At 38.7% G+C, this 72,089-nt stretch overlaps 1 protein-coding gene across 4 annotated transcripts; it reads right to left on the bottom strand.

The window, feature by feature from the left end:
• Nucleotides 1-20,573: 20,573 nt before the first annotated feature.
• On the bottom strand, nucleotides 20,574-30,053 carry LOC149845453 (protein NPGR2-like). Of its 4 annotated transcripts, none has more exons than XM_089995754.1 (6): nucleotides 29,937-30,053; nucleotides 28,581-29,240; nucleotides 26,566-26,818; nucleotides 24,619-25,835; nucleotides 21,306-21,453; nucleotides 20,574-21,214 (listed from the first exon to the last, which is right to left on the bottom strand). In XM_089995754.1, exons 2-6 carry the CDS (start codon nucleotides 28,836-28,838, stop codon nucleotides 20,901-20,903), a joined length of 2,190 nt encoding a protein of 729 aa, XP_089851880.1. In that variant the 5' UTR covers nucleotides 28,839-29,240; nucleotides 29,937-30,053; the 3' UTR covers nucleotides 20,574-20,900. The 4 variants fall into 4 exon arrangements, with proteins under 4 accessions (XP_089851880.1, XP_089851879.1, XP_089851881.1 ...); XM_089995753.1 differs by lacking the exon at nucleotides 29,937-30,053 and adding an exon at nucleotides 29,729-29,805; XM_089995755.1 differs by lacking the exon at nucleotides 29,937-30,053 and adding an exon at nucleotides 29,361-29,704.
• Nucleotides 30,054-72,089: the final 42,036 nt, after the last annotated feature.

Here is a 72,089-nt window from a genome sequence, read left to right as displayed (position 1 = left end):
CTATAGTCATCCTTTGAAGGATTGGGGACGGGACGGGGCGGGGTGGCGAGGGGCGGGGATTGGGACAGGGATGGGGCGGGGTGGGGGAAAGCGTAAGTCCATCTCCACCTCCATCCCCGCACAGGGATAGATTTTAACCTTCATCCCCACCTCCATCCCCGTTTCATGCCCTTCATCCCTGGTCCAAACGGGCCGGGGCCGTTGTCCCCGGGTCCACTGCCATCCCTATCCTTCTTACCTCTTTGAAAGGGATCTATGGGATAGTATTAGACACCATTGAGTGCTGGGCACATGACATGTACTGCATTAGTTTGCAGTTTGCTACAATCAGTCATATTTGACGTCGTAAAGATGGACCATATTACAAGATTGTTATCCACAGGTTTATGTGGGCCACCACCACTACGATGATTGTTCTAGCCATGCATGGAAAGATTGCAGTTACTGGCTTAGGAGTTTAATTTGTTTGGTCAACAGGACAAGTATATAAAGAAACCAAATAATTGATGGTCGTTTTTTTTGAAAATTTTGAGTTTATTGGTGGAAGCCTTAGGTCCTCCTTGACCATAAGTGACTGCATCCATTTTTTTTACCAGTTATTCAACGTACCATTGGGTTTTGAACCTGCAACTTTCCATCACAAGGTGTTGGGATCTGACTGCATTGGTATACTAGATCCAGTTTTGGCCTCGATACAAAGGATGCACATCCGTGAGTTTCGAACTCTAGACATCCCATCGTCTTGGCGATGTTTATGAGTCCTCACTAGATGAGCGGAGCTCTTGTGGGTAAAACACTGATGTTTTGATATTATACCAAAACTTAAAAAAAAAAAAATGATCCTTTTTGACAAAAACAAATTCAATTAGGAGTATGTTTTCTAGTAAACAAGTGATAACAAGAATGCACTTACAGGTCCAGAGTAAAAATGCCTACAACTATGATCTTTTGAACTGGTCCATTCCCAAGTTGGTTAGGACGGGCAAATTATTATATCGGGACTGGGTTTAATTATAAGTAGTCTAAATGAGTTGGGTTTTCTTTAGAGATTGTCTACGGCACTTTTGTTTTTGTTTGATGGGGATAGAGTTAGATTAAGACCTTATATTGTATCAGATGTAAGTGAGTGGGTTGTTGTGTGGGTGGCATTCTTATTTTGAAGTAAACATTCTGTGAGAGTTAACTAAGGATTAGTTAAACAAAGCATATAAGCGTTGAGCAAGTCCCTCACAGCACAAGCCCCATGCAAGTCATAATGCAAGCCTCTGATTTTTGACGAAGCAGGTTATATGTCCCCCCCCCCCGAACAGGGCCGGTACTCCATCTCATGTTCGGGTGTTCCCAAAGAGCGCCACGTATAAGATGTAGACCGGCATGTATTCCCATGTGTGTCCGCATCATATTGCATCGTAATGTGGTACCGTCGCAAAGACTTAAGTACCCTTTACCGCCATTGTCTTCCTCTTCCTCGAACAGACATAAATGCCCTTTATCTAGAAAACTGAATCGGTGGTTTGTGAAAAGGACAAAAATGCCCTTCATCATTATCGCGCCAAAACGTTCCGCAAAGTTTGCGTATGCAGCAAGCTGTATGTTGTAGGATTTAAATAGTTCAAAACAATTCATTCTCGCCCTAAGCAAAAAACTCTACCGGAGCATACTTTGCTTTCATCTGTGTACAACGAAGCATCCTTTCCTTTGTTTCAGAGCATCCGTTTCCGTCTTACGCAGTCTGTTTCCGTCTTACACGCAGTCCGTTTTCGTCTTACGCGCAGTCGCAACATCGTTGCCACCTTCTGTTGCGTATTAGTTGTTACTGTTGCTTACTCTACAGTTGGAATATCCAAAATGCTATTGTTTCAGTGAGTTTCGTGTAAGGTTTCATTATTCAATCTGTAGGTTTCTTCTTATACAATGACTTGTAAGTTTGAGAAATCTTACAAAGATGTGTACTTATGAACCCAAATATTGCGACGATTTGTAATCATGATGATTGTTTAATGTGTTGTGCAGGTTAGCAATGTCTGTGCCTCATCAGAGAAGAGATGCCTCGTCGTTCTATGGTTTATGTATTAGAGAAGTGATCTGCCAGTCTCATCTATCTAAGGTTCTTGAGAGGTACCAAAATATACTTAAGATTGAGAACGACGAAGACATGGAGAAAGCCTTGTAATTGTATTATGCGGAGGATTATCCCTCAGATATCGAGGCTGCAGACCAAAGGAAGAATGCTGAAGAACGAAAGATGCAGAAGAAGGATGACGAAAAGAAGGCAAAGCAAAGAAATACGGAGGAGAATGAAAAGAGAAGGCGGAGGAAGATGGCAGAGCAGAGGGAAAGGCAAAAAAAGAATGAGGAGGATTGGCAAAGGTATTTTAACAAGGTAACGATGGAGTCAAGGGCGCAAATGGATAACTGGATCTTGAAGAATAAAGCAATGTGAAACAAGACAAAGCTACTGAAGGAGGCGGAGGAGAGGCAAAGACAAATGAATAAGGAGGAGGAAGAACGGAATAAGACTCAGGATGAGGAAGAAAAGGAAAGGCGAAGGAGGAAGAAGGAGTTTGAGGAAGGTAAGGAAATGCAAAGGCAGGAGAAGGAGGATGAGGAAAAGAAGGAAAGGCAACGAAAGGAGAAGGAGGAGGAGGAAGAAAAGAAAAGAGAACGAAAGAAGCAGGAGGAGGAAGTATAGGAAAGAAGGAAACAAAACTTGAAAGCGGAAGAAAGGCGGCGGAAGGAGAAGGAGGAGGAGGAAGAAAAGGAAAGAGAAAGGAAGAAATGCGACGGAAGGAGAAGGAGGAGGAGGAAGAAAATGAAAGAGAAAGGAAGAAGCAGGAGGATGAAGTGCAGGAAAGAAGGAAACAAGACTTGGAAGAGGAAGAAAGGCGGCGGAAGGAGGAGGAGGAGGAAGAAAATGAAAGAGAAAGTAAGAAAGGCGGCGGAAGGAGAAGGAGGAGGAAGAAGAAAATGAAAGAGAAAGGAAGAAGCATGAGGATGAAGTGCAGGAAAGAAGAAAACAAGATTTAGAAGAGAAAGAAAGACGGTGGAAGGAGAAGGAGGAGGAGGAAGAAAAAGAAAGAGAAAGAGAAAGGAAGAAGCAGGAGGAGGAAGTGCTGGAAAGAAAGAAACAATATTTGGAAGAGAAAGAAAGGCGACAGAAGGAGGAGGACGAGAAAAAGGAGAGAGAAAGGAAGGAGAAGGTGCAGAAGAAGAGAGAAAGGAAGGAGAAGGAGGAGGATGAAAGGAATGAGAGAAAAAGGAAGGAGAAGGAGGAGACGAGAAAGGCGAGAGAAAGGAAGGAGAAGGAGGAGGCGAGAAAGGCGAGAGAAAGGAAGGAGAAGGAGGAGGAGAGAAAGCAGAGAGAAAGAAAGGAGAGGGAAGAGGAGCGAAAGTAGAGAGAAAGGAAGGAGATGGAGGACGAGGAAAGGAAGAAGAGAGAAAGGAAGGAGAAAGAGCACGAGAAAAGGAAAGAGAGAATAAGGAATAAGAAGGAGGACGAGGAAAGGAAGGAGAGAGAAAGGAAGGAGAAGGAGCTCGAGAAAAGGAAGGAGAAGGAGGACGAGAAAAGAAGGAGAGAGAAAGGAAGGCGATGGTGGAGCCAATAGTGAAGGAAAGGGAAAGGCAGTTGGAGGCAGTGGACCCACAAAAAAGGCCTAGGTTGGAGGGAGAACAGGAGAAAATAGTGACCAAGGTAAATAAATTTGTCCTGTCTTTGAAGATTTAATAATATGTTTAGCGATTTTGGTACATCGATTACTGTGTTAGGTATTAATATGTATAGTGATTACTGCGATAGTCTGTGTGCAACCAATATTATTTATAGCGGTTAGTAGAATAATATTTATAAGTACAAATGGAACTAATTGACAATTGGTATGAATAATATGTTATTTTTTGTTACAGGGAGGTCACAGGAGAAGTAGAGCACCAGGTGAAAAGCTCGGAGGCCGGTGTCAATGGCCTGTAGTTCTGTCATGGTATGGTCAGCTGAGTGCATATCAGAAGGACCAATTACAAAATATGCACTTCGGTGCCCTTTTGGACCAACAATATTTTGAAACTTGCTGGAATACCATGACCCACCTGGTAAATAAGTGGAATGATAAGACTAACACATTCCAGTTTGATTCTTTTGAGATCACCATGACTCTAGAAGATGTGGCGAGGATCACTGGCCTTAAGTGCGATGGCAGTGCTGTCCTATTACGGCATTCAAACTATAACGCAAGGGAAGAATGCACGGCCCTTTTAGGAATATAGATGGATGAATGGAGTCAATGTATTTCTGGTGGAATGAAGTCCACATCAATGAAAGTTTCATTTTTCCGTAATAAATGGGAAGGTCGCTCCGCTACTTGTGCATCTGAAACAACTGACCAAGAGTTGCGCGGCTTCCTTCTTTATTTTTTTGGTCTTACATTATTTTCCGATTGTTCTGGTTCAAGAATAAGTTCCATGTGGCTGCAGTACCTGACAGACTTAGACGAAGTCGACAACTATGCCTGGGGTGCCGCTATGCTCGCACACTTGTACAGTCAACTCTACCATGCGAGTAATGGTACAAAAACAGTTGAGGGATTCTGGCCATTTGTTCAGGTATTTGTTGATTGCATAGTTAGTAATTGTAGACTAATTTCATTGAAGGTTGTAGTGTTACTAATAATATTGTTTTTGTTAGGCTTGGGCGTGAGAACATATTATCCCATTGCATCCACGTGTTGCCCCTGCGAGTTGTGGTTTTCCAAAGATCAGTCGCTGGGCTAGAATAAACGTCACAGTGGTTTTCCAAAGATCAGTCGCGGTTAGTAGAATAATATTTATAAGTACAAATAGAACTAATTGACAATTAGTATGAATAATATGTTATTTTTTGTTACAGGAAGGTCACAGGAGAAGTAGAGCACCAGGTGAAAAGCTCGGAGGCCGGTGTCAATGGCCTGTAGTTCTGTCATGGTATGGTCAGCTGAGTGCATATCAGAAGGACCGATTACGAAATATGCACTTCGGTGCCCTTTTGAACCAGCAATATTTTGAAACTTGCTGGAATACCATGACCCACCTGGTAAATAAGTAGAATGATAAGACTAACACATTTCAGTTTGATTCTTTTGAGATCACCATGACTCTAGAAGATGTGGCGAGGATCACTGGCCTTAAGTGCGATGACAGTGTTGTCCTATTACGACATTCAAACTATAACGCAAGGGAAGAATGCACGTCCCTTTTAGGAATGTCGATGGACGAATGGAGTCAATGTATTTCTGGTGGAATGAAGTACACATCAATGAAAGTTTCATTTTTCCGTAATAAATGGGAAGGTCGTTCCGCTACTTGTGCATCTGAAACAGCTGACCAAGAGTTGCGCGACTTCCTTCTTTATTTTTTTGGTCTTACATTATTTTTCGATTGTTTTGGTTCGAGAATAAGTTCCATATGGCTGCATTACCTGGCAGACTTAGACGAAGTCGACAACTATGCCTGGGGTGTCGCTATGCTCGCACACTTGTACAGTCAACTCTACCGTGCGAGTAATAGTACTAAAACAGTTGGGGGATTTTGGCCATTTGTTCAGGTATTTGTTGATTGCATAGTTAGTAATTGTAGACTAATTTCATTGAAGATTGTAGTGTTACTAATAATATTGTTTTTGTTAGGCTTAGGCGTGGGAACATATTATCCCATTGCGTCCACGTGCTGCCCCTGCGAGTTGTGGTTTTTCAAAGATCAGTCGCTGGGCTAGAATAAACGTCACAGTGCATAATGCTAAGTTCATTTTAGATGAACTGCAACTGAATGAGGTAAACGTTCTAAAATTGTTTACTTATCATTGAGTATTATAAATCGTTGTAATGTTTAGTATTCTTAAGTAATCATCATTGCAGGAATGTTTTCCGTAGTACATATCGTTGTCGTCATATCATGCTTAAGTAAATTATAATATATTTGTCACTCGTTATTAAAAAGAATTACCAATGTACAGGTTTTATGGAGACCTTATAGAGATGGAGAGGCCGATGACCAAGACGTTGTTGCAGAGGCTGCTAGATTGTCTGACCGTGATTTGTGGCTCTTTTGCAATTATGAAGCCGAGTTGCAGCATGGTAGTCTAGTTCTTCTACAATCTGGCTTAAGGCAGTCCATCCCAAATATGCCTTTGGAAGTGAGAAGGAAGATGAATATTAGTGGGTGTAGGAACGTGAATTGGCGTGAACGCTACAAGGATGAATTATTCATTTGGAACTCGGGTGGTGTCCCTGCCATATCGTATGATTCTAACGGACGACAATTTGATCCCTTCTATTTCGAACGCTATTGGGAACCAATGCGCCGAAATCTGTCGATTGATAAAATTGGGAACCCATGCATCCCAACTGCCCCCTCTCATGTTGCAGCCCAGCCTCTACAACCAAAAAGTCGTCTCTCTTCTGTTACAACAACGATTCCCTCTGTAACAAAGCGCGATGAGGAGCGAACAATTGCTACAAAAGAGCACATTGTATCTGCCGCAAGGTTCAATCTTATGGAGAAGGAGAATAAGAAATTAAGGACAGAAGTTAGCAATATGGGGATACAATTGAACTCAGTTGTGGAGATGATGACCAACTTTTTTAGTAAGATGCACGCAACTCAGAGGCCACCCAGGATAGAGGGTTCACCAATAAAAATAGAGAAACAAGTGTATGATATTTCATCTGATTCGTCAAGTGCCTAGTAATAAACCTTGGGCATTCTTTTTTATCACGATAGCTATTTGTTGTAATTGTATAATTAATTGTCGTAACTTGACATTCTTTTATTGTTTAATTCTGTATTATTACATGTAACAAACACGTTTCGTCTGTGGATCTCGTAAATAAATAAATTTTAATCGAAAATAGATGTATGTTGTTCAGAATGTATGGCATTGAATAAGGTCGCCATCGTTATGATAGAGCATTTTTCCCAGCAATCGTAGTATTTGTCTTCCCATCGAAAATACATCGCAAAAAGGATTTGCGATGTAGGCCGTGAACAATAATTTAACAATTTCTGTCATCGTAAATGACATCAGTGAATAGCGATCAGAGAAGATTGATGCTCAGAAATCACTACTGATGATCATAAGTAAGCTGTAAGTAAAGTGCAATCACGTAATAGGATGCCAGCCAGCCAAAATCGGTACGATATTGTTCTTTGTCAGAAATCGCTCATTTGCGGGGACACCTTCAATTCAAACCGCGAAATAGGATTTCAATTCATGAGGTCAACAACGCAAATGACAATGACTTGTCCCTTTGTAAACGTTGTAAGTCAACAAGGATTTGCGGTGTTAAATGATACTAGTATAAAGCGACAATGAATGTTGTTAAAAAACCGACAACGGCTAAGATATGTGGCATGAATATATCGTTGTATCCATGTTTGATAATCAATTGAGTAATCGTCAAAGATTATTCATACCTGGAAAACAGATTTGTTCTGGTCGGGTCAATCTCCCATTCAACCATTGTTATAATATGAAGTCGAAACGACGGTTTTTTAATTATTTAAAACCCAATCATTTAAGTTGCGGGTTGTCTTCGATAAAGGGCGGTATTCGAAACGACGGTTTTTAATTATTTAAAACGAAATCATTTAATTAGCGGGTTGTTTTCAAAAAAGGGTGGCATGGGAAAAGACATATTTTGTATTATTTAAAACACAATAATTTAATTTGTGGGCGTTTATCTAGCAAGGATGACATGTGAAATGATATATTATTAATTATTTAAAACACAATCATCTAGTTTGCAGGCGGTTTTCGAAAAAGGGCGGCATGTTAAAGGACGTTTCCTTTATATTTGGCTGACGACGTCGATTCCGTATCTGCATTGCAAAGGTGACATCGATATCTTCGTCTAGGCATGGCGCCGAAGAAGAGGACTATGGGAGCAATACGACCAGGCATGGCACCGAAGAAGAGGACGATGAGAGCAGTACGACCAGGCATGGCGCCAAAGGAGAGGACGATTGGAGCGATACGACCAGTCATGGCGCCAAAGGAGAGGACGATTGGAGCGATACGACCAGTCATGGCGCCAAAGGAGAGCCCGATGGGAGCAATACGACCAGCCACGGTGCTGACGAAGAAGACAATCACTCCCACAGTACTAGCTTTAGCGCTTAAGACGTATATTTTTGCCTTTTCATGTCGTATTTTGTCTTTTGTTGTTTATTGTAGAAAATAATTTCAATGGTGAATTCTGAATACTACGCTCATGGTGCACTCAATGCAACATCCACAGATAAGGATGGGCGGCAACTCACTAAGGAGGTCCTAGATTACATCGAGGAGATGCAAGATGAATTTGCAGATGGGAACACTATCAGTAATTTTGTACGTACGCAACCACGATCATTTACTAGGTCTTCGGTTTGTATATTCTGAAGTTTGTAAATTTTTGCAACCAGACAATGTGTGACTTTGTCAATTATATTCAAAGCAACGCAACGAGCAATGCAGTACGCATCATCACCCCTTATTTCATGGTATGTTTGGCCTGCCATTGTTTTAATTGCTTTTATGACTTACTCACTTTTCTTGGTGGTTAAACCTTACTATTACGTGCAACAGATATACGTCCGGCGAAAGCCATACACCAGTGGATTCGCAGATGCACTACCTTGTTGAAACAACGGTGAAGAGTTCGTAGACTTTGCGAATTTTGATAAGGTAAGTTAACAAACCTCTTCTCCAAGGTTTAGTCGTTACATCCCCATCAGGATCTGTCTATGGAATTATAAATTATTGTATCGATTCGCAGATTTTACTTCCTACGTTGTGGCAAAATCCATAACATTGGGTCTTATATGAGATGAATTTTGTGGAAAAACAACTATGGTGCTACAACTCATTGGACTGCCACAGTGGTGTAGAAAGTGACGCTATGCATTTGGTAAGCTTCTGCCCATAGGTGAAGTGTAGCTATTTGTGGTGGACCAGACTATACTATATTTTCCCTTTATCACAGGCGGGATTCCTGAAGGACTATTTGGGTGTCGACATTGCCGAGTGGATGTTGCTCTGTGCTGACGATGCTCCTGTACAAAGTAATGTGTTCGATTGTGGCATATTCGTAATGAAGCACATTAAAGCAATATACAAAGGAGAAGAAGTTGTTTTCAACGCTATATGAGTTTTGTATCCGTTGTTACTGAGGATTCCTGTTATATATTGGTTTCACATTACATATTTTTGTTGCAAGAAGATATACCGAATTTACGCGAGGAAATATGCGGAAATTTGATTGAGTTCAAAAAGAACAGGAGATAAAATATGTAATGTGAAACCTATCGATTGCTCTCTCTGTACAACCTAACGAGCTCCGCCATCACCGTTCTCGCCCAACTACGGCGGTGCAGTCGCAACATGGTGAGGAGCGGTCGGCGGAGGTGGAGTTGGCTGACTTAGAGCTGCCGGCGGTGCAATCGCGGGCACTTAATTTGCGATCATCAGCGGTGGTGAGGGACGCGGTCGTCGCGCCGAGGGTGACCATCAGGAGCTCCACCGCGTCCTCTTCCTCTCGCGAGGAGGAGGTTTCAGAGGAGCGGTCGTTCCGGTGACGAAGGTTCATCTAACCCGGTTCCGTGGACGGGGGTTCATCTTTCGGTAGGCAAATTTTATAAGACTACAAATATTGTAAATCTGTCTCCGTTGAAATATAATTTGAACATTACAACACACTTTTGTAAATCGTTGTACTGCTTTATCTACGAAAACTAAATCGTATAGAGACATAGTTTTATGTTGTATGTGCTTAACCAATCCTGGTAATGCTGGTCTTCGGTAATTGAAAATACTGTACAACGAAAAATAATTTTTTGTTGTTCCGAAATCGTTATATAGCTCGCATTCCGTGAACGAAAAGTGCGGAAATGGATTACCGCGATTCCTAGTAACAAAGGCACGTAATGTTCGCTCTGAACAAAGTTGTGGTTTTATATAAGACCAAAAAATATTTCTACAATAAAACTCACCCACTACGTGCTACCGTGATTTGAACTACCAGGTCCCATCACATTGATTAGTTTTGAGAATTGCTCTCTGACATGCCATTGTTCAAATTCATTAATGCAGAGGGTATTTTATTTGAGATTTGCTCTTTGTTTATTAAAACTGCCATATTTATTTGAAAACTGACGGAGGGTGATAGGACGTTTCATTAATATTTGAATGACACATCGCACAGGTTAAGGATGTGTTCCATTTTGCTTCGCGAATAAGGAACCGACAAACCGACAATTCTTGCAAAAATGACTTGTTCTTGAATCGAGTGTAAGGCGCGCTTCGACGCAGTTGTTGTATTCGTGTAGACTTTTTTCATATGTATGCAATATCATAATTAAAGTAAAAGTCGTTTCAAATTAAAACAATTTACAAATTCTTACACAAGATTTCATGGTAGTAGTAGTGAAGCTGACGTTAGACCACCATTTCTGAACAGCAAACCCATCTTATCGCTGTGTATTATTTGTAATTACGAAATCAACATTATTGGCTCTTGTTCACCGCATTCATCTCAAGTCACTTCTGTGATTTTCATTTTGTGTGTGTCAGCAATAAGGCGATGTTTACACATCAAACATTTCATAACGATGTTGACTATTATCATTTCGAACATTACAAGGCTTCGTTCATTGCATACATCATAATCTAATTTTGCGACTGTCAATCATGCGTGTTGGGCACCGCTGGTCGCTGCCTTTTACATCCTCGTGGCGGCTATGTTTGTTTCGCCTCCGCAATTAGGAAGGACGTCAATATTTGGCAGAGTTCTTCGCGGAATCCAGGTATATCAACCTGCAAAAACAAATTGTAATGTGAAACCAATAAACATGCATTTAATCACTAATAACAGAGGACAAGAAATGGCATACAGCGTCGAAACAGAGTTCTGCACCATTGTATATCGCTTCAATGTACTTCATTACAAATACACCACAATCAACGCCATTATCTTGTAATGGAGCATGGTATGTCGTGCGATAGATCCACTCGCTAACATCGACTCCCAAAATGGCTTTGATGAAACCGATCTGAGAATAATGCGACCCAAAGTAAATTCACGACCCTAGTACAGGACACAATACTCATATAGATGAAATCTTACGAGATGGGAAATGTATAGCCGTAAACCACTGTCAACTTCCAACGAATTGTAACACCAAAGTTGTTTTTCGTGTAAATCCATCACGTATAAGACCCAATGCTTTTCTAATTGCCAGAGTGTAGGAATCGATATCTGCAAATGGATCGAAAAAATGTTGTTAGCACTGTCATGTTGTAACCTTGCACTCTAGGTTTGTTTGCTTACCTTTTCACTTGACAAAAGGTCTCTGCAATGATTACCATTAACCCAATAAGGTGTGCCGTCTTTAAATCCAGAGTATGGCAAACGGCGTAAGATCGTCTGTATACTGAAACATTGCTAACAACAACGTTAACATACGAATCAATCGAACTTAATCAATAACCAAAAGCAACATAAAATACAACCGATATACCATGAAATACGGGTTAACGATGCTTATAGTCTGGCTTGGTGCGTTGCTTTTAATATAATTGACGAAATCGGATATAGTCTGTTTATAGCAAATATGGTGTTGTTAACGCACATACACATGGCTTACGTATATAGACAGCTCCTACTAGTTTCATACGAACAAAATTACTGATCATGTTGCATTGTGAGAATTCATTGCGCATTCGTTTGATGTCCTCCAGGAGTGATTGACTAAGTTTTCGCCCAACTTCGTCGGTGGATGTTCTACTGAAATGAATAAGGACATTGCAATGAACGATATGGAAAATACATTATATAGTACACAACACAAATCACAAATGGATGCATGAAAGAGACGGATTTTGTTGAAAATGGAGACGATGTGAAGACAATATACGTATGATTCGCCATTGTTGGTCGTGTAGCTGTCTTCGTCTGCCTCACCGACCACAATTTTCTACATTCGGGGGAGGAAGTCCAGGTTTATGAAGGAACCGTCGGTTTGATTGTTGCTGGTTCACAAAGTAGAAGATAATCACACCGTCGAGTACTTGTGTGACTATTTATGACCCAAAAGATCTACTGCTCAACCAACATGATCAATGAATAATGTACGACAAATCCAAAATTTATGGCCATCGGTTGGAATTGCGTAATTCGACTATATATTTGTTGTATAGCGAGTTGTGGTTATCGCGGAAAGTGATTTGTGCTGTAATACTCGGCCTTTGTAAACGGTGTTAGTCAACACCGAATTGCGGTGTATGGCCATCGATTGAAATTGCGTAATTCGACTACATATTCGTTGCATAGCAAGTTGTGGTTATCGCGAAAAGCGATTTGTGCTATAATATTCGGCCTTTGTAAACGGTGTTAGTCAACACCGAATTGCGGTGTATGGCCATCAGTTGGAATTGCGTAATTCAACTACATATTTGTTGCATAGCGAGTTGTGGTTATCACGGAAAGCGATTTGTGTTGTAATACTCAGCCTTTGTAAACGGTGTTAGTCAACACCGAATTACAGTGTTAAACGATACTAGTATAAAGCAATAATGAACGTTTGTTGATAAAAACCTGAGGGATCTAAACGATCACACGTTAAGAACTCCAGAGCGATTGTGAGAAATTGTGGAGTACCACTCACACTTGCACTTCCACTGTTAAAGCGAACAAGGCTCCCCCTGTAACAGATGAAGAGGTTTACTTACCTCTTAAGAAATGAAGTGAGGAAGAGAAAAGACACATTGATTAGCCTTTTATTTATAGCATATGGCTAAAAGTTTTCACAAGATAACAATTGGAGGTGTTGGGAACACGAAAAAATTGCTGCAGAAGAAGTTGAATCGACGCTACGTCATAGCTTTACCAACTAACATCGGTAAATTGACTGAAATTCCTTCTTTGTTCCATGGTTGATCTCTCTTCGTCCAGGAATGGCGCCGTTGAAATGTAAGCTTCAATTAGTGCTTATCGCTTGGAGCTGCGTAAGTAGACTTCGTATTCGCTGCATAGCCAGTTGTGGTTATCGCGGGAAAGCGATTGTGTTGTCAGCTGGACAAGAATCTCGTGTGGGCTATTAGTTTAGTTGTCATGCCTCTTTGCATGACCCGATTTCAACATTGTCGGATTTGTTACGAGTTTATAGTGATTTTTCATCGACGACTTGCAGTTCGTGCTTGTATTTTTGCTTAAATTGATAGATAGCGATTTGTGGCTTCTGCAGGAAGTCAATTCATGACATCACTGAATGACGATTTTTTGGTTATCGTTGAATAGCGATATTTGGCATCGCGGCATAATGATTTGGGGGTATTGTTCGATTGTCAATCTAAGCGGGAAGCGAAGGGCTGTTCAATTAATTTTATTTGGGCGTTGATCAAGGTTGCGCTTCATTTTGTGATCTAAGTAGGATTTCACCTGTGTGGTGATAGCTTACTCAGAGCATAAAATGAATCGCAACCTTGATCAATGCCCCATAAAAACTTACTTGAACAACCTTTCTCAGTCCGCTTAGATTGACATTCGAACAATACCCACAAATTACTATGTTGTGATGCCACATATCACTATTCAACGATAACCACAAATCGCCGGCGGTGCGTTCGCTAGCCACAACGATAACCACAAATCGCTATCTATCGATTTAAGCAAAAATACAAGCACGGACCGCAAGTCGTCGATGACAAATCACTATAAACTCGTAACAAATCCGACAATGTTGAAATCGGGTCATGCAAAGAGGCATGACGAGTAAACTAATAGTCCACACGAGATTCCTGGGTCCCATACCCATCTGTCGAATGCATCAGAGCCTGCCATGATAAAGAAAATATAAGACACTGCATTAAGTTTCACAAGAAATGCATACCTCCTCACCACATTGATTACATACCAATAAACCTATAAAACTGAAGCGATCCTTGCCGAAAATCTGGTCGGGAGGAATGGAGGTTTCAACATTTGCTGGTACTTCTGTAGGGTATTGCTGCATGTTGGACATTACACGAGTTAGATATTGACAAACTTCACGTAATGGGAAGCAATATAATGTCTTACATACCTGTTCATTCGAAGGGATTTGTTGTTTTTTATTACAGGTTGGTTGTTTCTTAGTACTTTTCTTGCCAACCAATTCTAGTGCACCCTTTGCCCTCCGACGACTGCGATCAGAGGCAGGTTTTCTTTTGATACCCTGCGCTTTATGAATATGTCTATCATAATCAACAACGTTCACTACTGACTTGTTGAAGATAATGTTTACGCTTCGATGCAACTTCTCGGGAATGTCAAGCGAAACATGATTTTCACCTACGCAGTTCGATCCCATTATCTTTAGCTGATATTCATTCGCTGCAACGGACTTAAGGTGAATTGACTCCACGTTTTCAAGTAACTCCATTGTAGCTTTTCTCACAGATACATAGCATTCTTCACTTCTCGATGCCAAATCAGCAACATGCATGAATGACACAGTTGTTGGTAACGAGAGGCTATGTGGCACTTCTGGTCAACACCAGATTTACTCGCATTGTCCATAACGAGCATTTCAATCTTTGTGCACCTCTTCCATCTTCACATTACGTAAGACTCAGGTATTTCTTGTATCTTTTCTTGATTGAGTGCCTTTAATGCATGACAGCATAGAATACTTTTGAATTCATACATTTTGCACGAACATCCAACTCTTCTGTTGTCAACATTGTACGTGACATGTGCTTCTTGCCTTTCGTGATGGTTTTCGCCCTGCCATAAAATATGGTATTTGTGCATATTCTTGATTTGCACGAGTCCTTCTATTTTGCAATTCATGACATGTAACACCTCTTTCTTGATCCATTCAAATACAGTTACTGTATACAGAGCTGCAGGTCGCATCAATATTTTCATGCCAAGAGTTAGAGGTCGTGTATTGAAGCATTTCACGTCTTGTTCAAGCTCACTCTGTCTTAGACCGTCTACAAATAAATCATATTGTTCCATGAAACGAAACATTGTTAAACATGAATACAGGGTTTTCTTTAGCGTGACATGCATAGATTCAGCTCTTTGTGTGCTTATCATACCTGCACAAAAGTATTGTCTTCCATATGCCAATGCCCACTTCTCTTTTTCTGCATATAAATTTTATAACCACAGACAGTCAATAAGGTCGTATGTCTTAATCATTTGCTTTCAATCTGTCTTAAAGGTGACCTCGTCTACGCTATGAAGTACACACCTTGTAAACTTTTTGTCAAACCCTGGATTCTGATTAAATATGTGTCATATGTTCCTTGCTGCATTTTGAAAGATATGCCACAAACATAAGTGATGATGTGCATCTGACCACACATGAAGCACTGCAGCCGCAATTGCGTGATCACCATCTGTAAGTACAGTTTCAAGATGCTTCCCGTTCATTGCCTATGTAAATACTCTGAACAACCACTCAAATTTTTCCTTGGTCTGGTCATACAAAAACGCCCCGCCTAATCTCTGTGCGTGATGGTTCACTCCCACAAACTGCGCAAATGGCCATTGTTCAGTATTAATCTTTACTGTAGTATCAAACACAAGCACATCATTGAAGCATTCATAATCCACTCTTGACTTTGAATCTGCCCAAAACATATTCACAACATATCTATCTTCGTCCACTTGCATTGCGCTAAAGAAACCATGTTCATTGCTTGATTTATTCTGTAAGTAATGAACCAAAGAACATATTTCTCCGTTCTTCATGTTTTCTGTCATCTTCCTTCTCAAGTGGTTTCTTAGATCCAAAGGTGTGAATGACACATTTTCGCGACCACCATCCATGCGGGTAAACAAATTGTATGTCTTCCTTGGTGCAATGTCGGCGCTATCGGCTATTTCAGCCATTACAGCATGCGCTGCAGTTACTTTACGATGTGACCTTAGCATAGGAGTCATAAATGATGCAGATAACTCATGATTATGATCACCGATTAAAGTACGCGCGACAAATTTCCCATTCAGATGTCTTCTCAAAAATATTCTCACTTGACATCCACATCTTGATTCTGGCATGCTCCTTGTTGGATTTCCCATTGATTTCTTCCAACCTTGCTTGGAACAAACATATGTCTTTCTAACCACGACACCCTGTGCATTTTTTGACCAGGAAAACCTTCTCACACTGAAGCTAACTTTTAAGACATAATCATTGTAAAATTTATATGCAGCTTCCTCATTATTAAACTGCATTTCATCTACAGGAACATAGTCAAATGTAATTCCATGTACATTCTCAGTTCTGACGCTTTTATTGTGTGTACTGACATCAAAATCTGTCTCATTATTGACTTGCATTTCTTCTACTATAGCATTCAAGTCAAGTGTACTTCCATGTACATTCCCGGTGCCTACACTTTTATTATGTGTACTGTCATGGTAGTCTACCTCATTATTGAATTACATTTCTTCTACTGGAACATTCAAGTCAAGAGTGGGTCTAATGACTGCACCTTTCTTTTCATGTGCATAATTAGTGCAGATGTTCAATTCTTCGGTTGCGTCAATAGTATAGATATTCAATTCTCTAGATCTTTTGATTGATTGAGCTACATCATCTTTATTACAACCTGATAATAAGCTCAACAATGTTTTAAGCAATATATCAATCTGTGTTTGCAGCAAAATAGCAAACAAATCAATATTAACTAACAAAAATGTATCTCACAAAAACGGAAGTATGTTACTAATACAGGGGTTTGAGATACAATGCATATAATGAGTTAATGTAGGATACCTGATGGGGTAGAGGCCCTTCCTAGCATTTGTAAACAAGCATTCTTGTCAACAGGTCCCAGCGTCTTACAAATATCGATAAGTTTCTAACCATCGAAAGAACAAGATCTACTTGCAATAAACAAACAATGCCTTAATGGCACACAACACGACATGCCTTCTTCCTCGATAGCATGATGAGATGGAAAGCTACTCACGCCGCCTTAATGACACTGGTTGGAATGTTTGTGAATCATTGCTTTCTTCCATAATACCTACCAGCAACGAAAAAGAAGAGAAGATAGTGGAATGTTTTGTAAGCAATATATCAATTTGCGTTAGCAAACGTATACGTTTACTACGATTTAATCAGAATGCATATAACAACGGATACTGATAAGGTTAAGCAAGTCAAAACAACGATTTAATGAATGACAATACCAAAGCAAGTGTGGTTTGATGTTTGCTTATACTGAGCATTGAGATGTCGCTTACCATGCCAATTGTAATACACATGTCATACATGTGTGTTGACGATAACGCTCTCATTACATCCACTAGGCTCAAAAGAGAGTCCAATAGAAGTCGCTGAGAGAGCAGCGACATGCCTGCGAAAATTGCCCCCCCCCCCCCCACATGCAAGTAACGATGTGTTTCTGCATGCACACGTTTTCAAAGTCTGTGTACAAATATCTTAGAAATATATATTACATAACATATAATATCTTACAAATCGATATACATATCGATTTGTAAGATATTGAAAATCGATACGGCAATTCAGCATAATAACTTACAACTCGACAATCAAAACCATACTATCTAAAAGGTCGATAAATATATCGCACAATAAATTACAAATAGATAAGAAAGAAATTGAGCATAATATCAAACAAATCGATACAATGCATATAATGAGTTAATGTAGGATACCTGACGGGGTAGAGGCCCTTCATAGCATTTGTAAATAAGCATTCTTGTCAATAGGTCCCAGCGTCTTACAAATATCGATAATTTTCCAACCATCGTAAGGACATGATCTACCTGCAATAACCAAACAATGCCTTAATGGCACACCAGACGACATGTCATTTTCATCGATAGCATGATGAGATGAAAAGCTACTCACGCTTGCCTTAATGGCACTGGTTGGAATGTTTGTGCATCATTGCTTTCTTCCATGATGCCTAACGACAGCAAAAATGAAGAGAAGACACAGGAATGTTTTGTAACACAAGGCAGGCACGAGAAAGCGACAATGTGCTGTAAAACAAGATAAAAAACAAGGCAGAAAACTCGACTGGAGACGAAGGCAAAGTTTGGGTTGATAATGGGAGCTATTGTTACAGCAGATGGCGCAGGAGTTTAATGAATAGAGAATGTCTCCACTTTAAATAGTTAACATCAAACTTTCTGGATGGAGGACTTTTTTGTCCGTTTCTCGAACCGGAGTTTCAGAACTCTTGAATGGAGGATATTTTTGTCATTTCCTCGAACTTTCTGGATGGAGGACTTTTTTGTCCTTTTTTATCCTTTTCTCGAATGGTCGTTTCACAGCTTTTGAATGAAGGATATTTTTGTTATTTCCTCGAACCGTCATTTCAGAGCAAGAAAAGCAAGGGTGATTAAGTCTTTGCAACAACACCAGAGTCCGATGCAAAGGTATGTCAACATACACGGGCATACGAGCCTCATGTGCATGAATACGTGACGCTCATTCGACCCCCCGAACACAGACGTGGGATTCAGTGAATCATCGGGGGGAAACATACACCACCCTCTCAATTTTTGAAGTAATGAGTAAGTACCAAGGGGGGGGGGGGTATTCGTGTCACCTTGTATTGGGATGTGGAATCCCAATGTTATGATTGTATAACTGGTAGGGGTCTGCCTAAGCCCAGCTTTTTCTGTCGAAAAAAAGTAATCAGTAAGTAAATAGTTGATGGTTTTTGCTTTGTGTAACCAATAGCATCTCATTTATATAGAAAGCTTGTCTTGTTGGTGTCTAACAAAAAAGCACTTAAGAAACTTTTGCTAATGGGCACAAGTCTAGCGAATAAGGCTACCTGTTTCCACTTTCCACCTTTCAGGGCCCGTGTATGAGAAGCGTGTATTTTTGCGGGGCCCACCGTAACAACACAAACAGGAGAAATGGCCGTTTTTGCGGAAAACTCTCGATGGGCGTGCCAAAGTACACGCACGCTCGAGGTGGGTTTACCGCGAAAATGGTTCCGGGGGGTCCGATTCCCTTTCCGCGGCAAGGGTTTCCACGGAAAGGGGTGCCGGTGACATGCAAACGCCCCCTGAGCCCTTTACATTCCAAGAAGGTAAGGTAGAATCGGGGTTTTTAAGAGAGAACGAGGGTGTGTCCGTCTTTTTACCAATCACGCTCAATCATTTGAGGCATAGAAAAGTAGTCCCTTCAGTCAGCCGTGTTATTTTATTTGAACGGGCCCCACAAGGGTCGCGGCTGCGTGATTGGCGATTTAATGGTCGGCTACATGCAGGGTAAAACGGATCGGATATGGACTTGAAACCAATTTTAAGTAAGTCTCAACCCAAACTAGGTCCGATGCAATAGAATTGAATCCATACTTGTATTTCTTTTTCGGATTTATGACAGGAGAAACCGCCGACGGGACTAAGACTTAGTCACACTGGACTTAGTCTGCTGTACCTATGGTTGTCGTCCCGGTAACTTAAAACATAGTGGACACACTGCTTGCCCCTAGGGAGTCCACCTTGCTTTGGCTAGCACAAAAGTTGAAGAGTGTAACACCCATGATAACGGAACCTCGACCACGTGTATACTGGCCTAGGCCCCCTCCCAACTGCACCAAACCCTTTTGGGGCTATTATATTTGCAGCAAAGGAGGCACACCCATAACCAACGGAGGCTCCGCTTGTCTCGTAGGAGCAGATACTGCACGTCACCTTGTGTTGAGGCATTGCATGTTCAAAACCCAATGGTATAGTTGTATAACTGGTAGGGGTCTGCCTAACCCCAGCTAGACTTTTAAAACAAGAAAAGAAAAGAAGCACACTTATAGATTTTTGAATCTGTGACGTCCCTTCAGTTAGTGACATTCACAAGTTACCCCTACCAGATAATCAAAGCTCTTGTGGTCTATCCAGATTTTATGTAAGTAATATCGAATATGGTCAAGAAAAAAAAAAGTAAAAGGCATCTGTTCTACATGTAAAAGGCACAAATGGGTTTCATCAAGTCCAAATTGAAACGTACATATACACTCAAAAATACAAAATCCAAGTCTGAATCTCAAAAGCATCTGGTCACAAGTCTGGATCTGAAGGTAAAACGTATTAAGATTCTATTCTATAGTTGAAAATAACATGTTGAGTTTGAATCCAAGGTCTGGCTTGAATCGATCCATTTCCAACCCTAGAAAGAAGGGTCTAACGCCACAAAGCACCAATGAGAGTCCCAGCCCTAGAAAAAGTTTTCCATTCATCGAGTAGGCAACTGCATATCACGTTTTACTCGTTTTTGGCAGATTCGTTACCACAGTATCTCAGACCCTAAACAGATCCAGAACTTCACAATCAGATATAAGACTAACTTGGATACGCAACCAGGCCACTCATAAAAAATGGATACACTATCAGGTCAAGTTTAACCCGACCTATATGAGATCTGCTTTGAATATAAGTCAGTCCAGATATGGGTCAAGTTCTACCCATTCTCACATTGGAGGATCCAGTACCACACAAGCTCAAACCTTACATGGATCTGGAACTTTGCTACGAAATCTGAGTCCAACCTGGATCAAGTGGATTCTCATACCAATACCAAAAGAATTCACGATTCAAGACTGGCCATTTATTTCGCTATTGAGTTATGGTATAACATATATTATCATTAATGAAGAAGGATTTCAACACATTTCAACCCTTGGCTTGAATCTCCAGCTGGAGCAAATGCTTGCTGCAACCATTGCAATTTTTTTCTTTTTTGAGGGAATACTGCAACCTCTGCAATTCAAAGGTGATGTGCAACCAAAACCTGGAAGTTCTTATGCCCCAGCAGGAGCTCTTAGAGATGATCCCTGCACTCAAAAGGAAACCATCCTCCGTATAATTTACAACACGTAAATGGTGTATATATACAAGAAGAAGAGGCACCTATTATCTGAAATTCTCAACAGGAGATGTTTCTTCCAGAAGAACAGCAGCTTGAAAGCAATCAGAGGCTTCTGATATTGATCCTCCCTCGTACTTGTGAAGCAGTCCCAGATTGTACCATGCCAAATGGTTTGTCCTATCCAATCTGAGGGCCTCTGATAAAAAGCTTCGAGCAGTCCCCAGCGACCGGCTGCCTTGTTGCCTGAGAATAGATGCTGCTGAGATCAAACTGGAGACATGGTTAGGTTCTATCTCCAGTGCATTCATGAAGGCTCTCAGCGCTTCTTCATGCTGACCCTTGGCCTCATAAAGCAGACCTGCAGATACAGAATCAATATAGTCTTCTAACTTCTAGGCATTGCACATATTTATGAAAAACTGTAGAAAAACCAATAATCATATACCAACCTGTGGCATGCCACCTCGAAGCAGAATGGGGATTAATCGTGAAGGACTTTGCAAGACAAATATCAGCATCTCGCCACTGTGACATGTTTGCGTATACATGAGCTAAATCATGCCATGTTTCTATTTCCAGCAAACGATCACCCACACCCTGTAAACATGCCGATATAAACTGAGCACTTGAGAACGACAGTTGAACCATGATATCAAATGCCTCCAATATACATGAAACATAAAAAAAATAGCTTTGTTTCCATAAGAACCAACAAAATCAAATATATGAATTCTTGATGTGTGAGCCCAAATGCATAGCTTTGTAAGCACATGAAGCCAATGCATGTGCAATTAATAACTCCTATAAACATGCGATATTCCAGGTAGCATTATATCCCCACAGGACAAGGCACAGCATGCATGCCATCTTTCGAAAGGATAATTCCAACATACTACAGCTTGACCAGAAATTTATGGTTTGATACGCAAGTAAGCATGAAACACAAAAGGCTTTTAAATACAAACATTTGCACAAATTGCAGATGCCGTAAACACCGACTTGTGTCAAAAACTAATCTTGATCCACCCAAGCATTCAGAAATCTAAGAAATACTGCTAAACTTGAATTTCTTCAAAGGCTGAACATACTAGTGGATAAATGATGGCCCATCCCAAAGGTCTTGATTTAAGTGGACAAAAGAAATAAAGAGAAAATTGACCATGGAATTCCCTCAGAAGAGAAGGATTATGATCCATTGACTAGCAGTCACGAAGTGATTCTTTATCAGTATGCAGGTTCTTTTACTGTGGGCGGCAGGTGGTAAACAATCTAATGCAAATCTCAGGTTTAGTCTTTATGAAGTGTGAGCCAAAAATAGAATTTCCTGCAAGAACACAAACACAACCTACCATTTTCTCTACTAGTACATGGGGCTTAGACAAGTTAGGTGACAGCCGGTACATATCTGTGCATTTCAGGTGCAGCCAATTGCATTTGAACCTAAAATGACTATTAGCAACATAGACATCAACTCTGCAAATGAAAGATACAGTAGCTTCGTAGTTACACTAGTCACAGAACTTCAACACCAGTACCCCAACCTATGTCACCTGGGTATGGGTGCGGGTACGGGTACGGATACGGGTACGGGTACGACACGGCAATCCCAAAAATTGTCGGTACGGGGACACGGCTATATATATACATATTAAATAACACATAAATAAAATAAATTCAAAATAAACTGAATATAATCTAAATATATATGTTATATCTAAAAATTATATTATAAACTGAAAATATAATTATACATTATAAATTAAATACAAACTTGTATGTACGGAGGTAAAATAATGTGTCCGAGTGTCGACATGTGTCGACACCTAAGATACTGTGATACGGCACTTTGGGTGGTGTAACCGTGTCGACACGGGTATGGGTACCGGACACGGCATTTTGCGTGTCCTACATTATATTATATATTCAATATATAATATATACTTTAGATATATAATATATTTTCAGTATATATTTTAGATATATAGTATATATTTTAGATATATAATGTATATTTTTCAGTATATATTTAGCCGTGTCCCCGTACCCACATTTTTTGGAATTTCCGCATCGTACCCTCCGTACCCATACCTGTACCTGCACCCATACCCAGGTATCATAGGTCGACACGGGGATACGCGTGTCGGCATGGGTATAGAGGGCCCAACCCATTTAGTGCATAATAGATACTGGCTGATGAACTAAAGCTAATTGATCATACATGGATTTGATTTAAGCCAAATATTCAAGCACATATTTGCCTCCTTTCTGAATTTAAATCTCCTCTAAGATTCATTAAGTTGCCTTTGAGCACATCAATCACCCAATTCCAGACTTAGTCAGCTGAAATTAATAGACTGACAACTTCAGTAACCAATCTTCATACTCTTAAGCTTAATATGAGGTCAATCTTAGGTGCTGCCCTCCTGGGATAGGTTTTTCTCTAGCAATAAATTCTAATGGATTTGAAGGAGTTCCAATCCTGGAGAATGAAATCTAGAGGAGGTTGGAAGACTAGTAGATGAAGGATTCGTGAAAGAAAGGCAGGAAATAATACAAAGAGAATAAAAATAAGTGCATAAAGAGGGTTGAAACAACACATTGTGCTTTACATCCCGGTAGAAGAGATGATAATGTTAGTAACCAACTAGGCTGGCATCAGCAATGACAACTGCAGAAGGTTGAGGTCCATAATGTCTACAGAAACTCAAGAAATAGAAAAGCAAAAGAAAAATGACAAAGAAAAAATAATAAAAGAAGATAGGTAGATGAGGGGTAAGAAAGAAAAGGGACAAAGTTTAAGAAAAAAGAAGAATATGCATTAGATCTGAAATAAAAGATGAACAAAATAAAAGATGATGATACAACATAACCATGAATAAAAAAGAAAGAAAAGTAAAGATGTGGGTCAGCTAGAAAAGAAATAAATCAAATAAGATCAATGAAAGGACATGATTGGAATCCAGGCACACAGGAATAAAGAAACAGCAAGAATAGAAAAAATCAGAAGATAAGAGGAAAAGGGAAGATTACTGAACAAAAAGGAAAAAGAAAGGGAGAGAGATGAGAAAATGAACTGGCCCAAACGTCAATCCTCAATCCTAGATATTAGTGGTTCTGATACCATGTAAATGTTGATGGAACCTGCTTATGAAGAAATCAAAAGAAGAAGAAAAGATGCTCAGCCGCATCATGAGCTCCTAACATTTTGTTTATGGTCAGGAATGGCACCACTAGTGAGGCCAGGGCAGAAAATTAAACATTACAACATGCCACCTATAAGTGACATGGCATGATAATAATAAAAGAAGATAAATCACATTGTATGTCACCACCAAGTGGCAACAGTAACAACCTTCTCCTCAACCCCCCAAAACCCAACCGTGAGAGAGAAAGAGAATACCAACGGGTAAATTTGGCTGTCAAAATCCAATTTGTTTTCAGCTCTAAATTTGGTCAAGTGGTCAGATCTTGAAAGATCTAACTATTTCCAAATATATCTAAGAAACACATAAGTCTAGCTTGGACCCTGCTGGAGCTAAAATGACCTTTTCTTTAACCTCATTCCGTTGTCAGAGAGAGAGAGAGAGAGTCATGATTCTGAACGTACCATCTATCCTACTCCTACACTTTTGTTTGCGTGGATCTAGCCACTACATACTGAATCTAACTATTTGGATGTGTCTGGCATATATATGAGTGTCTTGCTTAAATATTTCGAAGCTAACAATGAAAATGAAAGAATGACACCTATTATATTCATACCTTAAACATCTTTTTCCCCAGCCCCATGCTTTTGCTCCTAACTTGAAGAATGGCAAGAAGATGAGTGTATGTTTCAATCGCATCCCTGAATTGACCCTGAGCAATCTGGATCTTTGCTTTTGTTCGTAACAACTTGCCTTGGTCCCACTTCCCTGTCTCATCTAATGCAGCATTCAAGATAGTCTCAGATTCAAAAAATCGTTTCTGGGCTGATAATATTCTGGCCAAAAGCAGCCAAACTTCAACCGTAGATCCTGCTTCCATTTTCAGCAAATGTTTTGCTAGGCCAAGTGCTACATCCAATTTCCGTTGTTCAGCATTTTCAAGGCAGAGAGCAAAGATAATCTTTGCGTCCTTCCCATCTGCCAATCTGTTTGCTGCTTCTAAAGCCCCAAGTGCCTCACGCTGCTTGATGATCCTCTGAACATCAGAAGCAGCAAACCTAGCTTGAGTTGAAAGAGCGGCGCCCAATAAGAAATTTGCAACACCAGCCAATTGATTGCATCCTCCAAGCATGCCAATTAGTGCACTCCGTGCAAATTCTACACCTTCTTCAGCACGGTCATTTTTCTCCCCACATATTCTTGAAGCAACTAACAAAGCTTTGATGCAATTAGGAAACTCTCTACTATTCAGCATTCTCGTCAGTAGATTTAAAGCAGCCAAATCATCACCTTCACCAAAGTAACAGAGTGCAAGATAATAATACCGGGAAGATCGTTCTAAGTTCCCAGGAAGGAGTTCCTCAACCTGATTGGCTAGTGACTTTAAGCTTCCAGAGACTGCTAATGCAAATGTAAGGTGGTGGATGATGGATGGGTCCCACAGAATTCTCCTGAGAGTGATCTTTCTCAATAGAATAAGCAACAGCAAAATTGCTTCCTCTAGATTGTTCCTGGGAACGAATGAGCCCTCTGCCTGAGAACGAAGGTTAGGGGGGCTTGCATCATTACCACCATAAAGAAGGAAAACAGCAAACTCTTTCTGTATTCTTGCACAAGTTTCAGAGTCAAGGTTCCAGTGGACAAGGAGGGCCCGCCTGTATGATGTAATGGATTCATGAAAATAACTGGCTTGTTTCCACAGTTCAGGAAGCAGCTCAACAGCCTTGTTTAAAGTCTCCTGCAATTTACAATCAGCACCAAAGTTTTCAGGAAAGCCTTCAGGCAAGGCAGACTCAACAGTGTCCAGGACAACTTTGCATGATTGAGCAGCTTCTGCAAAAACCAACCAAGAGTAAGAAAAAACAAGAAAAAGAATTAGACCAGCAAATCTTCTTTTTACTCACCCTAGCTGCCAATCCAATTAAGGATATTCCAAGTTTCAAAAAATAACTCCAATAAAATGCACAATGGAAGATAACAATGTACTTATACAGTTGAAGTTACCCATTTTTCCAGTGAAACAACAGGACTAGTACAACCTAGAAATAGAAGGAAAACACAGAAGTGGTTACAGAACATAATGCTACTTCTTTCTTCTTTTTATTTTATTTTTCATCCTGGGGAGCAGAGAATGGGGTGTGGAGGGATGTGAGGAGGGGTAGTTTTCAATGCCAAGCTCATTTTAAAAGAACCTATCTGCTGGAGAAAAAGAAAAAAAGGCCATTTAGTATACAATAAACTGCTGCACATAATTTAGAGAATACTGCAATAACAAACTGAACTTTTTTTTTATAAAACTGATCATCTTAAAAGATAGAGAAATCCAGTTTATTCTCTTCTTTGATAAGTTAAAAATGCAATTCATATAGTTTTTCCACAAGCATTTGAAGTAGCATTAGCTTGTGTTGCCAATTAAACTCTCAGCAAAGACTGACAATAAGCAAAACCAAACACATCCCTACTTGGTCAGTTTTTTAACCAAATCCAATTAATCGGGTTTGGGTTAGTCAGATATCCAACCCAAACCCGAACCGTTCACGTCCCTACTTGGTTATCAACATACCCTTAAACCTTCCCAGGTCTTGCAGTGCCTTTGCTTTGAGGAAAATGGCTTCCAAAAGCAAGCCAACAGCATGCATGGTCATTGGTGGAGCAACATCCTTCTGAGAACGACGCTTGCGGCGTTCAAATTTTCTTGCAATTGAGAGTTTCATCTTGGGTGTAACTGCAGCCACATCTATCCCCTCAAACACATGAAGTGCAGCATCCACGTTCCCTCTCTGATATTCAAGTCTCCCCAACAATGCTCTAGCCTCCTGTATTAGAAAATAAAAATAACATCAAGACTTTTAAAAGAGCTCTAAGAAAATCTATCAGCATCGTCTCCACACTTGGGGAATTCTGCTATATGCAGAACTTCTACAAGTCAAAGATGAAGAACCATTCCAACAGTTTGGAAAAATAGAAGCCAAGGTTGCACCCAAAAAGAAAATATTTTTAAAAGAAAATATTTTTGAAAGAAAACATAACAACATCATGTGATATTGTAGATATCAGATTTGTTCAACAAAGGTGAAATAACAAGAATAAAACAACCAGTAATCCCTACAACCATGTAATATATCTAGATGAGTGTTGACAGCAGTACAACTAAACACATCACATGGTACTAGAAGCTAAGTTAGCTAACATATAAACACAACTGCTTTCACGTTTAGTTGAATCATTGCAGTGACACTATTTTCATTATATTCTCCTGTCAAGGTGGGTGGAAAGGGACGCTGATTCTATCTTGCTATGATGACGATGAAGAGGGGAAATTTACAAACATTATAATCAGCAAAACAGAGGATACTTACTGGACCTTTGAGGTTTTCAACAAAAAATTGAATCATGAGAAGACATGGTCATGCATATTGTAGAGTTGCCAACTCTTCTATCAGTCATGGTCAACTCATAGCAACAAACTTAGAAAAATGGGAAACCATAGACACAAAATCAGAAAAATGGAAGACCCTCTAGGCAAAATTTGAGAAAGAGTTTCTGGGAAGAACAAGCTAGGGGACCACTGGAATTAGATGAAGTATTAAAACCTCAACCAAAGTATGGTATGCTTTACATATGACGTGGGCAAATTGTGCAACATGACAGTATTTGTAATTCCTATCTCAAGCACACATAAAAAGATATGTAGAGCCCAGACGCTGGAGGATGAGCTACTTCTTACAACAAAATTCCTTGCCATCACAATGATCACAAGGATATGAACTACATATAGAAAAAAGAGATTGTTCAGAGAAAAATAAAGCCAAAGCAAAATTACTATAACTAGCTGGAGCACAAAACACCTGCATTTCCTAATCCCACGATGAAAACACAGAAGGGACAAAAATCAATCAAACCATAGTTTAAAACATAAGACAGTATATACATTGCAAGAGATAGAACAAAAGCTACGTCACATGGGTACCGGTATGGGGGAGGGGGTATGGGTGCAGGAAAGGCTACGAAATTTCAAAAAATGTGGGTACAGGGACACAGCTATATATATATATATTAAATATCACATAAATACAAAATAAACTGAATATAATCTAAATATATATGTTATATACTGAAAATATAAAGCAATAAACTGAAAACATAATTATAAATTATAAATTGAATACAAACTTGTATGTACGGAGGGTAAAATGGTGTGTCCAGGTGTAGACATGTGTCTTAGGGCAAATGGAGGCCCGTGTGACATAGATCAAAATAATAAGATTTTAAAATACAAGAAAGATAATAATAAAGGTAATGAGAAAGACTAGAGAGACAGTCAAGAGACTAAAAGAGTCCTAAACCAGTAGGATTCACAATCATATTCCTGGGTTCATCAAGTCATTCAATTGCGTATCACGATCATATGATGCATGTATATGATAATATGAGGCATGTTTAACCTAAGTTTTTGCTACTTTTATGCCTTTATGTACTAGTTTGCAAATGGAGAAGCAAAACAGAGAATTGTGAATTGCCCAATTGGCAAGATGAACCTAATCAATAACAAAGAAAAGAGAGTTGAGATAGACCAACCTCATAGTTCAAGCACAGACCCTCGCGAAGAGACGATTCAGCTTCTTCGATGTTACCTCTGTCAGGCTTTGGCGTCTCTCCCTCACCAGTTCTTGAAGAAAATCCGCTCACAGAATAATCCCTGGTCGCAAGGGATTCAGGTGACTGATCCATATCATCTCTTTTCAGCTGCTCCCCCGAGCATAGACACTGCATTATCTTCTTCAACCTTTGTCTTACCCTGCTACCATCTTCTCGCACATATTTTCTCTCTCTCATCTCTCATCCTTGTTCAGTACAGCCAAAATTCTCAGCACCATCATCTCCAATCCCCACCAAAAGTGAAGGAAAAAAATCTAAGTACAATCACCTGCGTCCTTAATCCAAACTCTTCGTGTATCAGAAGCCAAAATCTTTCCTCAATAACCAAATTACAAACAATTAGGCCATCAGCAAAAGGGAGAGCACGCCTCCAATCAGATCCCAACCATAAAGTGGGAGATGACAAAATCCAATTTTGGGTCTAGAAAACAGGATTTCACTCAAGAAGAAGGATAACATAACCTCAGCCAGCTCCCCAAACCGGAAACCCAACACCTCTGCCCCATCAAACTCTACCACAAATTGCAAAACCAACAATCAAAAAGTCCTGACTTCAGCTCAACCAAGCAAATTCCACACCTACTCAAACAAAACAAACCCATCAACACTGCATCAAAAGTTACGAAAAAAACAAAAAACGAAGAAAAAAACTACAAAACCCTCCAAAAGTTGCCCGAGTTAAAACCCTAAAAAGCAGACCAATTGATTCTAATCCAACTTCGTCTTATCCCAGTCAGCACGAAAAAAGGAAACTGGTGAAATAACCAACCATTGTCCAAGCGGATCAAACCCCCCAAAAAACCGCACACAAAGTCAACCCCGCAGAACCCCAAATTCGACGCCGAAACCCACCAAATTCAACCCAAACAAATGCTCTTCTCCACCCATTCTCATTTAAAAAAAGGAAAAAAAACCCAGAAACAATAAAAAAAACCACTACAATCTTGAAAAACTCAAGGTGTGAGAAGAAGAAAAAGGGGGCGGAGAAAAATCAAACGAGATTCCAAACCCTAGAATTCAAGAAAGAGGGCAACGTCAAAATAATAATGGCGAAGGCAGAAACGAACCAAACCCTTCTTTAAACGCCAACCATCTTTCTCCTCCAAACACTGGGCCCCCTATCTCTCCATCCCCACTAAATAAAATTTCAAAAAAACTAAAATAAAATTAAAGAAAATCAATTTCCATCAGTAATAATTCACCGAAAAAGGAAAGAATCCCTCGTTCCCAATCAAAATATACATTAAAATAACAAATAAAAAGTGAGATTCTAACCTGAATTCCGACGAACAACAGGATTTCTTTTGAAGAAAACGAAAAAGGAATTGTGTCTCTTTAGGATCTTCGAGAAATTAGAGAATTGGGGAAGAAAAGGATTTAATGGGGGAGGGCGTGGTCTTTCTTCAGAAAAAGGGGACGAGATTAACGGCTCATATTTGAAGAGGCGACGCGGACGCGGGCTCTGGATCGACCACGTGGAACATCATGATTTTCACAAGTCTCGCTGACAGCGAAGTCAAGGGTGTATCGATGTTGTGGGACCCACCTCCCTAGGTTTCCGAACGCGGTCAGCCCTCCGGTAGACTCCGGGATTGGCAGCCTGGCCGGGTGGCGGTGGTTGTTGTGGGCTTGGAGGGTTGGTTGGGTCAACTTGACCAAGTCTTGCAAGGGGGTGGCTCGGTTCTGTTTGCCCTGGTTGGGGCCGTGCATGGTCGAACTAGGGTCTCCTCCTTACATGGAAATGGCCTTTGACTGGGTCCCGACTTGGCAAGAAATCACTTGCAATTTTTGATGTATCAATTTGGTCTTAGTTGACTGGATCAACCTTGTCGTAAAGCTAGACGCTCTCCTTTTTATTGCCCACTCGGAAGACATTTGATTGGGCAGATGCAACCCTATGCAAAATGGTTCAAATTCGGATCGGATGTAGCCAATACCATATTGGAATGTTTGGATCCACTTTTTTACATGTAAACATATTATTTATCTTATTAGTTGGCAAAAAATCTAAACTAGAGGTGGCAAAACCTGACACGACCCGCCAACCCGCCTCTTAGGTGGGTTCGGGTTGGGCTTAAACTAACCCGTTTAATAAACGGGTCGACCCACCTAACCCGTTTATTAAATGGGTGGGGTTCGTGTTAGGGGCATGCCAATCCGCCAACCCGTTTAATAAATGGGTTAGGCGGGCGGATCAACCTACCAACCCGACCCGCCAACCCGCCAACCCGCTAACCCATTTATTAAACAGATTGGTGGGTCGTGTCGAGTTACCCGTTTAATAAATGGGTCGGGTTCGTGTTTGCCACAGCCGACCCATTTAATAAACGGGTCAGGTTCGGGTTGAGGTATGCTGACCCGCCAACCCGACCCGATTGCCACCCCTAATCTAAACCATATCTCCATATATTACCAAATGCAACTTAAGGTAATCAAATTTGGTTGGTTATTGGATAAAATATGATTCAGTGACATCCCTAACGCCACGTCCTTTATGAAATTCTCAACTCTTATATCCCACCTGAAATGGGAAGCTAGGGTGCCTGACATCTTGCCCAAAATGTGAAGCAAGAGTGTCATGTATCTGCCTATACACATCGTATTGGCAGAAAATTGACACACTGCAAGATTGAATAGATTTTTTTAATAAAATGTAAAAATATCAAAAAATAAAATTTTAAATTATTTTAATAGTTTTAACACAACCATGTTAGGATTGACACGTAATAATTTTTTATTATTTTTGGGCAGATACAAAACAATTCACTTGAGTATCGATACCAGTTGATACAGCTGAGTCAATGGCCAAACAACATCGATACTGATACTTACAACATTGGGTTGGCAGACCCTACCAGTTATACAACTATACCATTGGGTTTTGAACCTGCAACATCCCAACACAAGGTGACATGCACTAGATGCTCCTATCAGACAAGTGAAGCCCCCCGTTGGCACCTCATCCTTTGACTCTTGCATCCAGAACACTTGTCTTGAACGAGTGTGTCAGCAATGCACCCGCTAAAAATTGAATCCAACACAAGATTAATACTTTGAACTTTGGTTTTTGGACCATAGAATACATTTGATGACCTCCAAGCATTTTTTTTTGAAAGGCAAGTTAGGGTTAGTTAAACCCCTACTAGTTTGTGATCGTTGCAAAATTTTCTTCTTTCTTTTTAGGGTAAAGAAAAAACTCTCGCAAGATCCACTTGACCTTTTGAAAAGAGATTTTAAAAATTTACTCGCCTCCGTTTTTAGAAAATGCGGAAAAATAGGGAGACGAGGGTCGCTCGTCGGAACAAGGTTCAACTGTTCCTGGCGCCTTTACCAGGGGTAATTAAAGTAATGATCAAATTTATGCCTTTGCTTTGCTTAAATTTATCTAAAAAATTATTCTAAGTCCTAAATGCACATTCAATCAGGCTTGTGCTATGCTTTTTAACTTTAAAAAATATGTATGCTTTTGAAAGGATTCCAGAGATCTCATTTTCTAAGTGACTTTGAAATGAGTTTAAAAATGTCCTTTAGGAAATGGAAGAATTTGAAATTGAGTTTGATTTGAAAACTTTAAGTTGAATTTGATTTGAATTGAAAAACTTGAAGTTGAATTGAGTTCGAGTTTTGAAAATTGAATTCAATTTTGAAATAGAATTCAAAGTTGAATTTTTGAATTGAAAATGACATAATGAAATTGAAGGCTTTGAAATTGAATTCAAAGTCAAATTTCGAAATCCGGATTGATTGAAATTGAATATTGAAATTAGAATTGATTTTTGAAATCAGAATTGAACATAGAAATCAAATTTGGCATTTGGAACTTTCAGAAAATGAATTTAAAAATTAGAATTGAAATTTGGAAATTAAGATTGAATTTTGGATTTAGAAATTGAAGAATTGAAATCTGAAATTCAAGATGTAATTGAATTTAAAAATTAGAAATTGAAATTGAAATTGAAATTGAAATTGAAATTGAAATTGAAATTAAAATTTTGAAAATGAAATTGGAATTTAGAATTCAAAATTCAAAATTTAATTTGAAATAAAAATTGAGAATTGAAATGAAATTGAGAATTGAAATTTGAAAACAAAAAATTTAAAATTGATATTTTAATTTGAAATGAAAATGAAAGCCAAAATTTGGAATTTGAAAGAAATAGAAAATTGAATTTGATACTTGAAATTGAAATGAAATTCAAAGTTTGGAATGCAAAATTCGAAAATGGAAAGTTGAAATTGAATTGAAACAAAATTTGAAATTTGAATTAAAAATTGAAGTTATTATTTGGAATTGAAATGAAAGATGAAATTAAAATTAGAATTTTGAAAATGAAAAAGGAGAATAAAAATCAAAATTTAGAAATTGAAAATAGAATTTAAGATTGAATAAAATTGAAAATAAAATTGAAAAATGACTTTGATTTTGATAATGGAAAAAAATGTCTTTGAATTTAGAAATATATTTTTTTTAAAAAATCATTTTAAAAATGACTTGAAAATTTGAAAATGACTTAAAATAATTTTTAAAAAAATGATGCAATTCTATCTTAAATAATGAATATGCTATTTCTTTGAAAAATCATTTGAATTTTAAAGAGAATTTCATGCTTTATAGAATTAAAACAAGAATAATTTATATATATATATTCATGACTAGGGCCACAAATATATTCAAATTAATTTTTATTTAAAATTTTAATAAAGAAAAAGAAAGAAAAAAAATTATGTCTTTATAGAATTAAAACAAGATTAATTTTTAGTATATTCACGACTAGGGCCACAAATATATTTTGATTTAATTTTTTTAATTTAAATAAAAGAAAAAGAGAATTATTTATGAAAGAGATGATGATTTTTGAAAATGACCTAAAAGTGTAGGTCAATTTTTTATTTAATAAAGAATAATAACTCTAAGTATTGTTTATATTCTGACTAAGGCCAAAACTACAAACTTTAATTATTTTTATTCATTTATTACTAAATGGTGCACGTGTCATTCATGTTTACCTAGTATTTTTTTTAAATAAAAGACAAAAATATAATAATTAATTATGAAAAAATAATCTATATGCTCATTCATTCTAAACCAAGCATAAAATAAAAATTTTTATTAATGTAATTATTACAACTCTTAAATGAATTACAATAATTAGAAATAAAAGAAAGAGAACATCCTGCAAAATGAGAAAACATGTTAGAAGTAAATGTAAGCATTTATGATTTTTCTTCAATTATTGAAAAATTGAAGAAAAATCCAAAATTAAACTTTTTATGCCCTCCCCCCCAAATAAAGGAAAAATCAGATAAAATGCATGAACTTTGCAAAAGTATTTCAAAATATGTTTTTAGAGTTTTATATTTTTGAAATTGGGGTTTAAAACATATAAATCCATTTTAAAACTTGAATTCAAAATGAATTTAACCTTGAAATTGAGGTTTTAATAAAAATACATTGAAAATGATTGAAATAAAAAGCAAATAAACTATAAAATTTGTTTAAAATGAAGTTAAGGCATTCTAAATTGATAAAAGATATTTTTAATTCATAAAATACACGAATTGTATTTGAGAATTGAATTTAAAGTTATAAAAATGCATAATTTAACTTTATTTTAACACAGAAAATGTTTTTTGTGAAATCGATTTTGGAAAATGAAGTGAATGAAGGGTAAAATAATCATAGAAATTTATGAAATTTTATATAAATGAACTAGACTTAAAATGAAAAAAAAACCCTTTTTACAGATTTCGAAAATAAGTTTTCATTAGAGAGGACACATCTAAACAAGTTGAAATAAAATTTAAGAAATGTTTAATGAAGCAAAATGATAGTGTTATGATTTTTTAGCAGAATTAGATATAAAAACTTCATAGAAATTGTTAAAAATTTATAAAGATAAAATAGACATGCAAAGGAGAAATCTTCAGTTTACAAATCTAGAAAATGATCTCCCACTGAGGAGATCCAATTTGATCAAGTTGGCAAAAAATCTGTAAAAGCCTGTGAAAAAAAAATCAATAGTGTTTCAGGTTTTTATTCGAATGACAGAAAAAAAGTTGATGAAAGTTTATAAAAATTGTCATGCATAAACTAGATATTTTAAGAAAAAAACTCATTTTCTCCCATTAGGGAGATATGAATGCAACAAGTTGATTTTGAGCTTGAGCAATGCATGAGATTTCAAACAGGTAAGGTTCTGACTTAAAATGCAAAAAAAATAAAAATACTTCATAGAAATAGATGAAATTTTACTGAGATGAACTAGACACTTAGATGAAAAAAAATCTTTTACAAATCTCAAAAATAATTTTCCATTAGGGATATATGACTCTGACAAAATAGGCTAAAAACCAGACCCTAAAAGTTATACAGTATAATAGGGTTGCAATTTTTAACTAAACTTGGCTATGAAAATACCATAGAAATTGCTAAAAATCGGAATAAAGAAATTAGATTCAATCTTGGAGACATCCCTTTTTATAAATTTGAAAGATCATCTCTGGTTACAGAGAAATAACTCCAACAAATTGATCTAATTTAAGAGAAAATTCAGACAAGTCCAACAACAACAACAACAGCAACAACAGCAACAACAACAACAACAACAACAACAACAACAACAACAACAACAACAACTACGCCTTCATCCCAAAACAATTGGGGTCGACGATATGAACCAACAAAGAAAATCATTCTGGGTCTTCCACATGAATCCTTCTCCTCCAATCATTTCTATCTAATGCCATGTCCTCGGTGAGGTTCAAAGCATTCATATCCTTTCCTATCATCTCCATCTAAGTCTTCCTAGGCCTACCCCGACCTCTTTTAACTAATATATTTTCCCATTTCTCCATCTTTCTAACTAAAGCATTATTAGGCCTTCGCCGAATATGTCCAAACCACCGTAAACAATTCTCTCTCATCTTATTTTCAATGGGTGCAACACCTACCTTCTTACGTATCTCCTCGTTTCGAATCTTAGAACACTACCTCAACCAACTAGGGTTAGCTCAATTTGAGCTGAATTGAGCTCAAACGAGCTAAAATGGGCTGAAATAAAGGTTTGAGTGCGTGAAAAGTGACTTTGAGGTAGAACTGAATCATTCAAACTCTTGATGAACTTAGATCAAACTTCTGGAGATAGAATCTACTGGATTTGGCTGACTCGGGGGCAGTCTGTCTAAAATTTGAGTTAAAAATGAGCTTATTTTGGGAGAAATGAACTAATTTTAATTGAAATGGTCAGAAATGATCAAGATTTGCTCATCGTGAGCTCATGGAAGCTAGAAATAACAGATATTCTAACTGTTCTGAACTTAAAAATGAGCTCAGCTAGGTTTGACTGTAAAAAAAAAAGAGCTAAGGATGACTCAAGGATAAAAATGGTAATTTTATTGGCCGAACGAGATAGACTGACTTCTAGACTGTGGTAGACCTAGGGGAGACCTTATATCGCTCTGCAGAGGACTGGCATCTGTGAAATGAGGGTGTCTGAAATGAATTTGGAAAATTTGAGATGTTTACACAGTTATACAACTATACCATTGGGTTTTGAACGTGCAACGTCCCAACACAAGGTGACGTGCACTAGTTGTCCCTACCAGTTAAGTAGAGCCCCGTTGGTGACCACCAATCATATTTGGCATAGGGATCAAAGCAAGAAATTTTGCTGTTACGAACCTGGTGGGGTTTAAAAAATTAACTTTATGCATCTTTTAGAATCACTCTCTCAGTGGGCCCTAAGAGTGTGAGCCCCCAGAGTGATTCTAAAAAGAAGCCTGAAATCTCGTGTTCAAGGCAGCAGTGATTTTTGAATCATTCTGATTCGAAATCACGACAACCGGTGAGATTCTCTGGGATTTTAAATCTGATTCCAAATCAGAGTACGAGTTGAGGGGCTGAACGTACAAGATTCATGAATCTCTTGCTCAAGGATAATTTGGTTGTCCATCATACGACATATAATGAGGTCCACACTTGATTGGGTCGCTCAAGTGACAGTGGGCCTAGAGAGAAGGTGCTGACCCCTTGTCTCAAGATCGACTCTCACTAGGTGTGCAGGTGACTTTAATTGGTAGGCTTCTTAAAAGCTCGGGTGTCAGTGACCTCTCCTGGGGTTTACTTTGCATAATGGCAGGCTGGCCAAGTGACCAGGTCTCTGCACCTGGGGCGGTTTCTTCGATTAAAACTCAAAAAAAAAAGAGAAAGTTGGCCGATTCAGAATGATTCAGTCTTGAATCGGGTCGGAATCGCCCAATTCAATTTTTACTACTTTATATTAATTTGACTTTTGTTTTTTTTTTTGGACTAGGCCGGGGAAAAAAATGCAGACCTCTTCCATTGGTAAAACCTTTGAAGTTCCCCTGCCAACAGAAAAAGGATGCTCCCACTGTGTTTGAAACCATAGTCGTCCCATCCTAATTGGCCTTTCTTTAGTCAGATAAAATGGTTAAAATGCTTTTAATTTTTTAATAAAAATATAAATTTAATTATTTAATAAGAAAATGACAAAAATATTATTTTGCACTCAGGCGGGTGTTTGAAAAAATTCTATACATTAAGCAGTTTTCTTGTAAATTGCTTTGGAAAAGAGCCTGGCTCACTTCCACTACTCCTTTGTCTTGCACGAATCACAAAATCTCGTGTATGCCCATTCATCCAGTTTAGAGAGAGAGAGAGAGAGAGAGAGAGAGAGAGAGAGAGAGAGGATCACTACGGAGGACACCCATCAAAAACAATGAAAAAGTTCATTGTGAGCCGTTCATTTTAAACCATTTTGTTGTCGTCCAAACACGGGCGACATTGAAAAAAAAAAATGGGACCCATCCAAGTGATGATGGGCAACCACCATTGAAAAAAAAGAAAGAATGGGCCATCCAAGTGATTGCCATCTCATTAGGATGGGTTTTGGATGCCTTTCACCTTCAGATCAATGACATCAAAAAGTGCTCTGGGGGTTGTTTGGAATGTAGGAACTGGGATAAGAGTTAATGCATTTGGTAAAAACTTGGTCAAACTATTACCTGGTGGTTGTTTGGAAATTGGTTGGCCAAACTATCACCTGGCTGTTGTTTGGAAATTGGTAGCTGAGATGAGAGTTAGGGTGTGTTTGGAATGTCGGCGTCCATGGTAGTTGGGGAAAGAAGTATGAAATCCACAAATCTAGTGGATTTGGTATTTCCCCACCAGCTTGTTTGGGAGCGCCCTCAAAATTCAGGCAAAAACTTTCAAATTCATTATTGAAGTTGTTTGGGAGGATGCACGGATTTCATAGTTACCTTTTCAGGTCCACGGATCCTAAACAGATAGGTGGACCCCCTAGCTACCCCCACTAAAACTATTTTTGGACTAGTATGAGCCTTTTACTTTGACTTCTACACTTTTCAGTACTAAAATACATAACCACCCTTACACATACACAAAAATACATAAATGGGTATAACCCAAAGACTTCGTCAGAGGGGTTAATGTCAAAATGCCAAAAAATTATAGCTAATAGCTGAAGCAACTAAATCTCGTACTCCATCAACGATTCAAACCCCAATACATTGTTTAGCCTTGAATACCGACAATAGGAAATAGAGTATGAAACAACACATACTAATTCTCATCCTCCTTGCCCTATGTATCCTCTCAAGAATTGCTATTGGAGGAGCGTGAAATTATTAAAACTTGTGATGTTGAAGCTATGGAAACAACAGAAGACCCTTTATTTTACATTACAAACCATCACGAACTAGCCAACACCAATATACAAGTTTTTTTAACCATTTCTCTTATCATGTATGTCTGGGGCATAAAATTTTTCGCAAACCCGCAACACAACACTTTTTCATATGTTGAATCATTTTTATTGGTCCTACATACCACCTCGTGTATAGCTGTCTAGCAAAAGCTGATTAAACATATCTTCAAATGCGAATTTTATCTGGTCTATACTGCTTAATGGATAACCGTCTCACACCAGCTATCACTTTCGAAAGGGGCACAAACTTACCTTAGCCTTGTGTGTCATGAAGCGTATTGCAGCTCGATGCGCACGACACATCAAAACCTCGCCACTAAAAGAATAAGACCTTGCAACCCCTAGTCCGAAGACCAGTTGATGATTGAACACTATAACGAAAAATACCACCCAAACTCATTCACCGGCACCTAGGCATTCACTCGCCTAGCTCTGAGTCACCATACTCGGTTGGAACCACCTAAGGTGATTCCTGTGAAAATTAACCCTAACTCACACGCACTCCCGTGCATCCAACTGTTACGTATGAAAACTCTTGCAAGTCGAGAGGTCCTTAACCAAATCTCTAAAAGCAACATCTTCTGATTCGCTGACACTGTTTAATTAAACAAAGCTCTACGTTTGACCCGCCACACAACGATGCACTAAAGCCAATATTATTGCTTATTGCATGTGACACTATCACCGTGCGTCACCGATCAAAACTTTCTGAAGGCTCAATTCAGAACATTCTCTTTCACTCAAATCATTGTTGCCCTCGACAATGCCGGTGCAAGTAAGAACACAGTCTTAACTGATATGCTAGTTTTCTTTTATAATTATCTTTGGTTTACTTCTTTTCTTTATCCTACTCAACTTGTTCTGATTTTCATTGACTATCGTTGCAACTTTTAACACGTCAAGTTTTATTCCTTAATGCACCTCCGATCACTTAGATAACGGTCTTCCACTCCATCAACATCGAGCATCATTTGCTTGTGGAATCCAAGTGCAGTCCTATAGACAAGCAAGTCATCCTTGCCTGCACGATAAACTTGTCATCTTTATGCTCATGGTTGGGGTGCCTTCCAACCTCAGCAAGGTCAATTTCAAGCCCTTTGTAGTCCTCACAAAGAAAGATGACCATCAACGTGTGCCACATGAATTTCAATTCCCATAAGAATCAACTTGCATTTTTTCAACGATCCAAACTAATTTGCAAGTGGGAAACACCTACTTGTGTAACACCTCAAAGCGGTCATTCAAAGCGTCTTTCTAAGCACTTGTCCACACAAAGGACAACACGACCCAACACTACAACTATCATCCGGAGCCAGCCAAACATTCCTGCAGAAACCAAACCGATGAACTACGAACAAAAACTTTTTTCACACATAATCTATAGATGAACTGCTAACTTAAGGAACCAAAACAATGAGTATTTTGCTCAACATGGGCACTCCGCTAACCCATATTCTTGAGAGAGAATCTAAAAGTTTAGTTGAGTCTCCCATACCCAAATGTGAAAATCCATCAAGCCGAATCTAACATGCATTCTCTACATGCACAAGACAAACATCACACTCCACCTATGAGCCTAATGCACAATTGGTAAGAATCTTTGACTTATCTATATTCCCTTAGCCAACTGAACATCAACCTTACACTTTTGCTTATCATCAATAAGATGACCCATACCAACTTGTCAATATCTTGCTTGATGTGCTTGGTCAACCACACTTCAGTTGCGCAAAATTGTGTAACCAAGATAAACCCTCACTGTCCTCTTCAGTGTCACACATAATGAGTAATAAGGTCTCCGTGAATCTTTCTGCTTTGATGCCAATTTGTCACAAACATAAAATTTTTCGCAAATATGCGATGCACCAGACTGCTTAGTCTGGCCAGCCCAACGGCCAAAGGCCACACACCAACACTTTTCTATGTGTTGAATCATTTTCATTAGTCCTGCGCACCACCTCGTGCGCAACTGCCTAACGAAAGCTGATTAAGCGCATCTTCAAATGCGAATTCCATTTAGTCCATACCGCTTAGTGCATAGCCATCCCATACCAGCTATCACTTCCAAAAAGAGCACAAACTTGCCTTAGCCTTGCGTGCAATGAAGCGTATTGCGGCTCCATGTACACGACATAACAAAACCTTGCCACTGAAAGAACAAGACCTTGCGACCCCCAATCCAAAGACTAGTTGATGATTGAATACTATAGCGAAGAGCACCATCCAAACTCATTCGCCGATACCTAGGCATTCACTCGCCTAACCCTGAGTCACCATACTCTGTTGGAAAACTCTTTCAAGCCGAGAGGTCTTTAACCAAATCTTCAAAGACAACATCTTCTGATCCGCTAGCACTGCTTAATCAAACAAGGCTTTACGTTTGAGCCACCACACAACGATGCACTAACACGGATATCATTGCTTATCGCGTGTGGCGCTATCACCGTGCGTCACCGATCAAGCCAACACATACAACATGCTCTTACTCTCGATGCGTTTTTCACTCTTAGTAGAGCTCTGCACTGCACATGCCCCATTCCGAAGGCTCGGTCCGGGACAATATGTGTGTTGCAAATAAATAGAAACTGGCCAATTGAACTCGCTAAATCTGTGGGTAATCGGTCCTAACGCTCTAATTTACAAAAAAAAAAGATTAAGAAATCTCAAATAATGAATAGATAATACAACCTGCATCGGCCATAACCTGCACCAATTTCTTTGAACCAAAATTCAAGAATCAAACACAGCCTTTGCAGTTTGCAGTCCCAGAGGACTCATTTGTTGAGCTGATTATCCAGTAATGCCACTAAACAATTTGATGCTTCAAGTGATTTTACTCTATGCCATCTCAATGTAACTGTCAACACTTAAAAGCTGCAACCTGAGATAAACATCCAAGTAGCCCATTGCTGCCAATAGAATCCCAGTGTCTGGAACATTTATTTGCCAATATGTATGTGTAGCAACTGAGGACATTCAGGTGAGATGAGATTCACCCACAAGTTTGCCAGCGTAAAAAAGAATGGATGCCCATTCCACAAAACTGATTCCACGCCTGAACAACAAGCCAAGTAAATGACTAGTGACTGCATTTCATGTAATCAAACAAATTAACCAAGCATGCATAATGCATTGCTTGACATACCGTGTAAACAATTCAATGGCAACAAAGAAAAATGACATAAGTGAGCCAGTCTGAATACAGAATTTTGAAGATAAACAAGATCTACACTCTGAATAGATTCAATAGACTCCAACAACGACTTTATCTTCTCTGTGTCCCGAAGTTTGATTGGAGAAATACTTGCTAGTAAGGGAAACAACCTATGATATGATAAGATTGTGTTGTATGCATGATTTTGTCATTGAGTTCCAGTGGATCCTTTAGCTGAGAGAGATCATGCATGAAAGATATAATCTTTAACATTTCAAACGGCTTGATGGAGCCATCAGGTATGCTATTTTTTTTATTAAATAATTTCTGACAAGCTTGATCTCATTCATGGGCATTATACACATTGAAATTCAGCTAGTAAGGAAAGTGGCCTATGATATAGCAAGATTGTGTTGCTATTGCTATCATTATACACTTATGGATGTAATCAGTGTTTAAACGTGCTACCGATTTTGTATATGTGATTCTCATACCTAAACAGTAATCATCACACTGCTGAACATGCTTACACAAATACAGAATCATTGGCTAATGCAGAAAAAACATGTGTAGATGAAGGCCCAATATTCTCTGTGGAGCAAGATAACAGGATTCATCACACCTTTGAGCACAAAAACAAACAAAACAAATCAATTCAGTAATCTAACAACCTAGGATGATGCACATGACCTTGACCAGGTCCAAGTCGAGATCCGCAGAGGACTTAGTGCTAAGGTCACCTTTATGGGAATAAGACCATGCTCAAATCGCCCTCAATTAAATAGACACGAGATGAATGGAACTAACCCAACCTCTGTTTGTATAGTCTGTGAACCAACCCAACCCTTTGTCAAGTGCAGAACTTTAAAAACCCCCGTTGTATCCAGCCCTTATAACCAAGAGGAGAAACACCAACTGGTCATTCAACAAACACGGTAATTCCAAATCCAATAACAACCTTCATGGGTTAGTCCTAACTCCTAACTCCTGATCATATCAATCTGGGACTTTGCAGAAAAGGAGAATCACACAGTGTGGGCAATAAGCTTCAACAATAATTATTCTTATCTTTAATTTGGTTCATCAATAGACTCTTCATGTCGAATCAATATTGGCATAAACCAAACCAACATCCAATCTTTCACTCTTGAGGAAAGCTGGAAATTTTCGAGTTTCCTAAGCCAATTCCTACTGCTCAGCACAACACTATTTATTGTGGAGTGTTCCCTGAAGTCCAGGTTGGATTTTCACTGAAATAATCTGAAGGGGCCTATTTCACAATTCATGCTGTTCTCTTAAAAATGTTTAGACAGGGAGGTAAAACAAACAAACTCGCAAGACAGACAAAAAAAGAAAAAGAAAAACCTACTGCATACTAACCATTCATGGTGTATGGTAAATACATGCCAAGAAAATGTTCATTCAGAAAACACAAAGATGGTACATTTTGAGATGTAAACAGAAATGCACGGTAAATCAAAACAGAATAAACACAAGAGCCATGCAAGAATAAGCAACCTGGCCTCAAACTCCTTGATCTCGACTAACAGTCTTCCTTGGAAGTCCATCCAAGGCACCCTTCCCTTGTTAATTTCATTCTGCTTAACCCCACCATGAATCCCATCCTTTTTTAAGCTACCCTTGAGCACAAAATTTTTTTTTTTGAGAAAAAAAAACCCTTGAGCACAATTTTGACACCCCCATCTAAGCAACTAGCCTCAACCCCAACCTTCTCACCAGGAAACGTGGCCCCACAATCAGGAATCGAAGACAAGATAGCAGAAACATGATCGGCACCTTCCACTTTCAATGAAGAGGAAGAAGGAAAATTATCTGATGCACAAAACAGAGAAGTGCAAGAGCACCTACAAAGAGTCGGCTTTCTAGAAGTCAGTTAGAATCCAAGAAACATAAACTTGCAGGGTAAACTCTTCTGGAATAACCTCCTGAGCGAGATTCATCAACATCAACAAGGATTTTTAGGCCATGGGTGGCCCCCAAATCCAATCTCCTGGTTCCTTTCTGTTGGATATGAAGTATGAACCCCAAAATTGAAAGTGGAAGCCGGAAGGCGTTTATATGGTAGGTGGTGAGGGCGTTGGAGGCAGCCGGGTGCACCATAGGGAGTGGAGTCGGCATGCGATTTGCCCACTACCACCTTCTGATGGTGGTAGTCGAAATGTGGAGCTGGCGTCGGCAAATGCCACACCAGTTCTACGATTTTCATCTTTTCCCTCAATCCCAAACGGAGAGAGAAGATAGAATTCACTCCGGCGCCATGTTTGCCACACGTTGAGATTCCAAACAGGCCCTTAATGCATTTGGGATGGGAAGTGACATTGTCTTTACACTAAGGCATAAAATTGACAGATACCACCTCCTAGCTGTTAGTTTCTAAAAAAGAAAATGTAGGGAAGCATAGCATAGGAATGAAAACTTTAGAAGACATGTGGCAGGAAATAACAGCCTTTTCTTTTAAACCCCAAAAGTGACGACAATATATCACTATGAGCCGAGCCCCAGGCTGGTAAATGAACGAGCCTAGGCTGTTCGGGCTTGGTTCGTCAAAGGTACACCCTACTCAGGCTCGACTCGTGAGATCATCAGAATCTTAAACGAGCTTTACAAACTGATCATGAGCTGGCTTGTTTTCTAAAACAATATTTTTATGTGTTTTTAAAAGTTTAATAATATATAAAATATATGTATTATATATAATATATTTAATATGCATTTTAAGAATATAATATATATAAAATATGTAAAACGGGCCTATATGAGCTGAGCTTGCCATGTTGTGCTTGGCTTGTTTACCTAAATGAGTTGGCATGTAGCTCGGCTCACCAGATCAATTTCCTAGCTGATCTGCACGGTGAACTGCTCGTCTCATTTCCCAGCTACCAACACCTTTGATTCTTGCCTAGACTTTTCAATTCTTTGGGACTTGTGTTTGAAAAAGCCTTAGATCTCAAATTCGAGAAAGATCCTTGGATTTGGGATTCAAGAATTTGAGAACAGAACCTTCCTCATCATCTGTTCTTAAATCCGTGGATTTGGCCGTTACTCCTTTTTATACCAAAGATCTCCGGTGAGAAGATCAGGTGCAATATGATTGAACACATATTTGTACATTAAGCACCTGATCACCCTCCATCTTGAGGACAGGGACTGTAAGGTGTGGGGCCCAAGACCTGATGGATGGTGATCGATCCTCTCTCAGGTCTCAGATCATTGGTCTGAGATCTCTCGTTTGAATGACCTCCAATTGGAGCCACTTCAGCAAACCTCACACTACCTCAAATACTCGAATCTAAGAAAGCAAGTCTTTCAAATGCCCACCTGAGAGGAATAGGAAATTGGTGGTTCTACTTCTCCTTTGATTCCCTTATTGCACTAAAATTATTGGATCTTGGACAAGAGTGCTTCATTCCATTTGATGAAGACAACCTTTAAAGCGAAATTGACCTCATGCTGCACTAATAAATGAAAAAGCTTGACAGCGATTCTTGTAGTTTCAACTTTCAGCTTTCAACACTGCAAAAAGAAAAAGAAAATTACTGATAAATAGAGTGCTCCTGAATACAACAATACCATCTGATCAATGAAAATCAGAATAGAATCCAATGACCTAAGCAAAACAATCAAATTTAGATTTCATGAGAGATGATACTCCGACTACCTTGCTCAGAAGGGCTCTGCTCGTCCAGATGTCATGACTTCAGAACATATTCGGCTAGTGGAGTGGTTGAGGGTTCTGAGATGAAGGCACCAGATCAAACCCCACTGATGCACGGGTGTGTTCATAGATTTCAGAGGTGGGCCACGCACACCCCGAGGTTTTCCTCGCTTCGGTGAGAGTTTCAAATCATAAAAAAAAATGACATGCTGGACGTCTCTTATGCAGATGCAAGGCTGAAACTGAGTGTACTAAGGGCTTTGCCAACTGAAGGCCTGCCAATATGCGGTTAGTGACTTAGGGAGCATTCCTTTAACCATTAAAAAGAAAAAAGAAACCCCACTACCTTCACCAAAGTAAGTTATATGTCCTGAAGCAAAATCACTACCCCATGTTTTTTTCATCAACTATTAGATGCAAAAAAAAAAAAATACTAACACTACAAGAAAAATGTTAATTAGCGATGAAAATTTACGACAAAAATAATTCATCGTAAATTTGCGACGGATTAGCGAGAAAAAAATTAATCGTCCCTAAAATTGGAATTAGTTGTAGAATTTGCGATGAATATATTCTGTCTCAAAATTCATCGCTAATTAGCGACGAATTAGCTATGAAAATGTTTCATCTTAAACTCCATCGCAACTTTGCGATAGATGAGCGACATAATTTTTTTGTTGCTAATCCGTCGCTAAGTAGCATGAATTTTGAGATAGAATATTTTCATTGTTAATCCGTCGCTAATTTTTGATGAAAAATGATGCAACTAGGGCACAAAATTAACTCTGCTCTCTCTCTCTCCCCTCTTCCGCCGACCATCGCCGCACTGCTCATCATCTCCGCCCCTGCTCTCCGATGACCCACCGATAGCTCCCTACGAAGACCTCACCGACCACTTCCCTCCGGCCTCCCTTCGTCGGTCCCCCTCTGTCGCCCATTTCCCTCGGTTGAGCCATCTCTCCCGCTCACCGTATTTCGGCCACCCAACACCAACGACCCCCACTCTGTGTCCGGCCCACCCTCTCTGCCTCGCCGGCAACCCCACCACCCTCTCTGGCAGCCTCACCGGCCAACCCCACCTTCCTCTCTGACAACCTCGCCGTGCCTTTAAAAGGGCACAGAGGGCCGAACCCTCTATGCCTTCCTCCTCTCACCGCCGCCCTCGTCCCTCTTCACCATCTCTTCTCTCCTGTCCAACCTCCAGCCTCCGACCGACAACCGTTGGAGTCCCCCCCCCCCCCCCCCCCACCACACACACACACACCTGCGACCCTCGTCGACCTCCTCTTCTTCCTCCCTCTCTGACAACCTCGTCGTGCCTTTAAAAGGGCATAGAGGGCCGAACCCTCTCTGCCTTTCTCCTCTCTCTCCCTAAATGCGCCTCCCCTCTCACCGTTACCCTCGTCCCTCTTCGCCCTCTATCTTCTCCCGTCCGACCTCCAGCCTTCAATCGACAACCGTCGAAGTTTCCCCCCATCTGCGACCCTCGTCGACCTCCTCTTCTTCCTCCCTCTCCGACAACCTCGATCACTCTCTTCTCCCCTGACCCACGTCAATGACCTTGCCGCCGGTCATCCTCCTGTTTCGATAGCCTCGCTCTGCAGCTGATCCGCGGTCGAATCTCCTTCACCGGTGAGTCTGCAGGTATACCACCTCCCTCTCTCTCTGCCAGGCGGTGGCAGAGCTCCTGCCACCTCTTGATGGGTTGCTTCCCCTGCCATATATAAATGTGCATTGAAGGTATGTAGCAGAGCAAAATACACAATGCTTAATGCTAAGTATCGCATGCGGCATAAAATGCCATGCAAAAAGAAACAAGAAAAATGCAAATGCAAAGACATGCAAATCGGGTAAATACCTGTGGTGAGTAAGTGATGCAAGCACAACACATTTTATTTACTTTCTTGGATGCAACACTTTCTTGCTCACATACTCACTTAGTTGTGGACCTCTAGGATTGTTTTGCTGGAGTTTGGAGATCATGTTGAGTATGATTTGAATGTATGAGAATAAAAATGCTCTTATTTTTGTAGTTCAAATTTTATGCTAGTTATGGTAGTAGTTAGCGAGATATTATAGTGTGTTTGCTGCAGGTACATGTTTGACATTGTTGTGATATGAATGATTGAATGTATTACAATGTTTGACATGACTATCCATGCTTGCACGAAGTTATTTTTGATTTGATTATGCATTTCATGTAAAATTATATCATGAAAATATGCTTAAATTAAATGTATCGTGCTTGTGAATGTGATTTTATCTTTCTAAATATCCTTGTGATATATATATATATATCAAATCATTATATCCACCAACAATGAATGATAAATTTGATATTTTTTATATCGACGCATTATTATGATTCTCTTTTAAGTGGTGAAGATAATATCCATAACATTATAGGATAAAATGACTGCAAATCGTGAATGGATGTACTATAGAATAGTTGATAATGATGTGTCACTTAAATATATGGATGGTGTTGACAATTTTATTGAATTTACAATGACAAGTGTTAGTACAGTGGATCCCATCGGTCGGATCAGCTACCGCTGCACGATGTGTAAGAACAATCGATTTATAGAACCTCATGGCGTTAGACATCACCTATACAGGAAGGGTTTTGTGAGTGGATATCATAATTGAACGCTTCATGGTAGAGAATTTTTAAACAATTTTGACGCACGGGTGGTTGTGGTGCACTATAATTCATATATGAATTTGATATTTAATGCCGCAGAACCAAAACTGGGTTCTGCTATGGGTCATAGTGATGTACCAACTGGGGTAGAGGAAGAAGCAACAAACGATGCAACTAGTAGATTTTATGGCTTACTTAAAGATGCTGATGAGCCACTGTAGAATGGTTGCGAGAGTCACACTATCTTGTCTGCAATTCTTCAACTACTGAATTTGAAATCAGAGTATATTTGAGTCAATCGTGTTTTGACCGTCTGTGCTCTATTGTGAAGACTATGTTGCCTAAAGATGAGAAATTGTCACAAAATTTTTACCGTGCGAAAGTTATGATCAACGCTCTAGGTATGGGATAACAAAAGATAAATGCTTGTTCAAATCACTGCATGTTGTATTTCAAAGATCAAGAAAATAACAGATCATGTCCATCATATGGGCATCCTTGGTTTAAGCCAAAGACAAGAGGCAATGCTAGAATGAGGTCAAAAGAAGTGTCATATAAGTCACTCCGCTACTTTCCTCTCACCCATAGAATGCAACGATTGTATATGTCTTTGAAGACAACTAAACACATGAGATAACATGCAAATAAAGTTTAACATGACGAAGACAAGATCATGCATCCTGTTGACGCGGAAGCTTAGAACCATATAACATACCATATCAGACCTTCATAATAGAAGTGAGAAATGTTAGGCTCAGTTTATGTATAAATGGATTAACTCCATACTCGTGTTGGCCAGTATTTGTCACCCCATATAACCTTTCTCCAAGTTTGTGTATGAAGCGTCAAAATCTTTTCTTGTCTCTATTGATCTCTGGTCCGACATCTTCGGGCCAAAATCTTGATGTATATTTAAGGCCATTGATTGATGAACTGAAAATACTGTGGGATGACGGTGTTCTCACATACGATGCCCCAAAAAAATAAAACTTCAATATGAAAGCTGCTATTCTATGAGCAATTAGTGACTTCTCTGCATATGGTATGTTATATGGTTGGAGCACACATGTGAAGTTGGCATGTCTGTACTGCATGAAGGATACAAAATCTTTTAGATTGATGCATGGAAGGAAGTCATGTTGGTTTGATTGTCACCGTTGATTTCTACCCAGCGACCATCCATTCCGACGATAAAAGAATGCATTCTGAGCAAGCACAACTGAAATAGAAGGTCCACCTACACGGTTGTCTGGCATAAAAATTGTAAGACGATTGCGATACTTTCTATATGGACTGACAGATGCCTGTAGTCCGACGTTTTTCCTGAGATTTTGAAAGGATCACAATTGGACAAAGAAATCTATATTTTTGGAACTACCATATTGGCAGACCTTATTGATACAACATAATTTGGATGTGATGCATGTAGAGAAAAATGTGTTTGATAATGTATTCAATACGATAATGAATGTCAAAAGAAAAATAAAGGATAATTCGAAGGCCCACATGAATTTAAAAGTAATATGTAAAAGACCAGAATTGGAACTTCAAGATTACAATGGAAAAGTATTGAAACCAAAGGCAAGGTACATGCTTGGACCAGATCAAGTAAAGCATATATGTCAGTGGTTCAGACTGTTGAGATTTTTAGATGGATACGTCTCTAACATTGCTCGGGCTGTGAAGATAGACGATAGACAATTATATGGGTTGAAGAGCCATGATTGTCATGTTATTATGCAACGATTGATTCCCCTAGCATTCCATGATATGTTAGACAAACCTATATGAAGGGTATTATCTGAGTTAAGTAGATTTTTTAGAACATTGTATGCATCAGAAGTTGTAGTAACAAAGGTAAAGAATCTTGAGGTTTCTGTTGTCACTACTATTTGTCAGCTAGATAAGATATTTCTGCCAGTATTTTTCGATGTTATGGAACATGTGATCATACATTTGCCATAGGGTTGGTGGTCCGATGTAATATCGGTGGATGTACCCATTTGAAAGGTATATTTTTATTTATACTTTTCTATCTGATGCTACTGAAAATTTATTATATTACGAGATGTATATTATTGATAGTTACATGTTTGACCTAAAAAAAAGGTTCAGAATAAAGCAAGAGCGGAAGGTTCAATTTGTGAGGCATACACTTTAGAAGAAATTTCAAATTTCTCATCTATGTACTTTGAACCTCACATTCTAACACGTTACACTTGCCCACCTCATAATGATGATGGAGAGCAAGTTACTATGGCTGACAAACTAGGGATATTTAAACCACTTGGGCATGCCTTTGGCGGTTGCCAGTCAAGACTCTCGAAAATCGAGAGCAAGACACAGTACAAATCTATATCCTTTTTAATTGCTCAACGATCGACCCCTACATCGAGTAAGTATACTTAATATGTAACACTAAGTTCTCTACATGCATACATGGTTCGATAATATAAATATTTGTTAAGTGCAGACGATTTGATCTGGAGTTGCAAAGAGAACTTTCACATCTCACTGATTCAGAAGTATAGAAAAAACATGAAAATAAGTTTGGGGCATGGTTCAAAGGGTTGGTAAGGACGATGACATACATTCTTTCTGTGTAATCAATAATATGTTAATTAATCATGATTACAATCATTATTTATGCTTATAGGTCCACTATGGTGATGTTAATGATCAAGGAATATGTGATTTACAAAATAGTCTGACCAAAGTTGTGCAATATTACAATGGGTACATCGTAAATGGTTATCGATTTTATACAAAAGACTACGATGTAAACAAGTCAATGATGAATAGTGGTGTGTGTGTCAATGGTAGCAGTTACAAAGAAAATGAACTTGACTACTACGATGTTATTGAAGAAATAATGAAGTTGACTTACTTAGGCATAAATAACACAATAACTTTATTCAAGGATCATTGGTTTGATCCCACAACAACAAGAGTCGACAAAACCTTAAGCATTATGGAGGTGAATCATAAATCAAGGTTTGAAACATATGAACCATTCATATCAGCATCACAAACTCAACAAGTTTACTATACTTCATACCTGAATATAAGGAAGTCAAATACAAATGAATGGTGGGCGGTTTGCAAGGTGAAGTCTAAACTATACCCCGAGTATGATCAGTTACAGGAAGACAAGATTGCTGAAAAGTAGGGGTGGCAATTTCTGACACGACCCGCCAACCCGACCCGCCAACCCGCCTCTTAGGCGGGTTCGGGTTGGGCTTAAGCCAACCCGTTTAATAAACGGGTCGACCTGTGTAACCCGTTTATTAAACAGGTCGGGTTCGGGTTGGGGGTATGCCAACCCGCCAACCCGGCTGACCCGTTTAATAAACGGGTTAGGCGGGTGGGCCAACCCGTCTGCCCGACCCGCCAACCCGACCCGTCAACCCGACCCGCCAACCCGACCTGCCTACCTGACAACCCAATCCGTCAACCCACCACCCCGACCCGCCAACCTGACCCGCGAACCTGAAAACCCGTTTACCCGACCCAACCCATTTATTAAATGGGTTGGTGGGTCGTGTCGGGTTACCCGTTTATTAAACGGGTCGGGTTCGTGTTTGCCACAGCCGACCCGTTTAATAAACGGGTCGGGTTCGGGTTGAGGTATGCTGACACGCCAACCCGCCAACCCGACCCGCCAACCCGACCCGATTGCCACCCCTACTGAAAAGGGTAATTACTATCAATCAGATGATATGTATGACTTCTCTTATGGTCATGATGTCACACATGGTTTGCATGCCACATCTCCATTGTCCGATGTCATACATATAGAAGAATGTGATCCAAATGATATATCAAGTAGATGAGCGCCTAATGAAGACGAAGATGAGGAGGAGAAAGAAGAATAATATGAAAGTCAAACAAGTGATGATGAAGCATACTCGAGCTAGTGAAATGCATCTTATAATACATACCACATCACCTTCTCATATGCTCTTAAGTTTGTATTTCGGATTTTATGCTATTCATGGTTGTAGTTAGCGGGATATTGGAGTGTGTTTGCTACAGGTATATGTTTGATATTTTTGTGATATGAATGATTTGAATACATTGCCATGTTTGATGTGGCTGTATGCATGCTTGCATGAAGTTATTTTCGATTTGATTATGTATCCATGTTCATGCATATGTCATGTCCATGCTAAGATCATGAGTTATGTAACTGATCCAAATAACAATTTTATTTGTTAGAATATGGTTCGTGACACTGCCGGTCCCTAGCCCGAATAAAGGAGGAGGGTTGCGGTAGGCCAGTGACAGCCAACATAAAAACTTAATCACACCCTATGAATATTAACTAATATGAGAATTTCGTTGGGGCGTTCCCTACTGAGTGATGCGCTGTACTCTATAGGCTCTGAGGCAGTGATAAATGGGCAAGGGTTGCTAGGTCGTCTCCCAGAAGCGACGCGTCACACCGGCACCTGGGTGTGGTGTCAAATAGGCAAGGGTTCCCTCACTTTGTTGGACGGGTGGGGGTAAAGAAGATAGTTCAAGACCATAAAATTAGGTTAGCCACTTGGAACATAAGGTCTTTAACTGGTAAGTTGGTAGAATTAGTAGATGTTATGTGTAGGAGAAAGATGAATATTTTATGTCTACAAGAGACCAAATGGGTAGGTGAGAAATCAAAAGTAATAGAACCTTGGGGATATAAGATTTGGTATACAGGAATAAATAAGAATAGGAATGGAGTACATATTGTTATTAGTCATGAGTTTATAGATAATGTAGTTGAGGTCCGTAGGAAGGGTGATAGGATTTTACTTATTAAATTAGTATTAGGTACGAATATTATTAATATTATTAGTGTTTATGCACGTCAAGTAGGTTTAGATGATTCCATTAAGCATCAATTTTGAGAAGATTTAGATGGAGTAATACAAAGGATATCTTATGGAGAAAAACTTTTCATCAACGATGACCTCAATGAACATGTAGGCATTAGTAAGGATGGATTTGAGAGTATCCATGGAGGCTATGGTATAGGAGAAAGAAATGAAAGTGGAGAAAGGATTTTAGATTTTGGTTTGTCCTATGATATGATCTTAGCAAACACTTGGTTTAGGAAGATGGAGTCTCACCTAGTAACATTTAAAAGTGGGGTTAATACGAGTCAAATAGATTTTTTTCTACTTAGAAAGAGAGATAGGGGTTGTTGCATCAATTGTAAGGTTATACCGGAAGAAAGTGTAGCTACATAACATAGAGTCTTAATTTTAGATCTTAGAATTAGAAAATGCCGCAAAAAGAATAGACATAGGATAGATCCTAGAATTAAGTGGTGGGCACTGAAAGGAGCTAAACAAGAAATGCTTGTAGAGCAGGTAGTTAAGGAAGCTGATTGGTGTCTCGATGAGGATTCAAAATCAATATGGAATAAGATAGCAGGTAGCATGAGAAAGGTGGCTAAGGAGGTATTGGATGAGTCTAAAGGCGGTGCATTGCTAGGTAAGGATACATCATGGTGAAACAATATTATCAAATTAACTATTAAGATTAAAAGAGAGTGTTACAAAAATCTAAGTAAGAGTCGTGATAATGAAAATTTGAAGAAGTATATGATAGTAAAGAAGGAAGCTAAAAAAGTAGTTCGAAATGCGAGGGATAAGGTATATAAGGAGGTTTATGACAAGTTGGATACCAAAGAAAGCGAGAAGGATATTTATAGGCTTGCAAATATGAGAGATAAGAAATCAAGGGATCTGAGTATAGTTAGATGTATCAAAGATGAAACGCAAAGGGTTTTAGTCAAAGAAAAGGAGATTAAGGAGAGATGGAAAGATTATTTTGATAAGCTATTTAATGGAAGTCATGCTCAGGATCTTGAAGACTTCTCCATTCTTTTTCATGAGATGAAATGTGACTTCATGCGCAAGATTCAAAAGAAACAAATTGCAGAGGCTTTGAAGAAAATGAAATCAAGAAGGGCAGTTGGCCCAGATGGTATACCTATCAAGACTTGGAAATTCTTGGGTGAGAAAGGTTTAGAATGGTTGACAAATCTTTTTCACAAGATTTAGCAGATAAATAAGATGCCTAATGAGTAGAGGAAGAGTAATTTGGTGCCTCTATATAAGAATAAGGGTGATATACAAGATTGCACAAACTATCATGGTATAAAACTCATGAGTCATACTATGAAACTTTGGGAGAGGGTGATTGAGTATAGGTTGAGGAAGATTGTCATGATATCGAAGAATCAATTTGGTTTTATGTCTTAAAGATCAACTATGGAAGCTATACATCTTCTTAGACAACTTATTGAGAGATATAGAGAGAGGAACAAAGATTTGCATATGGTTTTTATTGATTTGGAGAAGCCATACGATAGAGTACCTAGGGATGTTCTCTGATGGACAATGATGAAGAAAGGTGTTTCTCTCAAGTACATTAGTATAATTAAAGATATGTACGAAGGAGTAGTAACTAATGTCCGCACTTATAGAGGGGTGACAACCAATTTTACTATAACGGTTGGGTTATATCAAGGATCTGCATTAAGCCATTTCCTATTTGCTATAGTGATGGATGAGCTTACGAGATCGATTCAAGAAAATATGCCATGGTGTATGTTGTTTGCTGATGATATTGTTTTGATTGATGAGTCTAGAGCTGGGGTTAATGCTTAATTAGAATTATGGAGACAAACATTGGAAGCAAGAGGTTTTAAGTTAAGTAAGAGTAAGACACAATATATGGAATGTCGGTTTAGTAAGCAACGAAGTAGTGATGGGAGTGTAGTGAAGCTTGGTGAGCAACAAATACCAGTGGATGACTGTTTCAAATATTTGGGATCTATCATTTAAAAGTATGGAGAAATTGATGGAGATATAAATCATAGGATAAAGGTTGGGTGGATGAAATGGAAAAGTGCAACTGAAGTATTGTGCGATCGTAGAATGCCATTGCGGTTGAAGGGAAAGTTTTATAGGACGACAATTAGGCCTACTTTACTATATGGTATGGAATGTTGGGTTGCCAAGAGACATCATATTCAAAAAATGAGTGTAGCTAAGATGTGTATGCTTAGATGGATGTGTGGAAATACAATAAAAGATTCAAAATGAGGAGATACGTAAGAAGGTAGGCATTGCATCTATTGAAAATAAGATGAGAGAGAATCATTTACGGTGGTTTGGACATATTCGGTGAAGGCCTAATGATGCTCCAGTTAGAAGGATGGAGAAATGGGAAAATATATTAATTAAAAGAAGTCAGGGTAGGCCTAAAAAGACTTGGATGGAGATGATAGGAAAGCATATGAATGCTTTGAACCTCACCGAGGACATGGCATTGGATAAAAATGATTGGAGGAGAAGGATTCATATAGAAGACCCAGAATGATTTTCTTTTTTGGTTCATATCGCCGACCCCAATTGTTTTGGGATGAAGGCATAGTTTTTGTAGAATATGGTTCGTGGAGGTCACAGAGGTCGAGGACCAAGTGGAAGCCGTGGGATATCATTAGGTAGATGTCTTTATGTTATATTTAAATATATGAATTCATTATATTTTTGCTTATATGTTAATACAAAAATTATTACTTGTTAATCGTGTTTATACGATCCCAACTCAATGATAGCTAGTCTCAGCCTTCGTCTTCACATAATGCTTCAATAGGTATATCATTTAAATCGTTATACAGTTGATTAGTTTATATGTGCGTTGTGTGAATTTCTAACTCATTGTTCTATAGATGATGTTTTGCCTGCACATGACCCACTTATACCAGCTACTCATATCTTCTTAGTCTGGCACACGATGACTCATTCAAATAGTGTATATCGATAGTCGACCGTAAGTATTACAATGTCACTTATCCAATACTTGTCTTATAAATAATATATATCGATAGTCGATTGTTAACGTGTACCAATTCATGTGCAACACGAGGTTCGAGCCACAAGAAGTAATATAAGAAATTAGAAAGTCACAACTTCAACATCTATCAGGACCGGTCGCTCAATGGAAAGAGTACTCGAAGGAGGTGTTGGAAAGATTATGGTCCTCATTCATAGTATATAATCGTTTATCATAGCTAATGTGTTTCATATTTAATTTTTTGTTATAGTCATGTGCTCTAACTTTCTGAAATTATTTGTAGGCTTCGAACCGCTTTGCGACTGCGAATGAGGAACAAGATGCGAGACTAGTATGGCAGAAGGTGACTGCCATTCGATTTGCTGACATGTTGCATAATATGAAGACTGCAACAATAAAAGCAGTTGGTGGGATATATGATCCACTGCAGTGGAAGGGCCATGACCCTTCTACTATAAGGAAAAATTATTGGGATGCAATGTGCGACAAGTGGACGAGCCATGAATTTCGAAACCGCTTAGCAAAGGCTGCACAAAACTGAGCAAAGATGCCCGATGCCCATCTACACACAGGTGGTTCTAGGACTTTTGGGCACTACCAGAAGAAAATGGTAACTCATCAATATATATATATATATATATATATATATATATATATATATATAAATCAAATTTATAAGTATTTCTGCATACTTTCTGAAGTCTCAAATCCAAGATGAAGTTGGATTCTGGATCTGAAGTCTGAGACCCAAGATGAGGTTGAATTCTGGATCTAGGATCCTAAATAGAGATTGGATCTGAAGTCTGAGATCCAAAAGTGGAGATTGCACTTAGAAATCTGGATCCAAGTTGGGATTGGGTTCTAACTTTGGGTTTGGATTTTGAAAGTCCAAATGGGACTTTTGAAGATGGGTCTGGGTTTTGAAAACCCAGATTGAATAAAAAAATAAACTTGATTCCGAATAAACTTTGATTTTGAAGATAAGAAAATAAACTTGATTCTGAATTTGAAATCAGAAGATGAATCAGAGGTTTCAAAATTAAATTGAACTTTGAAAATGAAATTTTAAGATTTTGAATTTGAATTTCAATTTGAATTTGAATCTTGACAATGAACTTGAAATTTCAAAGTTGATTTAAGAATTGAATTTTGAATATACAAACAAATTTCAAAGTCAATTTGGACTTTGAATTTGAAGCTTGAATTTGGAATTTAGAAAATGAATCAAGAATTTGAAGATTGTATTTGATTGGAGTTTTGAATATAAAATGAAATTGAAATTTCAAAGTCAAATTGGACTTTGAAAATGAGATAGAATTGATGAATTGAAATAGAAATTGAAGAAAGATATTCAAGATCACTTGGATTTTTTTTTGGAAAAGCATTTTGAAAATATGATGCAATTCTATCCTAAATGATGAATGAATCTAAAAGAAGTTAAAAATGGATTTGAAAAGCATATTTCATTCTTTAAATAAATGTAAATAAGATTAATGATATAATACACCCCTGACTATGGTCATTGAATATATTATATAATAATCACATTTAAATTCAGGTGAAGAATCAAACATATTTTGGTGCTTTTATAGAGTTTAGAATGAAATTAACTCTCAATATATCCTGACTATGGCTATTGATATATGTATTGAATTAATTTTAAACTAAACTCTGATAAAAGAGGAAAATATTTAGGAAAATATAAGGTTTTTTTGAAAAAGAATCCAGTGTGGATCCAATGTTATTCTATAAAAGATGAAAATCCTAAGTTTTGTTTACATCCTGACTATGACCATTGATGTAAATCATCAACTTAGGATTAATTACCTTTTATGAAATGGTGCACGTGCTATTCGTGTTTCACCATTGTGAGATTTTGGAAAATAAAGGTAAAAAGCATGAAAATAAGCAATTTATGATATTTACAATGCTCATTCACTCTATCTAAAAGTTGGAAATGTAAATTCTCATTAAGACCTAACTTATTACAACATATAAAATTGAATTTACAGCTCCAAGTAATGATATTTTCCATATATTCCCTGCAAAAATCAAATGTTAATATGCAGTAGAAAACACATATGAAAAAAGAAAAGATAATGCTTTATATATAGGGCTATGTATATACACGAGGGAATGGATTCATCTTAGACGTATATGAGAAATGCATGAAAGCATGTATGTGTATTCCTATGACTAAAAACTTTTCATAAGATCTAAACATATATATATATATATATGTACGATGCTGGTGCCTAAGGATAGCTTTGAGTGTAGGGGTTTTATGGTGGATATGGGCATCTAATGTGTTGGTGGAGGCAGGGTTGTGATGCCTATATTGCAGCAACAACTAGTTAGATTTGGTTATGAAAACTGCCTCACTTAGGAGAAATCTGTTGTATTGCAAAAGTAGAATCCGGTGGGATCTAAAGTTGAGAAGCTGGCAATTGACCATTCAGACCAACTAGATGTTTGTGATGGCAACTTTGGACCAAATGATTACTAGCTCAAGAGGTTTTTGCAGCTGTGGGTTGAAGGGCACATGCAAATGGGGGATTGACTGACAGTAATGGTGTAACAGGGCTGTGTATGGAGTCACAACAGGTTGGTAGCTGAAGATTGTATGGTGACAGCTGAAAGTGCAGTAGGATTGAGGCAACGAGCACTAGAGGGGGGTGGATAGTGCTTTTAAAAATTGTCTGCGGAATATTAACGAATTTTGCAATTTGAAAAGCACACACACAAAGAACACCAAATTTATCCTGGTTCGGTCTTTCCCGACCTACATCCAGTCCCTAAGCAAAACCCGCTTGAGATTTCCTCTATCAACCTTGTGTAACTACAAGATCATACAGCCCAAATCCGGTCCCACTTCCAGTAACACACCTACTGAAAGCAAACAACTCCTTTAAACCAAGGAGTCCTTCCTTTTACAGAAAATAAATAACAACTTACAATACAACCTATGAGCCTTTCTTTTGAATGCAAATGAGATGCAATTGACTTTTGAGGTTGTTGAAATACTCTACTCACGAATTTACTATCTCTCAAACGAATTTGAGTCAAAAGCTGAAGTGAAAAATATCATGTGAGTGAGAAAAAAAATAAGTGAAAAGCAAAGAGTAAATGATTCAAATTGATTGAATTGGAGTGCTTTTGAGTGTAAAATGCACTCATATTTATAGTTGAAAGTTTCCATACGTTGAGGGTATGAAAGGGTGTCAAAACAGTCCACTTTGAACGATCAAAACATTTGAAAAATGAAAAGACACGCCTTTTTGAAGTTTCAGGAAAAATGACAAAATTAGTCGATTGGAACAGTAGTTAGTCGACTAATAGTTAGTTATTAGTAGGCTGACAGTTATCGTCGGTCGACTGATCTGTTTATCGAGCCGTTTGAAAATCTGAACTTTTGAAACTTAGTCGACTAAAGAAAAGTTAGTCGACTGAAAATATCATCAGTAGACTGAAAAACCTTTCAGTCGACTGCTGCTAAAAACTTCTGAAAAACATATATTCTGTCCGGTCGACTGATAAAAGCATTAGTCGACTGCTGCTAAATTTTTCAGAAAACACATGTTCTGTCCAGTCGACTGATAAAACCATTAGTCGACTGCTGCTAATTTTCCAGAAAACAGACATTCTGTCCAGTCGACTGATAAAACCTTCGGTCGACTAATTTGACAAAAATGACTTTTTAGAAAATATGTCGCGAAAATATTAGTCGACTGGTGAGTCTATTGGTCGACTAATAAACATGAAAATTTAAGAAAAGAGTTTTATAAAAAGATTTTCATGAGGGGTTCTTTTAGAAAAGTTTTTCTAAAGACTTTTTAGGTGAAATGCAACCTAAATATGCACTCTAAGTAAGGCTCTTACAAGAATGTAAGACTTTTAATGAATTTAACATTTGCACATTAATCTTCAAAGATTCTTCATCGAATTCTTTAATGTCTTCATTGCCTTAGCTGAAATGCAGTTGATTTCACTTGCTCATCATCAAAACCTTGTACTTGAAGTATCATGTATGGATTTATTGTCGTAACAACAATATGGCTAGGGTGATATGTACAACATACAGAGACTAAGGAGCATATGTTAGCATATAACCACGAGGAACAAACCTGCTGAAGTCATCAAACCTGTAGCATGAACAACATAGGTTGCAGGATAATTGTCTGATAGTCATTGAAACCAGTTCATGAGGGCCCAGACAGGTTCACAGGCCCTGTCATCAGCGATTTTTATAGCAACATTGACATGTAATTCTTGATGGTTTTGACAGTGATGGTGAATGTGAATGGACAATAATGACTGCAATATAGGAGGTGAAATGAAGCTGATATATAGGTATAAGTGGTAACATGAATATGTGAAAACAAATGATTAAGAAGCTATGGCCCGTAAATTTAGTGTTTATTAGCTTCCTCACTATTAAATGTTATAAGCAGATGGTGCATTCATATGGTAAATTGTCATGTAGCACACAGAGCACCCAAAGGAGATTTTCTGCTTGCAGACACACACACACACACACATGCACAACATGAAATTTTCTTGGCATCACAAATCTTCAAGCTATATCACTGTATTCCCATCTCATACCTACCCTAATAATATAGGAACACAACTTGACCATTAGTAGGAACACTAATGTTTGGGTCCTCAAGGACATATCCAACAAGAAAAGAAAAGAAATCCTACATACTGATGTAAACTACAAAAAAAATATCCTACACATACTGGTGTAAACTGCAAAAAAATATTCTACACATACTGGTGTAAACTGCAAAAAAAAAAACTATACCTTTTCTTCTTTCATCTTCTTTACACGTCCACCTGATTAACAGTACAATCATGATCATGATTACTGATCTTCTTCTTTTTTTTTTTTTTCCGACTACAAGCTTATACTTTTCTTCTTATTTTCTGGCATTTTTATATATCACTTAGAATATTATCCTATAATGGGTCGGATCCAGTTTGAGGGTTTTGAAACTTTCAGCCGTTCCGGATCCAAACAATTTGCATCCCAACTCTTGATGGAATCTGATTGTTTATAAGCAGGATCTTATTTCAAGACAAGGATGACACTAACATAATTCATTCAAATGTTCACTAACATTGCTTAGAGTCAAAGAAAAGCGTGGCTACAAAGGAGCAGTCAAATATATGAGTAACGGAGTCTATGCCAAGGGATAAATGCTTCGTTCATAATTCATGCATAAGTTTTGCCAAGAATACAGAAATTACCAGTAAAAGAAAGGTTGTCCAGAGTTGCTTTCACACCACTCCTTATGATAGTGATGTAGGTTATAACGATGACGAGGATCAATATGAGAAAAGGAGAACAATAGCTTATCCACTCAAAATCTCTCACTATTACTAACTGATTCCCAAAACATATTAAGCGATTCATGTAGTGCAGTCACAATTGAGCCCAGAAAAAGCCATAAGTTAAAACTTTAAATAATAGAACATCACCCACATGTAAACAAATGGAAAAAGAACAAGCAAAAGATGAAACTTGCAACCTCAACTCTTTGAATTCACAAATGCCATTTCTGCTACAATTGCTGCAAAAATGTTTTGCTATCATACATATCACAACCATCAAATACGAGTATTTCAGCAAGACAAAGCCAATGATTGTTAATCGGAGATGTCGGGTGTTGTGCACTTACAGGTGAATGGGGTAAAGTCTGTGGTTATAACAGGGTTTACCAGTGGTGATCGTGATGCATGTCAGGCTGTAGGGAGATGTGGTTCTGGAAGTTGCAACAAATGGGAATAGTGATGATGGAACGTAGTCAACAGGGGATGGGTGTAAAAGGTATGATTGTAAGGGAAATGGTTTAAATCAACCTCCCTTGCTAATGTGTAACAAGCCAAGACACTACAAGAAAATTGTTAATTAGCGACGGAAATTAGCGACAGATTTTTTCCGTCGCTACTTAGCGACAGATTAGCTAGAGATAGAATCTGTCGCTAATTCGCGACGGATTAGCGAGGAAACGACTTTTATCGCTAATCTGTCGCTACTTAGCGACGGATTAGCGACTGCATTTTTTTGTCGCTACTTTTTATTACAAGAACACCATTTTAGCGATGGATTTAGAGAGGGAACTCTGTCGTCGCTAATCCGTCGCTAATTAGCGACGGCGTAGCGACAGAATATATTCCGTCGCTTTTTTGGTATTTTGGTTTAGCGACGGCTTAGCGACGGAAACATTTCGTCGCTAAGCCGTCGCTAAATGTCGCGTAAACCCCTAATCCCATCCCTCTTTCTCTTTTTCCTGTTTCGCTGTATTGCTCCCGCCCGCCGCCCACTCCCTCCCGCCACCGTCCGGCCGCCGCCGCTCGCCAGCCGTCGCTCCTCGTCCACCGCTCGCCAGCCGGCGCTCGCCAGCTGCCGCTCCCCGTCAACCTCCCGCCACTGTCCGGCGACGCGCAGGTAATCACTTGCATCTTCTTCTTCTTCTTCTTCTTCACGCTGTACGCCCCTTCCCTACCGGAAACGCAGGGGGTTAAACCCCCTGCCGGAAAGGCACGGCAGGGAGTCAACCCCCCATGCTGGAACTGCCTTTCCGGCAGGGGGTTTAACCCCCTTCCCTGCCGGAAAGGCATGGGGTTTAACCCCCTGCCGTGCTTTCCGGCATGGAGGGTTGACCCCCTGTCGGAAAGGCATGGGGGGTACCCTTCTTGCCGGAAACGCAGGGGGTTAAACCCCCTGCCTTTCCGGCAGGGAAGGGGGTTAAACCCTCTGCCGTAAAGGCACAAGGGGTTGACCCCCTACCGTGCTTTCCGGCTGGGGGTTAACCCCCTGCCTTTCCGGCAAGGGGTCGACCCCCCGTGCCTTTACGGCAGGGGGTTTAACCCCCTTCCCTGCCGGAAACGCAGGGGGTTTAACCCCCATGCGTTTCTGGTAGGGGGGGTCGACCCCCTGCCATGCCGTTGCCGTAAAGGGATGACGGCACGACAGGGGGTTTAAACCCCCCTGCCTTTCCGGCAGAGGGTCGACCCCCCATGCCTTTACGGCAGGGTGTTTAACCCCCTCCCTTTACGGCACGGCAGGGGGTTTAACCCCCTGCGTTTCCGGCAGGGGGGGGGGTCGACCCCCTGCCTGAAACGCAGGTGGTTTAACCCCTGCCTTTCCGGCAGGGGGTTAACCCCATGTCGGAACAGGCAGGGGGTTAACCCCATGACAGAACAGGCAGGAGAGTCGACCCTCTACCGGAACAGCAGGGGAGTCTACCCCTTGCCGGAACAACTGCCTTTTTTTTGTGGCGAGTTTTTTTTAAAACTGCATTTTTTTGTGCAGATTTTTCAACGGAACCAACTCGTGCTCGGCCACCTGTGGTAAGTAAATGACAAAAACAATGCAAATCGGGTAAATACCCGTGGTGAGTAAGTGATGCAAACGTATCACATGTTATTTAATTTATTGAATGCAACACTTTATTGTTCACACACTCACTTAGTTGTTGATATCTAGGACTGCTTTATTGGAGTTCGGAGATCATGCTGAGCATGATTTTAATGTAGGAATATGGAAGTGTTCTTATTTTTGGAGTACGGAGTCCATGCTAAGCATGGTAGTAGTTAGTGAGATATTGAAGTGTGTTTGCTGCAGGTACATGTTTGCCATTTATTTGATATGAATGATTATGATGTATTGCAATGTTTGATGTAATTGTATCCATGCTTGCATGTAGTTACTTTCAATTTGATTTTGACTTCCATGTGAAATTTTATAATAAAAGCATGCTTCAAATGATTGTATCGTGTCATTAATAGTTTGCACATGAAAATATTAAGTTATTAATGCATGCATCAAAATTCTTGTTATTGTTTGACATAGTATATTGCATGATAAATTTGATATTTTCTTCATCGTAGCATTCTGATTGTTTTTTTCTTAATTCGTTAAGATACTATTCGTAACATCATACGACAGAATGACTGCAAACCGTAAATGGATGTACCGTAGGATAGTGAACAATGAGTTATCGCATGAATATATGGATGGTGTTGACAGTTTTATTGAATTTGCAACGGCGAGTGTCAGTACAGTAGATCCCACAGGTCGGATTAGGTGTCCCTGCAAGATTTGTAAGAATAATCGATTTGTAGAACCTCATGGCATTAGACATCACCTATACAGGAAGGGTTTTGTGAGTGATTATCAGAACTGGACGTTTCATGGAGAAGAATTTAGAAACGATTTTGATGCACGGGTGAATGTGGTGCACGATAATCCATATACGAATTTGATATTTGATGCTGCAGGAACAGAACTGGGTTCTGCTTTGAGTTCTAGTGATGTAAGAACTGCCGTAGATGAAGAATCACCAAACGATGCAGCTAGTAGATTTTATGATTTACTTAAAGATGCTGATGAGCCACTTTGGAACGGTTGTGAGAGTCACACTATCTTGTCTGCAGTTCTTCAACTAATGAATTTGAAGTCCGAGTATAATTTGAGTCAATCATGTTTTGACCGTTTGTGCATGATTGTGAAGAGTATGTTGTCTAAAGATGAGAAATTGCCACAAAATTTCTATCGTGCGAAAGTTATGGTCAACGCTCTAGGTATGGGTTACAAAAAGATTGAAGCTTGTCCAAATCACTGCATGTTGTATTTCAACGAGCAGGAAAACGACATATCATGCCCGTCATGTGGGCATCCTCGGTTCAAGCCAAAGACAAGAGGCAATGGTAGCACGAGATCAAAGGAAGTTTCATACAAGTCGCTCTGCTACTTTCCTATCACTCCTAGATTGCAGCGATTGTATATGTCTTCAAAGACAGCTAAACACATGAGATGGCATGCAAATAAAGTTCGACACGATGAAAACAAGATCACGCATCCTGTTGACGCTGAAGCTTGGAAGCACTTTGATCGTACTCATCAGAACTTCGCAATGGAAGTGCGAAATGTTAGACTCGGTCTATGTACAAATGGATTTAATCCATTTGGGGGTAGATCAACTCCATACTCATGCTGGCCAGTATTTGTAACTCCATACAACCTTCCACCAAGCTTGTGTATGAAACGTCCAAATCTTTTCTTGTCTCTGTTGATCCCTGGTCCGACCTCACCTGGCCAAAATCTTGATGTATATCTAAGGCCATTGATTGATGAATTAAAAGTACTGTGGGATGACGGTGTTACCACGTATGATGCCCACAAAAAACAAAATTTCAACATGAAGGCCGCTGTTCTATGGACAATCAGTGACTTCCCTGCATATGGTATGTTATCTGGTTGGAGCACACATGGGAGGTTGGCTTGTCCGTACTGCATGGAGGATTCTAAAGCTTTTAGATTGAGGCATAGAAGGAAGCCTTGCTGGTTTGATTGTCATCGTCGATTTCTACCCAGCGATCATCCGTTCCGACGTCAAAAGAATGCATTTAAAGCAGGCACAACTGAAACGGAAGGTCCATCCTCAAGATTGTCTGGCATAGAGATTCTAAGAAGATTGCGATACTTTCCAGATGTATTAACAGATGCTCGCAGTCCTACACCCTTCCGTGGATTTGGGAAGGATCACAATTGGACGAAAAAATCTATTTTTTGGGAACTACCGTATTGGCCGACCCTATTGATACGACATAATTTGGATGTGATGCATGTAGAGAAAAATGTGTTTGATAATGTGTTCAATACAGTAATGAATATTAAAGGAAAAATGAAGGATAATCTGAAGGCCCATATGGATTTAAAATTAATATGTAAAAGACCAGAATTGGAACTCAAAGAGTATAATGACAAAGTACTGAAACCAAAGGCGAAGTACGTTCTCAGACCTGATCAAATAAAACATGTATGCCAATGGTTGAGACAACTGAGATTTCCAGATGGATATGTCTCTAACATTACTCGGGCTATAAAGATTGACGATGGACAGTTATATGGGTTGAAGAGCCATGATTGTTATATCTTTATGCAACGATTGATACCCCTAGCATTCTATGATATGTTAGACAAACCTATATGGGGGGTATTGTCTGAGTTGAGCGGATTTTCAGAACATTGTGCACACGGGAGGTCGTTGTATCAGATGTAAAGAATCTCGAGGACTCTGTCATCACCACTGTTTGTCTGTTAGAAAAGATATTTCCGCCAGCATTTTTCGATGTTATGGAACATTTGATCATACATCTGCCATATGAACTAAGGGTTGGTGGCCCTGTGCAATATCGATGAATGTACCCATTTGAAAGGTATATGTTTTTTTATATTTGTCTCTTTAGTGACAGATATTTAAAATTCGAAATGTATATTCTTGTCAGATGCATGTTCGACCTAAAAAAAAAGGTTCGTAATAAAGCAAGAGTAGAAGGCTCTATTTGTGAGGCGTACACTTTAGAAGAGATTTCAAATTTCTCATCTATGTACTTCGAACCTCATATTCCAACACGTTACACATGCCCGCCCCGTAACGATGATGGAGAACAAGTAACTGTAGCTGACAAGCTGTTGATATTTCAACCACTTGGGCATGCATTTGGTAGTTGCCGATCAAGGCTATTGACAGATCGAGAGCAAGATGGAGCACACATCTATATTCTGTTTAATTGCTCAACGATCGACCCATACATCGAGTAAGTATATGTATATGCAACTCAATTATAAATCCTTTTATGTTCTATATGTGGATACATGGCTCAGTAATATAAGTATTTGTGGTTTGCAGACGATTTGATCTGGAGTTGCAAAATGAAGTTTCACATCTCACTGATGCAGAAGTACAAAAAGAACGTGAAACTAAGTTTGTGGAGTGGTTGAAACAGTTGGTAAAGAAGCTAACATAAATTTTGTACTTATAAACAACACTAAGTTACTTAATTGATCGTGATCACAATCATTGTTTATGTTTGTGCGTAGGTTCGCAATGATGATGTTAAAGATCAAGGAATATGTGATTTAGAAAATGGTCCGACCAAAGTTGTGCAATGCTACAACGGGTATATCGTAAATGGTTATCGATTCCATACAAAAGACTACGGTATAAACAAATCAACGATAAATAGTGGCGTGTGTGTCAAGGGTAGCAGCTACGGTGAAAATGAACATGATTACTACGGTGTTATAGAGGAAATAATGGAGTTGACTTACTTAGGCATGAATAACAGGGTTACGATATTCAAGTGTCATTGGTTTGATCCAACTGCAACAAGACTCGACAAAGCTTCAGGCATTGTGGAGGTGAATCATAAATCCAGGTTTGGAACATATGAACAATTCATATTAGCCTCGCAAGCTCAACAAGTTTATTATACTTCATATCCGAGTATAAAAAAGTCAGATAGAAATGAATGGTGGGCAGTTTGCAAGGTGAAATCCAAACTATACCCGAGTATGATCAGTTACAGGAAGATGAGTTAGCTGAAGACAGTGATTACTATCAATCAGATGATGTCTATGACTTCGCTTATGGTCACGATGTTGCGCATGATATGCATGTCATATCTCCATTGGCTGATGAAACATTCATAGAGGAATGTGATCCAAATGATGTACCAAGTGGATGGGCAAACAATGAAGAAGAAGAAGAAGAAGAAGAAGAAGAAGAAGAAGAAGAAGAAGAAAATCAAACCAGTGACGAGGAAGAATTCTCAAGCTAGTGAGCAAAATCTTATACTACAAACCTCTATTTAAATGCATTGTAATACTTGATGTGAGTTGTATTGCAATACTTGGTGTGAATGATCATAAATTTTATTTGAATGCATTGTAATACTTGATGTGAATGATTTTAATTATCTGAATGTATTATAATTTATGCAATTAACGAATGATTTGAATTAGTGCAATACTTGATGCCAATGATTTAAATTATTTGAATGCATTGCAATGCTTCATGTGAATGACTTGATTGCATTGTAATACTTGATGTGAATTATTTGAATTATCTGAATGTATTATAATTTATGCAATTAACGAATGATTTGAATTAGTGCAATACTTGATGCCAATGATTTGAATTATTTGAATGCATTGCAATGCTTGATGTGAATGACTTGATTGCATTGTAATACTTGATGTGAATTATTTGAATTATCTGAATGTATTATAATTTATGCAATTAACGAATGATTTGAATTAGTGCAATACTTGATGCCAATGATTTGAATTATTTGAATGCATTGCAATGCTTGATGTGAATGACTTTATTGCATTGTAATACTTGATGTGAATTATTTGAATTATCTGAATGTATTATAATTTATGTAATTAACGAATGATTTGAATTAGTGCAATACTTGATGCCAATGATTTGAATTATTTGAATGCATTGCAATGCTTGATGTGAATGACTTGATTGCATTGTAATACTTGATGTGAATTATTTGAATGTATTGTATGACATATGTTATTTGTTAGAATATGGTTCGTGGAGGTTATAGTGGTCGCTTATCTAATAGTAGCCAGGCTCAGCCTTCATCTTCACGGGCTCCTGTGATAGGTATATCATATAACTAATTAGATGCTTGATTAGTTCAAATGCACATTCTGAGAATTTCTAATGTATTTTTTTACAGATGATGTTGCGCCTGTACACGACCCACCTACACCAGTTGATCACACAAGTCAACAGCCAACACAGGAAACAGGGTCTTCTCAGGCTGGCACAAGAAGACTCATTCGAATAGTGTATATCGATAATCAACCGTAAGTATTTTGTTTTAAATTATTGCATATCTTTTAGATATTTTATATTGATATTTACTGTGTAACAATTCATGTGCAGCACGAGGTTTGAGCCACAAGAAGTAGTACGGGAGATTAGGAATTCACTTCTTCAACATCTACCAGGACCAGTTGCTCAATGGAAAGAGTACCCAAAGGAGGTGTTAGACAGATTGTGGTCCTCATTCATGGTATACAGTTGTTCCTCATAGTTAATGTGTTTCATATTTAATTTATTTAAGCAATGTCTACTAACTTTCTGAAAATATTTATAGGCTTCGAATCGCTTCGCAACTACGGTGGAAGAAAATGATGCAAGGAAGGTGTGGCAGAAGGTGGCTGCCAATCGATTTGCAGACATGTTGCACACTATGAAGACTGCAGCAAAAAAAGCATCTGGTGTAGTAGATGATCCATTACTGTGGAAGGGCCATGGTCCTATTACTATCAGAAGAGATTACTGGGATGAAATGTGCGATAAGTGGGCGGGAGATGCATTTAAAAATCGCTCTATGAAGGCTTCACAAAATCGATCGAAGATGCCCGAAGCCCATCTACACACAGGTGGATCTAAGACATTTGAGAGCCACCTAAAGAAAATTGTAACTCATTAATATATAATATTAATTTTATAAGTATTGTTGCAAACTTGTGTACTAAATCTTTTGTCATTTAACTTCGCAGGAAGCAGAAAAAGGAGGCAGTGTACCATATAAGGATGTGTTTATAGAAACACATAAACGGAAGACCACGGGAGTCTTCGTATCAGAGAAGGCGAAAACGACAACGGTATGTATTAATTCTATTAATAATCATTGCAATATATATGCAAGTTATCATAATGTTATCATTAATTATTAATGAATACTTTAAACATTATTTTGTAGGAGGCATATGAGCAACAGATGGTAGAGCGATATGGCGAAGACGCTACTCAGCATCCATCATTTGATCCTACAGCATGGGTGACTTCAGCAGGTGAACCAAAAAAAGGTCTCGTGTTCGGGTTTGGGAGTAATATGAACACTTCACCAGTTATTGGTTCTTCCAGTTATGGCTCACCGACTTCTTGCGCCGACATAAGCTCCAAGCAACCGACTATTCTTTCTGGTGATGATGTACGCGAGATCATTAATGAATCACTGAATAACTACTTTCAATACACCGTCGCCCCCTTTCTCCGAAATGAGATCAAGGCCGCTGTTCAGGATAGGGGATCTTCGATTCCAGGTCCCTCTCAGGTATAATCACATATTCAGTTTTTTGACTGCCTTAGAGCACATATGAGCATGCTATATTCACATATTCAATTTTTTGACTGCCTTAGCACACATACGAGCATGATCGAATCACATATATAGTTTTTTGCCTGCCTTAAAGCACATCTGAGCATGGTAGAATCACATATAGAGTTTTTTTAGATGCCTTAGAACACATATGAACATGCTATAATCACATATTCAATTTTTTGACTGCATTAGAACACATATGAACATGTTATATATCATTTATGATAGAATCACATATAAAATTTTTGGCTTTCCCTGCCTTAGAGCACATATGAGCATGCTATATTCACATATTCAATTTTTTTACTGCCTTAGCACACATATGAGCATGATAGAATCACACACACACACACACACACACATATATATATATATATATATATATATATATATATATATATAACTTTTTGTCTGCCTTAGAGCACATATGAGCATGATAGAATCACATATAAAGTTTTTTTGACTGCATTATAACACATATGAGCATGCTATAATCACATATTCAGTTTTTTGACTGCCTAAGAACACATATGAGCATATTATAATCACATATTCAGTTTTTTGACTGCCTTAGCACACATATGAGCATGCTATAATAACATATAGAGTTTTTTTACTGCCTTAGAACACATATTAACATGTTATATATCATTTATGATAGAATCACATATAAAATTTTTGGCTTTGTCTGCCTTAGAGCACATATGAGCATGCTATATTCACATATTCAATTTTTTTACTGCCTTAGCACACATACGAGCATGATCGAATCACATATATAGTTTTTTGCCTGCCGTAAAGCACATCTGAGCATGGTAGAATCACATATAGAGTTTTTTTAGATGCCTTAGAACACATATGAACATGCTATAATCACATATTCAATTTTTTGACTGCCTTAGAGCACATATGAGCATGATAGAATCACATATAGAGTTTTTTTATTGCCTTAGATCACACATGAGCACATGATAGAATCACATATAGTGTGTAATTTATTTCATTATATTTTGTTTATCAATACTGACTGTTCTTTTCTTGTGTAGGCTGCTAGCGATAATCAGGGTAGTGGAGCTGAAGGGACAGATAAAGACAATGAACAAGAAGACGCACAAAATCTTGGCGATGATTAGAGGACTGTGTTGAAGAAGTTCTATTTTTTTTATTTTTCCTAATTGTAATTGTTGAATTGTAAATAATTAAACTTCTTAATTTTAAGGTGGAACGATTAATTGTTGTAGATTCTTGTTATATGAATTTTTTTGTGTGGTTTGTTTTTTATTTACAGGAAATATAAATTGTACAGGAAATAGAAATTGTACAGTTCCCGGTAATTAATTTTCAAATATTTTTTTTTGATTTTTTTTCGTGTTTGCGACGGATTAGCGACGGAACCATCCATCGCTATTCATATTAATCTAGCGACGGCGTAGCGACGAAATTAAATCCGTCGCCAAGCGGTGGTCGACGTTGAGTACCGACGGATTGGCGACGGAATATAGCGCTCGTTATTCCGTCGCAATTAGCGACGGATCTGGCGACGGAATAATTCCGTCGCTAGTTAGCGTCGAAATATTCGCGACGTAAGCATACTGTCGCCTCGTTGTCGTTAATCCGTCGCTAACCATGTTAGCGACGGATTAGCGACGGACGGATTAGCGACGGAATGTGGTCGTCGCTAATCTACTGCTTTGTTGTAGTGAGAGAACATCAGCTGAATTTTCCTATCTTTTCAGTGGAGTTGTACAGATGGATGAAACTGATGAACTTTAAGGTAAGTCACATCATCCTTAGATGTATAGGCGCAACGCAACTTGAAGAGAATCTCAGAAGCAGGATTTTTTCACATTAAAAGAGGCTAGCAGTGATATGTCCTCCCCTGCTCCAAACTCTAAAAAAAAAGGTTTTAAACCTGATAATCTGATTTCCCATGATAAGCCTGATTTCCCTTTTTTTTTAGAGAGAGAATTGGCTTCTTGAAGTTTATTCCAAGATTCTCTTTCATGTCCATGATTTATGGTTTTTTCACATGAGTTAGTGAGAATCTATATTAGGGGATTTGCTAGTGCTTCCCAGTAAGCCTATGGATCACCTGTATCGGGCTCGTCAATCCATCTATAATGGCTGCTCCTAAGGAGATGGCTTTTGGAAGATATATACTGGCATGACTAAACGAATGTCGTGAACAACAATAGAGCAACAACGTAATCGAAACAAACAGAATTTAGAAATAGGAATGATCAATTGTTACTTACACCAGGAATCAAATGTAATAGATAATAAAAGAATACAGGGAAAGAAATGTGAAACTCAGGTGCAAATATGGTGATTAGGAACAAATTGAACATTCAGAATAAAAGAAAAAAAG

This window comes from Nuphar pumila, chromosome 2 (genome assembly GCF_984573655.1).
Source record: "Nuphar pumila chromosome 2, dmNupPumi1.hap1.1, whole genome shotgun sequence".
Lineage (NCBI taxonomy): Eukaryota > Viridiplantae > Streptophyta > Magnoliopsida > Nymphaeales > Nymphaeaceae > Nuphar > Nuphar pumila.
Note: the sequence above shows the minus strand (reverse complement) of the source record. Positions and strands in the feature narration are given on the sequence as shown.

Coding starts and splice junctions, on each gene's coding strand:
- LOC149845453 (XM_089995754.1), bottom strand. CDS start 28,838: ATGAGAGAGAGAAAATATGTGCGAGAAGATGGTAGCAGGGTAAGACAA. Junction 25,836..26,565: donor AGACCTGGGAAGGTTTAAGG/GTATGTTGATAA, acceptor TGGTTTTTGCAG/AAGCTGCTCAATCATGCAAA. Junction 21,215..21,305: donor TTCGAGGTGGCATGCCACAG/GTTGGTATATGA, acceptor CTGTATCTGCAG/GTCTGCTTTATGAGGCCAAG.